Source organism: Coffea arabica, chromosome 2e (genome assembly GCF_036785885.1).
Source record: "Coffea arabica cultivar ET-39 chromosome 2e, Coffea Arabica ET-39 HiFi, whole genome shotgun sequence".
Taxonomy (NCBI): domain Eukaryota; kingdom Viridiplantae; phylum Streptophyta; class Magnoliopsida; order Gentianales; family Rubiaceae; genus Coffea; species Coffea arabica.
The window spans coordinates 52,468,676-52,540,764 of record NC_092313.1 but is presented as its reverse complement, the minus strand read 5'-3'; the positions used below and the strand labels follow the sequence as shown (position 1 = coordinate 52,540,764).

Sequence of the window (72,089 nt, the reverse complement as noted above, 5' to 3'; positions counted from 1 at the left end):
TTAATTCCAGCTCAGGGCTGGTTGGTTGAATCGAGCCCTTGTACATGTTTTATTTGGTTACTTGTTTAGCTATCTATTGGCTCATTGTTAGGTGATAAATGGGATTGGAGTGATTCTTAGTATTTGACCGACTTTCGAGGACTATTTTGATCTGATTAATACGATTTGGAATGTCGAGGATCACATTCTTTCAATGGGAAGAGTTCGTGACGCCCGAAAGAAGAAGAAAGGAAATTTCTGGTTAACAGTGAGAATCCGGCTGGAAATCCGGCCAGTTCTTGGCCGAATTGGCAGGGGTTTTGGAAAAAATTAGATTTCGCCTCTGCCACGAATCCGGCTAGCAATCCTTGGCCGGATTGTGACATGGCACCTCAGCAGCCAGGTTTGACCGGCTGTTTTCCAACGTTCTTATCTTGCTTTTGGCTGAGATTTCCCTCATTTCTTTCCTTGGCTTGGCCGAACCTTTTGAGAGGGAGAACAAGAGAGGAAAACTCCTTTTTTTTTCTTTTGATTTCCTTCACCAAAACTTGAGATTTCACCGCTAGTTTTGCAATCTATTCCGTACAAGTGCTCACTAAAGAGGTTTAAAGCTATTACTGGAGTTGTTTTGGAGAAGAAAGCACTAAGCTACCAATTTTCTTGAGGTTTGATGGTATCTTGCTAAGAACATCAAATCTACTTCAATTGATTGTTAATTGGTGGATTAGAGATGTTATATATACTATTTTGTGGAAGTTTTCATGGATTGTAGTAGAGTTTTGATAAATTTCATAGTTATTGGTATTTTTTTTATTTTATATGGTGAATTATGGTTGGTCGTGGAATGATAGTTGGAGATAGTGTAAAATGGAGATTTTGTGTGTTAATTGTGGTTTATTATGGAAATTCCAGCTTGTGTAGAATAATTTCAGTTTTAGGGTTTTGAATTGGGGCTTGATTATGGTTGGTTTTTGGAACTATCTTTTTGGCCATCTATGAAGGGCATTGTGGGCTTAATTAGGTGTGTTGTATGACCTATGATTTGTATGTGTAATTGTGATTGAATTGAGATGTGATTGGTAATTTATTGTAGGATGGAAAATAAGGAAATTACGGGGAAGTGCTGTCCAATCATTGAGAGCATTTGATTGCTTTGAATGAGTGGACTTTTGGTAGAAATGAAAGGCTTGGATTTGAACAAGGCAATGTCTGTGATAGATGGATCAAGAGGTGTGGTTGGTGAGTGATTCCATAACTATTTGCAAAGTTACTTTTTCAAACTATTTCTTGCATTGCATACTCGATTGCATATCATGAGTGCTTGCATGTGTATCATGAAATGATTTGGCTCCAATGAGTTCTTGGGAAGTCTTGTGCTCAGAACAAACATCTTCATCACTATTTATTTGGAGCACAAATGGCTCTCTATTACTGTTTGATTGTTAATTGATCTATTTGAGCATCGGATGTTTAAGTACAATGATTTCACTGGCTCACAAGAGCAATAAACGTACATTTGATTACTGATTCATGACATCATTGAAATGAACTACTGTGAAACTGGTTGGATTACTGATTTTACTGGTCACTCGCTGAGTTTCTAGCTCACCCCAAAATATTTTTCCCCTCCACAGGGCTCGAGGCAGAAGAAAGTGCTTGTAGTTTTTATTGATGTGACTAGATGAATTATCTCCTGTACAGTTTGAATTTGGACTCCTCTTGTGTAACAGTTGGGATTGTATGAATGTTTGGAATTGAACCGAGTGTATGTGTACGTTCCACGCTTGTGATATGTAAATTCATGGAGGTATTGATGTATTATTTGAGATGTATCTTGTAAGATTTGAGTACTGTAGATGTACCTTGTAAGTTTTCGATTCACTTGTGGTATATAATTCTAGGAGCTATTGAAAATGTAATATTTGAGATATGCATTGTATGTATTTGAGGACTGTAGTGTGTCCCGGCGAGAGTTGGGCAGGCGGTAAAAGAGCTGTTTCGCGTGGTCTCTACGCGAAGTGAGTTTGGGCCAAGTGGAGATAGGGTCCCAAATATATGAATGTGTATAAAGGATGCAATGCTCTTCTTGAGCGAAAGTGATGAATGTCATCTAGGATTTGTCCAATAGGATTTTGGCTAGGGTTTTGATAGATTATGGTGGTGGCCGGAATTGTTGACAAAAATTTTGGTTTTGCATCCTTCTTCTAGTCTTCTTGTTTGATTCAAGTTTGCACCACCCGATTTGTAAATGTTGAGATTTGGAAAACTTGAACTGCCTGAGACCGACTAAGCTGAACTCACATGAGACTTGAACCTGTTTAGGCGAGTGTGCTCTTACGTACACTTAATGGACCTGACTTGACTGAATATATGGTATCTCATTTACGCATGAGCAAGTAGCTTGATTCGTATATGACCTGTAAGTGGACTTGAATTCTGTGACTGTTTGAGAATGTGAATTGTTGGGCATAGGCTTGGCGAGTGAGTTCTTATTCATACTCGTGCTCCATGAATTTGAAGTAATTGACCCTGCTTTTGAACTTGTGTGTTTTATGTGTGGTTGTAGACCGGCTACTACTCCTCTGAAGCGGTTGAACTGAACCACTCTGGTGGGGCATTGCCTGTTGTGTTATCAAGCACCACCATTCTTCTGGCGAGGCATGCCTGTTGTGTTGTCCAGTACCACCAGGGATGAACTTCTTGAACTGAGCCTCTCTGGTGGGACATTGTCTGTTGTGTTATCAAGCACCGCCATGCTTTTGGTATTGTCCAGCACCACCAAGGGCAAATTCCTGAACTGAGACTCAGAGACAAATTTCTGAACTGGGACCCTTTGGTGAAGTATAGCTGTATGCTAATTTGTTGTGTTGTCCAGCACCACCAGGGGAAAAATCTCCGATTTGAGGCTAAGCCATGTCCTGAATTTTCCAAACATTTGGGACTTTAATTCCAGCTCAGGGCTGGTTGGTTGAATCGAGCCCTTGTACATGTTTTATTTGGTTACTTGTTTAGCTATCTATTGGCTCATTGTTAGGTGATAAATGGGATTGGAGTGATTCTTAGTATTTGACCGACTTTCGAGGACTATTTTGATCTGATTAATACGATTTGGAATGTCGAGGATCACATTCTTTCAATGGGAAGAGTTCGTGACGCCCGAAAGAAGAAGAAAGGAAATTTCTGGTTAACAGTGAGAATCCGGCTGGAAATCCGGCCAGTTCTTGGCCGAATTGGCAGGGGTTTTGGAAAAAATTAGATTTCGCCTCTGCCACGAATCCGGCTAGCAATCCTTGGCCGGATTGTGACATGGCACCTCAGCAGCCAGGTTTGACCGGCTGTTTTCCAACGTTCTTATCTTGCTTTTGGCTGAGATTTCCCTCATTTCTTTCCTTGGCTTGGCCGAACCTTTTGAGAGGGAGAACAAGAGAGGAAAACTCCTTTTTTTTTCTTTTGATTTCCTTCACCAAAACTTGAGATTTCACCGCTAGTTTTGCAATCTATTCCGTACAAGTGCTCACTAAAGAGGTTTAAAGCTATTACTGGAGTTGTTTTGGAGAAGAAAGCACTAAGCTACCAATTTTCTTGAGGTTTGATGGTATCTTGCTAAGAACATCAAATCTACTTCAATTGATTGTTAATTGGTGGATTAGAGATGTTATATATACTATTTTGTGGAAGTTTTCATGGATTGTAGTAGAGTTTTGATAAATTTCATAGTTATTGGTATTTTTTTTATTTTATATGGTGAATTATGGTTGGTCGTGGAATGATAGTTGGAGATAGTGTAAAATGGAGATTTTGTGTGTTAATTGTGGTTTATTATGGAAATTCCAGCTTGTGTAGAATAATTTCAGTTTTAGGGTTTTGAATTGGGGCTTGATTATGGTTGGTTTTTGGAACTATCTTTTTGGCCATCTATGAAGGGCATTGTGGGCTTAATTAGGTGTGTTGTATGACCTATGATTTGTATGTGTAATTGTGATTGAATTGAGATGTGATTGGTAATTTATTGTAGGATGGAAAATAAGGAAATTACGGGGAAGTGCTGTCCAATCATTGAGAGCATTTGATTGCTTTGAATGAGTGGACTTTTGGTAGAAATGAAAGGCTTGGATTTGAACAAGGCAATGTCTGTGATAGATGGATCAAGAGGTGTGGTTGGTGAGTGATTCCATAACTATTTGCAAAGTTACTTTTTCAAACTATTTCTTGCATTGCATACTCGATTGCATATCATGAGTGCTTGCATGTGTATCATGAAATGATTTGGCTCCAATGAGTTCTTGGGAAGTCTTGTGCTCAGAACAAACATCTTCATCACTATTTATTTGGAGCACAAATGGCTCTCTATTACTGTTTGATTGTTAATTGATCTATTTGAGCATCGGATGTTTAAGTACAATGATTTCACTGGCTCACAAGAGCAATAAACGTACATTTGATTACTGATTCATGACATCATTGAAATGAACTACTGTGAAACTGGTTGGATTACTGATTTTACTGGTCACTCGCTGAGTTTCTAGCTCACCCCAAAATATTTTTCCCCTCCACAGGGCTCGAGGCAGAAGAAAGTGCTTGTAGTTTTTATTGATGTGACTAGATGAATTATCTCCTGTACAGTTTGAATTTGGACTCCTCTTGTGTAACAGTTGGGATTGTATGAATGTTTGGAATTGAACCGAGTGTATGTGTACGTTCCACGCTTGTGATATGTAAATTCATGGAGGTATTGATGTATTATTTGAGATGTATCTTGTAAGATTTGAGTACTGTAGATGTACCTTGTAAGTTTTCGATTCACTTGTGGTATATAATTCTAGGAGCTATTGAAAATGTAATATTTGAGATATGCATTGTATGTATTTGAGGACTGTAGTGTGTCCCGGCGAGAGTTGGGCAGGCGGTAAAAGAGCTGTTTCGCGTGGTCTCTACGCGAAGTGAGTTTGGGCCAAGTGGAGATAGGGTCCCAAATATATGAATGTGTATAAAGGATGCAATGCTCTTCTTGAGCGAAAGTGATGAATGTCATCTAGGATTTGTCCAATAGGATTTTGGCTAGGGTTTTGATAGATTATGGTGGTGGCCGGAATTGTTGACAAAAATTTTGGTTTTGCATCCTTCTTCTAGTCTTCTTGTTTGATTCAAGTTTGCACCACCCGATTTGTAAATGTTGAGATTTGGAAAACTTGAACTGCCTGAGACCGACTAAGCTGAACTCACATGAGACTTGAACCTGTTTAGGCGAGTGTGCTCTTACGTACACTTAATGGACCTGACTTGACTGAATATATGGTATCTCATTTACGCATGAGCAAGTAGCTTGATTCGTATATGACCTGTAAGTGGACTTGAATTCTGTGACTGTTTGAGAATGTGAATTGTTGGGCATAGGCTTGGCGAGTGAGTTCTTATTCATACTCGTGCTCCATGAATTTGAAGTAATTGACCCTGCTTTTGAACTTGTGTGTTTTATGTGTGGTTGTAGACCGGCTACTACTCCTCTGAAGCGGTTGAACTGAACCACTCTGGTGGGGCATTGCCTGTTGTGTTATCAAGCACCACCATTCTTCTGGCGAGGCATGCCTGTTGTGTTGTCCAGTACCACCAGGGATGAACTTCTTGAACTGAGCCTCTCTGGTGGGACATTGTCTGTTGTGTTATCAAGCACCGCCATGCTTTTGGTATTGTCCAGCACCACCAAGGGCAAATTCCTGAACTGAGACTCAGAGACAAATTTCTGAACTGGGACCCTTTGGTGAAGTATAGCTGTATGCTAATTTGTTGTGTTGTCCAGCACCACCAGGGGAAAAATCTCCGATTTGAGGCTAAGCCATGTCCTGAATTTTCCAAACATTTGGGACTTTAATTCCAGCTCAGGGCTGGTTGGTTGAATCGAGCCCTTGTACATGTTTTATTTGGTTACTTGTTTAGCTATCTATTGGCTCATTGTTAGGTGATAAATGGGATTGGAGTGATTCTTAGTATTTGACCGACTTTCGAGGACTATTTTGATCTGATTAATACGATTTGGAATGTCGAGGATCACATTCTTTCAATGGGAAGAGTTCGTGACGCCCGAAAGAAGAAGAAAGGAAATTTCTGGTTAACAGTGAGAATCCGGCTGGAAATCCGGCCAGTTCTTGGCCGAATTGGCAGGGGTTTTGGAAAAAATTAGATTTCGCCTCTGCCACGAATCCGGCTAGCAATCCTTGGCCGGATTGTGACATGGCACCTCAGCAGCCAGGTTTGACCGGCTGTTTTCCAACGTTCTTATCTTGCTTTTGGCTGAGATTTCCCTCATTTCTTTCCTTGGCTTGGCCGAACCTTTTGAGAGGGAGAACAAGAGAGGAAAACTCCTTTTTTTTTCTTTTGATTTCCTTCACCAAAACTTGAGATTTCACCGCTAGTTTTGCAATCTATTCCGTACAAGTGCTCACTAAAGAGGTTTAAAGCTATTACTGGAGTTGTTTTGGAGAAGAAAGCACTAAGCTACCAATTTTCTTGAGGTTTGATGGTATCTTGCTAAGAACATCAAATCTACTTCAATTGATTGTTAATTGGTGGATTAGAGATGTTATATATACTATTTTGTGGAAGTTTTCATGGATTGTAGTAGAGTTTTGATAAATTTCATAGTTATTGGTATTTTTTTTATTTTATATGGTGAATTATGGTTGGTCGTGGAATGATAGTTGGAGATAGTGTAAAATGGAGATTTTGTGTGTTAATTGTGGTTTATTATGGAAATTCCAGCTTGTGTAGAATAATTTCAGTTTTAGGGTTTTGAATTGGGGCTTGATTATGGTTGGTTTTTGGAACTATCTTTTTGGCCATCTATGAAGGGCATTGTGGGCTTAATTAGGTGTGTTGTATGACCTATGATTTGTATGTGTAATTGTGATTGAATTGAGATGTGATTGGTAATTTATTGTAGGATGGAAAATAAGGAAATTACGGGGAAGTGCTGTCCAATCATTGAGAGCATTTGATTGCTTTGAATGAGTGGACTTTTGGTAGAAATGAAAGGCTTGGATTTGAACAAGGCAATGTCTGTGATAGATGGATCAAGAGGTGTGGTTGGTGAGTGATTCCATAACTATTTGCAAAGTTACTTTTTCAAACTATTTCTTGCATTGCATACTCGATTGCATATCATGAGTGCTTGCATGTGTATCATGAAATGATTTGGCTCCAATGAGTTCTTGGGAAGTCTTGTGCTCAGAACAAACATCTTCATCACTATTTATTTGGAGCACAAATGGCTCTCTATTACTGTTTGATTGTTAATTGATCTATTTGAGCATCGGATGTTTAAGTACAATGATTTCACTGGCTCACAAGAGCAATAAACGTACATTTGATTACTGATTCATGACATCATTGAAATGAACTACTGTGAAACTGGTTGGATTACTGATTTTACTGGTCACTCGCTGAGTTTCTAGCTCACCCCAAAATATTTTTCCCCTCCACAGGGCTCGAGGCAGAAGAAAGTGCTTGTAGTTTTTATTGATGTGACTAGATGAATTATCTCCTGTACAGTTTGAATTTGGACTCCTCTTGTGTAACAGTTGGGATTGTATGAATGTTTGGAATTGAACCGAGTGTATGTGTACGTTCCACGCTTGTGATATGTAAATTCATGGAGGTATTGATGTATTATTTGAGATGTATCTTGTAAGATTTGAGTACTGTAGATGTACCTTGTAAGTTTTCGATTCACTTGTGGTATATAATTCTAGGAGCTATTGAAAATGTAATATTTGAGATATGCATTGTATGTATTTGAGGACTGTAGTGTGTCCCGGCGAGAGTTGGGCAGGCGGTAAAAGAGCTGTTTCGCGTGGTCTCTACGCGAAGTGAGTTTGGGCCAAGTGGAGATAGGGTCCCAAATATATGAATGTGTATAAAGGATGCAATGCTCTTCTTGAGCGAAAGTGATGAATGTCATCTAGGATTTGTCCAATAGGATTTTGGCTAGGGTTTTGATAGATTATGGTGGTGGCCGGAATTGTTGACAAAAATTTTGGTTTTGCATCCTTCTTCTAGTCTTCTTGTTTGATTCAAGTTTGCACCACCCGATTTGTAAATGTTGAGATTTGGAAAACTTGAACTGCCTGAGACCGACTAAGCTGAACTCACATGAGACTTGAACCTGTTTAGGCGAGTGTGCTCTTACGTACACTTAATGGACCTGACTTGACTGAATATATGGTATCTCATTTACGCATGAGCAAGTAGCTTGATTCGTATATGACCTGTAAGTGGACTTGAATTCTGTGACTGTTTGAGAATGTGAATTGTTGGGCATAGGCTTGGCGAGTGAGTTCTTATTCATACTCGTGCTCCATGAATTTGAAGTAATTGACCCTGCTTTTGAACTTGTGTGTTTTATGTGTGGTTGTAGACCGGCTACTACTCCTCTGAAGCGGTTGAACTGAACCACTCTGGTGGGGCATTGCCTGTTGTGTTATCAAGCACCACCATTCTTCTGGCGAGGCATGCCTGTTGTGTTGTCCAGTACCACCAGGGATGAACTTCTTGAACTGAGCCTCTCTGGTGGGACATTGTCTGTTGTGTTATCAAGCACCGCCATGCTTTTGGTATTGTCCAGCACCACCAAGGGCAAATTCCTGAACTGAGACTCAGAGACAAATTTCTGAACTGGGACCCTTTGGTGAAGTATAGCTGTATGCTAATTTGTTGTGTTGTCCAGCACCACCAGGGGAAAAATCTCCGATTTGAGGCTAAGCCATGTCCTGAATTTTCCAAACATTTGGGACTTTAATTCCAGCTCAGGGCTGGTTGGTTGAATCGAGCCCTTGTACATGTTTTATTTGGTTACTTGTTTAGCTATCTATTGGCTCATTGTTAGGTGATAAATGGGATTGGAGTGATTCTTAGTATTTGACCGACTTTCGAGGACTATTTTGATCTGATTAATACGATTTGGAATGTCGAGGATCACATTCTTTCAATGGGAAGAGTTCGTGACGCCCGAAAGAAGAAGAAAGGAAATTTCTGGTTAACAGTGAGAATCCGGCTGGAAATCCGGCCAGTTCTTGGCCGAATTGGCAGGGGTTTTGGAAAAAATTAGATTTCGCCTCTGCCACGAATCCGGCTAGCAATCCTTGGCCGGATTGTGACATGGCACCTCAGCAGCCAGGTTTGACCGGCTGTTTTCCAACGTTCTTATCTTGCTTTTGGCTGAGATTTCCCTCATTTCTTTCCTTGGCTTGGCCGAACCTTTTGAGAGGGAGAACAAGAGAGGAAAACTCCTTTTTTTTTCTTTTGATTTCCTTCACCAAAACTTGAGATTTCACCGCTAGTTTTGCAATCTATTCCGTACAAGTGCTCACTAAAGAGGTTTAAAGCTATTACTGGAGTTGTTTTGGAGAAGAAAGCACTAAGCTACCAATTTTCTTGAGGTTTGATGGTATCTTGCTAAGAACATCAAATCTACTTCAATTGATTGTTAATTGGTGGATTAGAGATGTTATATATACTATTTTGTGGAAGTTTTCATGGATTGTAGTAGAGTTTTGATAAATTTCATAGTTATTGGTATTTTTTTTATTTTATATGGTGAATTATGGTTGGTCGTGGAATGATAGTTGGAGATAGTGTAAAATGGAGATTTTGTGTGTTAATTGTGGTTTATTATGGAAATTCCAGCTTGTGTAGAATAATTTCAGTTTTAGGGTTTTGAATTGGGGCTTGATTATGGTTGGTTTTTGGAACTATCTTTTTGGCCATCTATGAAGGGCATTGTGGGCTTAATTAGGTGTGTTGTATGACCTATGATTTGTATGTGTAATTGTGATTGAATTGAGATGTGATTGGTAATTTATTGTAGGATGGAAAATAAGGAAATTACGGGGAAGTGCTGTCCAATCATTGAGAGCATTTGATTGCTTTGAATGAGTGGACTTTTGGTAGAAATGAAAGGCTTGGATTTGAACAAGGCAATGTCTGTGATAGATGGATCAAGAGGTGTGGTTGGTGAGTGATTCCATAACTATTTGCAAAGTTACTTTTTCAAACTATTTCTTGCATTGCATACTCGATTGCATATCATGAGTGCTTGCATGTGTATCATGAAATGATTTGGCTCCAATGAGTTCTTGGGAAGTCTTGTGCTCAGAACAAACATCTTCATCACTATTTATTTGGAGCACAAATGGCTCTCTATTACTGTTTGATTGTTAATTGATCTATTTGAGCATCGGATGTTTAAGTACAATGATTTCACTGGCTCACAAGAGCAATAAACGTACATTTGATTACTGATTCATGACATCATTGAAATGAACTACTGTGAAACTGGTTGGATTACTGATTTTACTGGTCACTCGCTGAGTTTCTAGCTCACCCCAAAATATTTTTCCCCTCCACAGGGCTCGAGGCAGAAGAAAGTGCTTGTAGTTTTTATTGATGTGACTAGATGAATTATCTCCTGTACAGTTTGAATTTGGACTCCTCTTGTGTAACAGTTGGGATTGTATGAATGTTTGGAATTGAACCGAGTGTATGTGTACGTTCCACGCTTGTGATATGTAAATTCATGGAGGTATTGATGTATTATTTGAGATGTATCTTGTAAGATTTGAGTACTGTAGATGTACCTTGTAAGTTTTCGATTCACTTGTGGTATATAATTCTAGGAGCTATTGAAAATGTAATATTTGAGATATGCATTGTATGTATTTGAGGACTGTAGTGTGTCCCGGCGAGAGTTGGGCAGGCGGTAAAAGAGCTGTTTCGCGTGGTCTCTACGCGAAGTGAGTTTGGGCCAAGTGGAGATAGGGTCCCAAATATATGAATGTGTATAAAGGATGCAATGCTCTTCTTGAGCGAAAGTGATGAATGTCATCTAGGATTTGTCCAATAGGATTTTGGCTAGGGTTTTGATAGATTATGGTGGTGGCCGGAATTGTTGACAAAAATTTTGGTTTTGCATCCTTCTTCTAGTCTTCTTGTTTGATTCAAGTTTGCACCACCCGATTTGTAAATGTTGAGATTTGGAAAACTTGAACTGCCTGAGACCGACTAAGCTGAACTCACATGAGACTTGAACCTGTTTAGGCGAGTGTGCTCTTACGTACACTTAATGGACCTGACTTGACTGAATATATGGTATCTCATTTACGCATGAGCAAGTAGCTTGATTCGTATATGACCTGTAAGTGGACTTGAATTCTGTGACTGTTTGAGAATGTGAATTGTTGGGCATAGGCTTGGCGAGTGAGTTCTTATTCATACTCGTGCTCCATGAATTTGAAGTAATTGACCCTGCTTTTGAACTTGTGTGTTTTATGTGTGGTTGTAGACCGGCTACTACTCCTCTGAAGCGGTTGAACTGAACCACTCTGGTGGGGCATTGCCTGTTGTGTTATCAAGCACCACCATTCTTCTGGCGAGGCATGCCTGTTGTGTTGTCCAGTACCACCAGGGATGAACTTCTTGAACTGAGCCTCTCTGGTGGGACATTGTCTGTTGTGTTATCAAGCACCGCCATGCTTTTGGTATTGTCCAGCACCACCAAGGGCAAATTCCTGAACTGAGACTCAGAGACAAATTTCTGAACTGGGACCCTTTGGTGAAGTATAGCTGTATGCTAATTTGTTGTGTTGTCCAGCACCACCAGGGGAAAAATCTCCGATTTGAGGCTAAGCCATGTCCTGAATTTTCCAAACATTTGGGACTTTAATTCCAGCTCAGGGCTGGTTGGTTGAATCGAGCCCTTGTACATGTTTTATTTGGTTACTTGTTTAGCTATCTATTGGCTCATTGTTAGGTGATAAATGGGATTGGAGTGATTCTTAGTATTTGACCGACTTTCGAGGACTATTTTGATCTGATTAATACGATTTGGAATGTCGAGGATCACATTCTTTCAATGGGAAGAGTTCGTGACGCCCGAAAGAAGAAGAAAGGAAATTTCTGGTTAACAGTGAGAATCCGGCTGGAAATCCGGCCAGTTCTTGGCCGAATTGGCAGGGGTTTTGGAAAAAATTAGATTTCGCCTCTGCCACGAATCCGGCTAGCAATCCTTGGCCGGATTGTGACATGGCACCTCAGCAGCCAGGTTTGACCGGCTGTTTTCCAACGTTCTTATCTTGCTTTTGGCTGAGATTTCCCTCATTTCTTTCCTTGGCTTGGCCGAACCTTTTGAGAGGGAGAACAAGAGAGGAAAACTCCTTTTTTTTTCTTTTGATTTCCTTCACCAAAACTTGAGATTTCACCGCTAGTTTTGCAATCTATTCCGTACAAGTGCTCACTAAAGAGGTTTAAAGCTATTACTGGAGTTGTTTTGGAGAAGAAAGCACTAAGCTACCAATTTTCTTGAGGTTTGATGGTATCTTGCTAAGAACATCAAATCTACTTCAATTGATTGTTAATTGGTGGATTAGAGATGTTATATATACTATTTTGTGGAAGTTTTCATGGATTGTAGTAGAGTTTTGATAAATTTCATAGTTATTGGTATTTTTTTTATTTTATATGGTGAATTATGGTTGGTCGTGGAATGATAGTTGGAGATAGTGTAAAATGGAGATTTTGTGTGTTAATTGTGGTTTATTATGGAAATTCCAGCTTGTGTAGAATAATTTCAGTTTTAGGGTTTTGAATTGGGGCTTGATTATGGTTGGTTTTTGGAACTATCTTTTTGGCCATCTATGAAGGGCATTGTGGGCTTAATTAGGTGTGTTGTATGACCTATGATTTGTATGTGTAATTGTGATTGAATTGAGATGTGATTGGTAATTTATTGTAGGATGGAAAATAAGGAAATTACGGGGAAGTGCTGTCCAATCATTGAGAGCATTTGATTGCTTTGAATGAGTGGACTTTTGGTAGAAATGAAAGGCTTGGATTTGAACAAGGCAATGTCTGTGATAGATGGATCAAGAGGTGTGGTTGGTGAGTGATTCCATAACTATTTGCAAAGTTACTTTTTCAAACTATTTCTTGCATTGCATACTCGATTGCATATCATGAGTGCTTGCATGTGTATCATGAAATGATTTGGCTCCAATGAGTTCTTGGGAAGTCTTGTGCTCAGAACAAACATCTTCATCACTATTTATTTGGAGCACAAATGGCTCTCTATTACTGTTTGATTGTTAATTGATCTATTTGAGCATCGGATGTTTAAGTACAATGATTTCACTGGCTCACAAGAGCAATAAACGTACATTTGATTACTGATTCATGACATCATTGAAATGAACTACTGTGAAACTGGTTGGATTACTGATTTTACTGGTCACTCGCTGAGTTTCTAGCTCACCCCAAAATATTTTTCCCCTCCACAGGGCTCGAGGCAGAAGAAAGTGCTTGTAGTTTTTATTGATGTGACTAGATGAATTATCTCCTGTACAGTTTGAATTTGGACTCCTCTTGTGTAACAGTTGGGATTGTATGAATGTTTGGAATTGAACCGAGTGTATGTGTACGTTCCACGCTTGTGATATGTAAATTCATGGAGGTATTGATGTATTATTTGAGATGTATCTTGTAAGATTTGAGTACTGTAGATGTACCTTGTAAGTTTTCGATTCACTTGTGGTATATAATTCTAGGAGCTATTGAAAATGTAATATTTGAGATATGCATTGTATGTATTTGAGGACTGTAGTGTGTCCCGGCGAGAGTTGGGCAGGCGGTAAAAGAGCTGTTTCGCGTGGTCTCTACGCGAAGTGAGTTTGGGCCAAGTGGAGATAGGGTCCCAAATATATGAATGTGTATAAAGGATGCAATGCTCTTCTTGAGCGAAAGTGATGAATGTCATCTAGGATTTGTCCAATAGGATTTTGGCTAGGGTTTTGATAGATTATGGTGGTGGCCGGAATTGTTGACAAAAATTTTGGTTTTGCATCCTTCTTCTAGTCTTCTTGTTTGATTCAAGTTTGCACCACCCGATTTGTAAATGTTGAGATTTGGAAAACTTGAACTGCCTGAGACCGACTAAGCTGAACTCACATGAGACTTGAACCTGTTTAGGCGAGTGTGCTCTTACGTACACTTAATGGACCTGACTTGACTGAATATATGGTATCTCATTTACGCATGAGCAAGTAGCTTGATTCGTATATGACCTGTAAGTGGACTTGAATTCTGTGACTGTTTGAGAATGTGAATTGTTGGGCATAGGCTTGGCGAGTGAGTTCTTATTCATACTCGTGCTCCATGAATTTGAAGTAATTGACCCTGCTTTTGAACTTGTGTGTTTTATGTGTGGTTGTAGACCGGCTACTACTCCTCTGAAGCGGTTGAACTGAACCACTCTGGTGGGGCATTGCCTGTTGTGTTATCAAGCACCACCATTCTTCTGGCGAGGCATGCCTGTTGTGTTGTCCAGTACCACCAGGGATGAACTTCTTGAACTGAGCCTCTCTGGTGGGACATTGTCTGTTGTGTTATCAAGCACCGCCATGCTTTTGGTATTGTCCAGCACCACCAAGGGCAAATTCCTGAACTGAGACTCAGAGACAAATTTCTGAACTGGGACCCTTTGGTGAAGTATAGCTGTATGCTAATTTGTTGTGTTGTCCAGCACCACCAGGGGAAAAATCTCCGATTTGAGGCTAAGCCATGTCCTGAATTTTCCAAACATTTGGGACTTTAATTCCAGCTCAGGGCTGGTTGGTTGAATCGAGCCCTTGTACATGTTTTATTTGGTTACTTGTTTAGCTATCTATTGGCTCATTGTTAGGTGATAAATGGGATTGGAGTGATTCTTAGTATTTGACCGACTTTCGAGGACTATTTTGATCTGATTAATACGATTTGGAATGTCGAGGATCACATTCTTTCAATGGGAAGAGTTCGTGACGCCCGAAAGAAGAAGAAAGGAAATTTCTGGTTAACAGTGAGAATCCGGCTGGAAATCCGGCCAGTTCTTGGCCGAATTGGCAGGGGTTTTGGAAAAAATTAGATTTCGCCTCTGCCACGAATCCGGCTAGCAATCCTTGGCCGGATTGTGACATGGCACCTCAGCAGCCAGGTTTGACCGGCTGTTTTCCAACGTTCTTATCTTGCTTTTGGCTGAGATTTCCCTCATTTCTTTCCTTGGCTTGGCCGAACCTTTTGAGAGGGAGAACAAGAGAGGAAAACTCCTTTTTTTTTCTTTTGATTTCCTTCACCAAAACTTGAGATTTCACCGCTAGTTTTGCAATCTATTCCGTACAAGTGCTCACTAAAGAGGTTTAAAGCTATTACTGGAGTTGTTTTGGAGAAGAAAGCACTAAGCTACCAATTTTCTTGAGGTTTGATGGTATCTTGCTAAGAACATCAAATCTACTTCAATTGATTGTTAATTGGTGGATTAGAGATGTTATATATACTATTTTGTGGAAGTTTTCATGGATTGTAGTAGAGTTTTGATAAATTTCATAGTTATTGGTATTTTTTTTATTTTATATGGTGAATTATGGTTGGTCGTGGAATGATAGTTGGAGATAGTGTAAAATGGAGATTTTGTGTGTTAATTGTGGTTTATTATGGAAATTCCAGCTTGTGTAGAATAATTTCAGTTTTAGGGTTTTGAATTGGGGCTTGATTATGGTTGGTTTTTGGAACTATCTTTTTGGCCATCTATGAAGGGCATTGTGGGCTTAATTAGGTGTGTTGTATGACCTATGATTTGTATGTGTAATTGTGATTGAATTGAGATGTGATTGGTAATTTATTGTAGGATGGAAAATAAGGAAATTACGGGGAAGTGCTGTCCAATCATTGAGAGCATTTGATTGCTTTGAATGAGTGGACTTTTGGTAGAAATGAAAGGCTTGGATTTGAACAAGGCAATGTCTGTGATAGATGGATCAAGAGGTGTGGTTGGTGAGTGATTCCATAACTATTTGCAAAGTTACTTTTTCAAACTATTTCTTGCATTGCATACTCGATTGCATATCATGAGTGCTTGCATGTGTATCATGAAATGATTTGGCTCCAATGAGTTCTTGGGAAGTCTTGTGCTCAGAACAAACATCTTCATCACTATTTATTTGGAGCACAAATGGCTCTCTATTACTGTTTGATTGTTAATTGATCTATTTGAGCATCGGATGTTTAAGTACAATGATTTCACTGGCTCACAAGAGCAATAAACGTACATTTGATTACTGATTCATGACATCATTGAAATGAACTACTGTGAAACTGGTTGGATTACTGATTTTACTGGTCACTCGCTGAGTTTCTAGCTCACCCCAAAATATTTTTCCCCTCCACAGGGCTCGAGGCAGAAGAAAGTGCTTGTAGTTTTTATTGATGTGACTAGATGAATTATCTCCTGTACAGTTTGAATTTGGACTCCTCTTGTGTAACAGTTGGGATTGTATGAATGTTTGGAATTGAACCGAGTGTATGTGTACGTTCCACGCTTGTGATATGTAAATTCATGGAGGTATTGATGTATTATTTGAGATGTATCTTGTAAGATTTGAGTACTGTAGATGTACCTTGTAAGTTTTCGATTCACTTGTGGTATATAATTCTAGGAGCTATTGAAAATGTAATATTTGAGATATGCATTGTATGTATTTGAGGACTGTAGTGTGTCCCGGCGAGAGTTGGGCAGGCGGTAAAAGAGCTGTTTCGCGTGGTCTCTACGCGAAGTGAGTTTGGGCCAAGTGGAGATAGGGTCCCAAATATATGAATGTGTATAAAGGATGCAATGCTCTTCTTGAGCGAAAGTGATGAATGTCATCTAGGATTTGTCCAATAGGATTTTGGCTAGGGTTTTGATAGATTATGGTGGTGGCCGGAATTGTTGACAAAAATTTTGGTTTTGCATCCTTCTTCTAGTCTTCTTGTTTGATTCAAGTTTGCACCACCCGATTTGTAAATGTTGAGATTTGGAAAACTTGAACTGCCTGAGACCGACTAAGCTGAACTCACATGAGACTTGAACCTGTTTAGGCGAGTGTGCTCTTACGTACACTTAATGGACCTGACTTGACTGAATATATGGTATCTCATTTACGCATGAGCAAGTAGCTTGATTCGTATATGACCTGTAAGTGGACTTGAATTCTGTGACTGTTTGAGAATGTGAATTGTTGGGCATAGGCTTGGCGAGTGAGTTCTTATTCATACTCGTGCTCCATGAATTTGAAGTAATTGACCCTGCTTTTGAACTTGTGTGTTTTATGTGTGGTTGTAGACCGGCTACTACTCCTCTGAAGCGGTTGAACTGAACCACTCTGGTGGGGCATTGCCTGTTGTGTTATCAAGCACCACCATTCTTCTGGCGAGGCATGCCTGTTGTGTTGTCCAGTACCACCAGGGATGAACTTCTTGAACTGAGCCTCTCTGGTGGGACATTGTCTGTTGTGTTATCAAGCACCGCCATGCTTTTGGTATTGTCCAGCACCACCAAGGGCAAATTCCTGAACTGAGACTCAGAGACAAATTTCTGAACTGGGACCCTTTGGTGAAGTATAGCTGTATGCTAATTTGTTGTGTTGTCCAGCACCACCAGGGGAAAAATCTCCGATTTGAGGCTAAGCCATGTCCTGAATTTTCCAAACATTTGGGACTTTAATTCCAGCTCAGGGCTGGTTGGTTGAATCGAGCCCTTGTACATGTTTTATTTGGTTACTTGTTTAGCTATCTATTGGCTCATTGTTAGGTGATAAATGGGATTGGAGTGATTCTTAGTATTTGACCGACTTTCGAGGACTATTTTGATCTGATTAATACGATTTGGAATGTCGAGGATCACATTCTTTCAATGGGAAGAGTTCGTGACGCCCGAAAGAAGAAGAAAGGAAATTTCTGGTTAACAGTGAGAATCCGGCTGGAAATCCGGCCAGTTCTTGGCCGAATTGGCAGGGGTTTTGGAAAAAATTAGATTTCGCCTCTGCCACGAATCCGGCTAGCAATCCTTGGCCGGATTGTGACATGGCACCTCAGCAGCCAGGTTTGACCGGCTGTTTTCCAACGTTCTTATCTTGCTTTTGGCTGAGATTTCCCTCATTTCTTTCCTTGGCTTGGCCGAACCTTTTGAGAGGGAGAACAAGAGAGGAAAACTCCTTTTTTTTTCTTTTGATTTCCTTCACCAAAACTTGAGATTTCACCGCTAGTTTTGCAATCTATTCCGTACAAGTGCTCACTAAAGAGGTTTAAAGCTATTACTGGAGTTGTTTTGGAGAAGAAAGCACTAAGCTACCAATTTTCTTGAGGTTTGATGGTATCTTGCTAAGAACATCAAATCTACTTCAATTGATTGTTAATTGGTGGATTAGAGATGTTATATATACTATTTTGTGGAAGTTTTCATGGATTGTAGTAGAGTTTTGATAAATTTCATAGTTATTGGTATTTTTTTTATTTTATATGGTGAATTATGGTTGGTCGTGGAATGATAGTTGGAGATAGTGTAAAATGGAGATTTTGTGTGTTAATTGTGGTTTATTATGGAAATTCCAGCTTGTGTAGAATAATTTCAGTTTTAGGGTTTTGAATTGGGGCTTGATTATGGTTGGTTTTTGGAACTATCTTTTTGGCCATCTATGAAGGGCATTGTGGGCTTAATTAGGTGTGTTGTATGACCTATGATTTGTATGTGTAATTGTGATTGAATTGAGATGTGATTGGTAATTTATTGTAGGATGGAAAATAAGGAAATTACGGGGAAGTGCTGTCCAATCATTGAGAGCATTTGATTGCTTTGAATGAGTGGACTTTTGGTAGAAATGAAAGGCTTGGATTTGAACAAGGCAATGTCTGTGATAGATGGATCAAGAGGTGTGGTTGGTGAGTGATTCCATAACTATTTGCAAAGTTACTTTTTCAAACTATTTCTTGCATTGCATACTCGATTGCATATCATGAGTGCTTGCATGTGTATCATGAAATGATTTGGCTCCAATGAGTTCTTGGGAAGTCTTGTGCTCAGAACAAACATCTTCATCACTATTTATTTGGAGCACAAATGGCTCTCTATTACTGTTTGATTGTTAATTGATCTATTTGAGCATCGGATGTTTAAGTACAATGATTTCACTGGCTCACAAGAGCAATAAACGTACATTTGATTACTGATTCATGACATCATTGAAATGAACTACTGTGAAACTGGTTGGATTACTGATTTTACTGGTCACTCGCTGAGTTTCTAGCTCACCCCAAAATATTTTTCCCCTCCACAGGGCTCGAGGCAGAAGAAAGTGCTTGTAGTTTTTATTGATGTGACTAGATGAATTATCTCCTGTACAGTTTGAATTTGGACTCCTCTTGTGTAACAGTTGGGATTGTATGAATGTTTGGAATTGAACCGAGTGTATGTGTACGTTCCACGCTTGTGATATGTAAATTCATGGAGGTATTGATGTATTATTTGAGATGTATCTTGTAAGATTTGAGTACTGTAGATGTACCTTGTAAGTTTTCGATTCACTTGTGGTATATAATTCTAGGAGCTATTGAAAATGTAATATTTGAGATATGCATTGTATGTATTTGAGGACTGTAGTGTGTCCCGGCGAGAGTTGGGCAGGCGGTAAAAGAGCTGTTTCGCGTGGTCTCTACGCGAAGTGAGTTTGGGCCAAGTGGAGATAGGGTCCCAAATATATGAATGTGTATAAAGGATGCAATGCTCTTCTTGAGCGAAAGTGATGAATGTCATCTAGGATTTGTCCAATAGGATTTTGGCTAGGGTTTTGATAGATTATGGTGGTGGCCGGAATTGTTGACAAAAATTTTGGTTTTGCATCCTTCTTCTAGTCTTCTTGTTTGATTCAAGTTTGCACCACCCGATTTGTAAATGTTGAGATTTGGAAAACTTGAACTGCCTGAGACCGACTAAGCTGAACTCACATGAGACTTGAACCTGTTTAGGCGAGTGTGCTCTTACGTACACTTAATGGACCTGACTTGACTGAATATATGGTATCTCATTTACGCATGAGCAAGTAGCTTGATTCGTATATGACCTGTAAGTGGACTTGAATTCTGTGACTGTTTGAGAATGTGAATTGTTGGGCATAGGCTTGGCGAGTGAGTTCTTATTCATACTCGTGCTCCATGAATTTGAAGTAATTGACCCTGCTTTTGAACTTGTGTGTTTTATGTGTGGTTGTAGACCGGCTACTACTCCTCTGAAGCGGTTGAACTGAACCACTCTGGTGGGGCATTGCCTGTTGTGTTATCAAGCACCACCATTCTTCTGGCGAGGCATGCCTGTTGTGTTGTCCAGTACCACCAGGGATGAACTTCTTGAACTGAGCCTCTCTGGTGGGACATTGTCTGTTGTGTTATCAAGCACCGCCATGCTTTTGGTATTGTCCAGCACCACCAAGGGCAAATTCCTGAACTGAGACTCAGAGACAAATTTCTGAACTGGGACCCTTTGGTGAAGTATAGCTGTATGCTAATTTGTTGTGTTGTCCAGCACCACCAGGGGAAAAATCTCCGATTTGAGGCTAAGCCATGTCCTGAATTTTCCAAACATTTGGGACTTTAATTCCAGCTCAGGGCTGGTTGGTTGAATCGAGCCCTTGTACATGTTTTATTTGGTTACTTGTTTAGCTATCTATTGGCTCATTGTTAGGTGATAAATGGGATTGGAGTGATTCTTAGTATTTGACCGACTTTCGAGGACTATTTTGATCTGATTAATACGATTTGGAATGTCGAGGATCACATTCTTTCAATGGGAAGAGTTCGTGACGCCCGAAAGAAGAAGAAAGGAAATTTCTGGTTAACAGTGAGAATCCGGCTGGAAATCCGGCCAGTTCTTGGCCGAATTGGCAGGGGTTTTGGAAAAAATTAGATTTCGCCTCTGCCACGAATCCGGCTAGCAATCCTTGGCCGGATTGTGACATGGCACCTCAGCAGCCAGGTTTGACCGGCTGTTTTCCAACGTTCTTATCTTGCTTTTGGCTGAGATTTCCCTCATTTCTTTCCTTGGCTTGGCCGAACCTTTTGAGAGGGAGAACAAGAGAGGAAAACTCCTTTTTTTTTCTTTTGATTTCCTTCACCAAAACTTGAGATTTCACCGCTAGTTTTGCAATCTATTCCGTACAAGTGCTCACTAAAGAGGTTTAAAGCTATTACTGGAGTTGTTTTGGAGAAGAAAGCACTAAGCTACCAATTTTCTTGAGGTTTGATGGTATCTTGCTAAGAACATCAAATCTACTTCAATTGATTGTTAATTGGTGGATTAGAGATGTTATATATACTATTTTGTGGAAGTTTTCATGGATTGTAGTAGAGTTTTGATAAATTTCATAGTTATTGGTATTTTTTTTATTTTATATGGTGAATTATGGTTGGTCGTGGAATGATAGTTGGAGATAGTGTAAAATGGAGATTTTGTGTGTTAATTGTGGTTTATTATGGAAATTCCAGCTTGTGTAGAATAATTTCAGTTTTAGGGTTTTGAATTGGGGCTTGATTATGGTTGGTTTTTGGAACTATCTTTTTGGCCATCTATGAAGGGCATTGTGGGCTTAATTAGGTGTGTTGTATGACCTATGATTTGTATGTGTAATTGTGATTGAATTGAGATGTGATTGGTAATTTATTGTAGGATGGAAAATAAGGAAATTACGGGGAAGTGCTGTCCAATCATTGAGAGCATTTGATTGCTTTGAATGAGTGGACTTTTGGTAGAAATGAAAGGCTTGGATTTGAACAAGGCAATGTCTGTGATAGATGGATCAAGAGGTGTGGTTGGTGAGTGATTCCATAACTATTTGCAAAGTTACTTTTTCAAACTATTTCTTGCATTGCATACTCGATTGCATATCATGAGTGCTTGCATGTGTATCATGAAATGATTTGGCTCCAATGAGTTCTTGGGAAGTCTTGTGCTCAGAACAAACATCTTCATCACTATTTATTTGGAGCACAAATGGCTCTCTATTACTGTTTGATTGTTAATTGATCTATTTGAGCATCGGATGTTTAAGTACAATGATTTCACTGGCTCACAAGAGCAATAAACGTACATTTGATTACTGATTCATGACATCATTGAAATGAACTACTGTGAAACTGGTTGGATTACTGATTTTACTGGTCACTCGCTGAGTTTCTAGCTCACCCCAAAATATTTTTCCCCTCCACAGGGCTCGAGGCAGAAGAAAGTGCTTGTAGTTTTTATTGATGTGACTAGATGAATTATCTCCTGTACAGTTTGAATTTGGACTCCTCTTGTGTAACAGTTGGGATTGTATGAATGTTTGGAATTGAACCGAGTGTATGTGTACGTTCCACGCTTGTGATATGTAAATTCATGGAGGTATTGATGTATTATTTGAGATGTATCTTGTAAGATTTGAGTACTGTAGATGTACCTTGTAAGTTTTCGATTCACTTGTGGTATATAATTCTAGGAGCTATTGAAAATGTAATATTTGAGATATGCATTGTATGTATTTGAGGACTGTAGTGTGTCCCGGCGAGAGTTGGGCAGGCGGTAAAAGAGCTGTTTCGCGTGGTCTCTACGCGAAGTGAGTTTGGGCCAAGTGGAGATAGGGTCCCAAATATATGAATGTGTATAAAGGATGCAATGCTCTTCTTGAGCGAAAGTGATGAATGTCATCTAGGATTTGTCCAATAGGATTTTGGCTAGGGTTTTGATAGATTATGGTGGTGGCCGGAATTGTTGACAAAAATTTTGGTTTTGCATCCTTCTTCTAGTCTTCTTGTTTGATTCAAGTTTGCACCACCCGATTTGTAAATGTTGAGATTTGGAAAACTTGAACTGCCTGAGACCGACTAAGCTGAACTCACATGAGACTTGAACCTGTTTAGGCGAGTGTGCTCTTACGTACACTTAATGGACCTGACTTGACTGAATATATGGTATCTCATTTACGCATGAGCAAGTAGCTTGATTCGTATATGACCTGTAAGTGGACTTGAATTCTGTGACTGTTTGAGAATGTGAATTGCTGGGCATAGGCTAGGCGAGTGAGTTCTTATTCATACTCGTGCTCGATGAATTTGAAGTAATTGACCCTGCTTTTGAACTTGTATGTTTTATGTGTGGTTGTAGACCGGCTACTACTCCTCTGAAGCGGTTGAACTGAACCACTCTGGTGGGGCATTGCCTGTTGTGTTATCAAGCACCACCATTCTTCTGGCGAGGCATGCCTGTTGTGTTGTCCAGTACTACCAGGGATGAACTTCTTGAACTGAGCCTCTCTGGTGGGGCATTGCCTGTTGTGTTATCAAGCACCGTCATGCTTCTGGCATTGTCCAGCACCACCAAGGGCAAATTCCTGAACTGAGACTCAGAGACAAATTTCTGAACTGAGACCCTTTGGTGAAGTATAGTTGTATGCTAATTTGTTGTGTTGTCCAGCACCACCAGGGGAAAAATCTCCGATTTGAGGCTAAGCCATGTCCTGAATTTTCCAAACATCTGGGACTTTAATTCCAGCTTAGGGCTGGTTGGTTGAATCGAGCCCTTGTACAAGTTTTATTTGTTTACTTGTTTAGCTATCTATTGGCTCATTGTTAAGTGATAAATGGGATTGGATTGATTCTTTGTACTTGATCGACTTTCGAGGACTATTTTGATCTGATTAATACAAGTTGGAATGTCGAGGACGACATTCTTTCAAGGGGGAGAGTTCGTGACGCCCGAAAGAAGAAGAAAGGAAATTTCTGGTGAACAGTGAGAATCCGGCTGGAAATCCGGCCAGTTCTTGGCCGAATTGGCAGGGGTTTTGGAAAAAATTAGATTTCGCCTCTGCCACGAATCCGGCTAGCAATCCTTGGCCGGATTGTGACATGGCACCTCAGCAGCCAGGTTTGACCGGCTGTTTTCCAACGTTCTTATCTTGCTTTTGGCTGAGATTTCCCTCATTTCTTTCCTTGGCTTGGCCGAACCTTTTGAGAGGGAGAACAAGAGAGGAAAACTCCATTTTTTTTCTTTTGATTTCCTTCACCAAAACTTGAGATTTCACCGCTAGTTTTGCAATCTATTCCGTACAAGTGCTCACTAAAGAGGTTTAAAGCTATTACTGGAGTTGTTTTGGAGGAGAAAGCACTAAGCTACCAATTTTCTTGAGGTTTGAAGGTATCTTGCTAAGAACATCATATCTACTTCAATTGATTGTTAATTGGTGGATTAGAGATGTTATATATACTATTTTGTGGAAGGTTTCATGGATTCTAGTTGAGTTTCGATAAATTTCATAGTTATTGGTATTTTTTTTATTTTATATGTCGAATTATGGTTGGTCGTGGAATGATAGTTGGAGATAGTGTAAAATGGAGCTTTTGTGTGTTAATTGTGGTTTATTGTGGAAATTCCAGCTTGTGTAGAATAATTTCAGTTTTAGGGTTTTGAATTGGGGCTTGATTATGGTTGGTTTTTGGAACTATCTTTTTGGCCATCTATGAAGGGCATTGTGGGCTTAATTAGGTGTGTTGTATGACCTATGATTTGTATGTGTAATTGTGATTGAATTGAGATGTGATTGGTAATTTATTGTAGGATGGAAAATAAGGAAATTACGGGGAAGTGCTGTCCAATCATTGAGAGCATTTGATTGCTTTGAATGAGTGGACTTTTGGTAGAAATGAAAGGCTTGGATTTGAACAAGGCAATGTCTGTGATAGATGGATCAAGAGGTGTGGTTGGTGAGTGATTCCATAACTATTTGCAAAGTTACTTTTTCAAACTATTTCTTGCATTGCATACTCGATTGCATATCATGAGTGCTTGCATGTGTATCATGAAATGATTTGGCTCCAATGAGTTCTTGGGAAGTCTTGTGCTCAGAACAAACATCTTCATCACTATTTATTTGGAGCACAAATGGCTCTCTATTACTGTTTGATTGTTAATTGATCTATTTGAGCATCGGATGTTTAAGTACAATGATTTCACTGGCTCACAAGAGCAATAAACGTACATTTGATTACTGATTCATGACATCATTGAAATGAACTACTGTGAAACTGGTTGGATTACTGATTTTACTGGTCACTCGCTGAGTTTCTAGCTCACCCCAAAATATTTTTCCCCTCCACAGGGCTCGAGGCAGAAGAAAGTGCTTGTAGTTTTTATTGGTGTGACTAGATGAATTATCTCCTGTACACTTTGAATTTGGACTCCTCTTGTGTAACCGTTGGGATTGTATGAATGTTTGGAATTGAAACGAGTGTATGTGTACGTTCCACGCTTGTGATTTGAAAATTCATGGAGGCATTGATGTATTATTTGGGATGTACCTTGTAAGATTTGAGTGTTGTAGATGTACCTTGTAAGTTTTCGATTCACTTGTGGTATAAAATTCTTGGAGCTTTTGAAATTGTAATATTTGAGATATGCATTGTATGTATTTGAGGACTGTAGTGAGTCCCGGCGAGAGTTGGGCAGGCGGTATCAGAACAGTTTCGCGTGGTCTCTGCACGAAGTGAGTTTGGGCCAAGTGGAGATAGGGTCCCAATTATATGAATGTGTATTAAGGATGCAGTGCTCTTTTTGAGCGAAAGTGATGAATGTCATCTAGGATTTGTCCAATAGGATTTTGGCTAGGGTTTTGATAGATTATGGTGGTGGCCGGAATTGTTGAGAAAAATTTTGATTTTGCATCCTTCTTCTAGTCTTCTTGTTTGATTCAGGTTTGCACCACCCGATTTGTAAATGTTGAGATTTGGAAAACTTGAACTGCCTGAGACCGACTAAGCTGAACTCACATGAGACTTGAACCTGTTTAGGCGAGTGTGCTCTTACACACACTTAATGGACCTGACTTGACTGAATATATGGTATCTCATTTACGCATGAGCAAGTAGCTTGATTCGTATATGACCTGTAAGTGGACTTGAATTCTGTGACTGTTTGAGAATGTGAATTGCTGGGCATAGGCTAGGCGAGTGAGTTCTTATTCATACTCGTGCTCGATGAATTTGAAGTAATTGACCCTGCTTTTGAACTTGTATGTTTTATGTGTGGTTGTAGACCGGCTACTACTCCTCTGAAGCGGTTGAACTGAACCACTCTGGTGGGGCATTGCCTGTTGTGTTATCAAGCACCACCATTCTTCTGGCGAGGCATGCCTGTTGTGTTGTCCAGTACTACCAGGGATGAACTTCTTGAACTGAGCCTCTCTGGTGGGGCATTGCCTGTTGTGTTATCAAGCACCGTCATGCTTCTGGCATTGTCCAGCACCACCAAGGGCAAATTCCTGAACTGAGACTCAGAGACAAATTTCTGAACTGAGACCCTTTGGTGAAGTATAGTTGTATGCTAATTTGTTGTGTTGTCCAGCACCACCAGGGGAAAAATCTCCGATTTGAGGCTAAGCCATGTCCTGAATTTTCCAAACATCTGGGACTTTAATTCCAGCTTAGGGCTGGTTGGTTGAATCGAGCCCTTGTACAAGTTTTATTTGTTTACTTGTTTAGCTATCTATTGGCTCATTGTTAAGTGATAAATGGGATTGGATTGATTCTTTGTACTTGATCGACTTTCGAGGACTATTTTGATCTGATTAATACAAGTTGGAATGTCGAGGACGACATTCTTTCAAGGGGGAGAGTTCGTGACGCCCGAAAGAAGAAGAAAGGAAATTTCTGGTGAACAGTGAGAATCCGGCTGGAAATCCGGCCAGTTCTTGGCCGAATTGGCAGGGGTTTTGGAAAAAATTAGATTTCGCCTCTGCCACGAATCCGGCTAGCAATCCTTGGCCGGATTGTGACATGGCACCTCAGCAGCCAGGTTTGACCGGCTGTTTTCCAACGTTCTTATCTTGCTTTTGGCTGAGATTTCCCTCATTTCTTTCCTTGGCTTGGCCGAACCTTTTGAGAGGGAGAACAAGAGAGGAAAACTCCTTTTTTTTTCTTTTGATTTCCTTCACCAAAACTTGAGATTTCACCGCTAGTTTTGCAATCTATTCCGTACAAGTGCTCACTAAAGAGGTTTAAAGCTATTACTGGAGTTGTTTTGGAGAAGAAAGCACTAAGCTACCAATTTTCTTGAGGTTTGAAGGTATCTTGCTAAGAACATCATATCTACTTGAATTGACTGTTAATTGATGGATTAGAGATGTTATATATACTATTTTGTGGAAGGTTTCATGGATTGTAGTAGAGTTTTGATAAATTTCATAGTTATTGGTATTTTTTTTATTTTATATGGTGAATTATGGTTGGTCGTGGAATGATAGTTGGAGATAGTGTAAAATGGAGATTTTGTGTGTTAATTGTGGTTTATTATGGAAATTCCAGCTTGTGTAGAATAATTTCAGTTTTAGGGTTTTGAATTGGGGCTTGATTATGGTTGGTTTTTGGAACTATCTTTTTGGCCATCTATGAAGGGCATTGTGGGCTTAATTAGGTGTGTTGTATGACCTATGATTTGTATGTGTAATTGTGATTGAATTGAGATGTGATTGGTAATGTATTGTAGGATGGAAAATAAGGAAATTACGGGGAAGTGCTGTCCAATCTTTGAGAGCATTTGATTGCTTTGAATGAGTGGACTCTTGGTAGAAATGAAAGGCTTGGACTTGAACAAGGTAATGTCTGTGATAGATGGATCAAGAGCTATGGTTGGTGAGTGATTCCATAACTATTTGTAAAGTTACTTTTTCGAACTATTTCTTGCATTGCATACTCGATTGAATATCATGAGTGCTTGCATGTGTATCATGAAATGATTTGGCTCCAATGAGTTCTTGGGAAGTATTGTGCTCAGAACAAACATCTCCACCACTGTTTATTTGGAGCACAAATGGCTCTCTTTTACTGTTTGATTGTTAATTGATCAATTTGAGCATCGGATGTTTAAGTACAATGATTTCACTGGCTCACAAGAGCAATAAACGTACATTTGATTACTGATTCATGACATCATTGAAATGAACTATTGTGAAACTGGTTGGATTACTGATTTTAATGGTCACTCGCTGAGTTTCTTGCTCCCCCCAAAATATTTTTCCCCTCCACAGGGCTCGAGGCAGAAGAAAGTGCTTGTAGTCTTTATTGGTGTGACTAGATGAATTATCTCCTGTACAATTTGAATTTGGACTCCTCTTGTGTAACAGTTGGGATTGTATGAATGTTTGGAATTGAAACGAGTGTATGTTTACGTTCCACGCTTGTGATATGTAAATTCATGGAGGCATTGATGTATTATTTGAGATGTACCTTGTAAGATTTGAGTACTGTAGATGTACCTTGTGTGTTTTCGATTCACTTGTGGTATATAATTCATGGAGCTTTTGAAAATGTAATATTTGAGATATGCATTGTATATATTTGAGGACTGTAGTGAGTCCCGGCGAGAGTTGGGCAGGCGGTCCGCCGAACCCTTCGGTTCGCTTTAGGGGAAGGTGGGGCCGTCACAGGTGGTATCAGAGCTGTTTCGCGTGGTCTCTGCGCGAAGTGAGCTTGGGCCAAGTGGTGATAGGGTCCCAATTATATGAATGTGCATAAAGGATGCAGTGCTCTTCTTGAGCGAAAGTGATGAATGTCATCTAGGATTTGTCCAATAGGATTATGGCTAGGGTTTTGATAGATTATGGTGGTGGCCGGAATTGTTGAGAAAAATTTTGGTTTTGCATCCTTCTTCTAGTCTTCTTGTTTGATTCAGGTTTGCACCACCCGATTTGTAAATGTTGAGATTTGGAAAACTTGAACTGCCTGAGACCGACTAAGCTGAACTCACATGAGACTTGAACCTGTTTAGGCGAGTGTGCTCTTACGTACACTTAATGGACCTGACTTGACTGAATATATGGTATCTCATTTACGCATGAGCAAGTAGCTTGATTCGTATATGACCTGTAAGTGGACTTGAATTCTGTGACTGTTTGAGAATGTGAATTGCTGGGCATAGGCTAGGCGAGTGAGTTCTTATTCATACTCGTGCTCCATGAATTTGAAGTAATTGACCCTGCTTTTGAACTTGTATGTTTTATGTGTAGTTGTAGACCAGCTCCTACTCCTCTGAAGCGGTTGAACTGAACCACTCTGGTGGGGCATTGCCTGTTGTGTTATCAAGCACAACCATTCTTCTGGCGAGGCATGTCTGTTGTGTTGTCCAGTACCACCAGGGATGAACTTCTTGAACTGATCCTCTCTGGTGGGGCATTGCCTGTTGTGTTATCAAGCACCGCCATGCTTCAGGCATTGTCCAGCACCACCAAGGGCAAATTCCTGAACTGATACTCAGAGACAAATTTCTGAACTGAAACCCTTTGGTGAAGTATAGTTGTATGCTAATTTGTTGTGTTGTCCTGCACCACCAGGGGAAAAATCTCCGATTTGAGGCTAAGCCATGTCCTGAATTTTCCAAACATCTGGGACTTTAATTCCAGCTCAGGGCTGGTTGGTTGAATCGAGCCCTTGTACATGTTTTATTTGGTTACTTGTTTAGCTATCTATTGGCTCATTGTTAGGTGATAAATGGGATTGGAGTGATTCTTAGTATTTGACCGACTTTCGAGGACTATTTTAATCTGATTAATACGAGTTGGAATGTCGAGGATGACATTCTTTCAATGGGGAGAGTTCGTGACGCCCGAAAGAAGAAGAAATGAAATTTCTAGTGAACAGTGAGAATCCGGCTGGAAATCCGGCCAGTTCTTGGCCTAATTGGCAGGGATTTTGGAAAAATTAGATTTCGCCTCTACCAGCAATCCTTGGCCGGATTGTGACATGGCACCTTAGCAGCCAGGTTTGACCGGCTGTTTTCCAACGTTCTTATCTTGCTTTTTGCTGAGATTTCCCTCATTTCTTTCCTTGGCTTGGCCGAACCTTTTGAGAGGGAGAACAATAGAGGAAAACTCCATTTTTTTTCTTTTGATTTCCTTCACCAAAACTTGAGATTTCACCGCTAGTTTTGCAATCTATTCCGTACAAGTGCTCACTAAAGAGGTTTAAAGCTATTACTGGAGTTGTTTTGGAGGAGAAAGCACTAAGCTACCAATTTTCTTGAGGTTTGAAGGTATCTTGCTAAGAACATCATATCTACTTCAATTGATTGTTAATTGGTGGATTAGAGATGTTATATATACTATTTTGTGGAAGGTTTCATGGATTCTAGTTGAGTTTCGATAAATTTCATAGTTATTGGTATTTTTTTTATTTTATATGTCGAATTATGGTTGGTCGTGGAATGATAGTTGGAGATAGTGTAAAATGGAGCTTTTGTGTGTTAATTGTGGTTTATTGTGGAAATTCCAGCTTGTGTAGAATAATTTCAGTTTTAGGGTTTTGAATTGGGGCTTGATTATGGTTGGTTTTTGGAACTATCTTTTTGGCCATCTATGAAGGGCATTGTGGGCTTAATTAGGTGTGTTGTATGACCTATGATTTGTATGTGTAATTGTGATTGAATTGAGATGTGATTGGTAATGTATTGTAGGATGGAAAATAAGGAAATTACGGGGAAGTGCTGTCCAATCTTTGAGAGCATTTGATTGCTTTGAATGAGTGGACTCTTGGTAGAAATGAAAGGCTTGGACTTGAACAAGGTAATGTCTGTGATAGATGGATCAAGAGCTGTGGTTGGTGAGTGATTCCATAACTATTTGCAAAGTTACTTTTTTGACCTATTTCTTGCATTGCATACTCGATTGCATATCATGAGTGCTTGCATGTGTATCATGAAATGATTTGGCTCCAATGAGTTCTTGGGAAGTCTTGTGCTCAGAACAAACATCTCCGTCACTGTTTATTTGGAGCACAAATGGCTCTCTTTTACTGTTTGATTGTTAATTGATCTATTTGAGCATCGGATGTTTAAGTACAATGATTTCACTGGCTCACAAGAGCAATAAACGTACATTTGATTACTGATTCATGACATCATTGAAATGAACTATTGTGAAACTGGTTGGATTACTGATTTTACTGGTCACTCGCTGAGTTTCTAGCTCACCCCAAAATATTTTTCCCCTCCACAGGGCTCGAGGCAGAAGAAAGTGCTTGTAGTTTTTATTGGTGTGACTAGATGAATTATCTCCTGTACACTTTGAATTTGGACTCCTCTTGTGTAACCGTTGGGATTGTATGAATGTTTGGAATTGAAACGAGTGTATGTGTACGTTCCACGCTTGTGATTTGAAAATTCATGGAGGCATTGATGTATTATTTGGGATGTACCTTGTAAGATTTGAGTGTTGTAGATGTACCTTGTAAGTTTTCGATTCACTTGTGGTATAAAATTCTTGGAGCTTTTGAAATTGTAATATTTGAGATATGCATTGTATGTATTTGAGGACTGTAGTGAGTCCCGGCGAGAGTTGGGCAGGCGGTATCAGAACAGTTTCGCGTGGTCTCTGCACGAAGTGAGTTTGGGCCAAGTGGAGATAGGGTCCCAATTATATGAATGTGTATTAAGGATGCAGTGCTCTTTTTGAGCGAAAGTGATGAATGTCATCTAGGATTTGTCCAATAGGATTTTGGCTAGGGTTTTGATAGATTATGGTGGTGGCCGGAATTGTTGAGAAAAATTTTGATTTTGCATCCTTCTTCTAGTCTTCTTGTTTGATTCAGGTTTGCACCACCCGATTTGTAAATGTTGAGATTTGGAAAACTTGAACTGCCTGAGACCGACTAAGCTGAACTCACATGAGACTTGAACCTGTTTAGGCGAGTGTGCTCTTACACACACTTAATGGACCTGACTTGACTGAATATATGGTATCTCATTTACGCATGAGCAAGTAGCTTGATTCGTATATGACCTGTAAGTGGACTTGAATTCTGTGACTGTTTGAGAATGTGAATTGCTGGGCATAGGCTAGGCGAGTGAGTTCTTATTCATACTCGTGCTCGATGAATTTGAAGTAATTGACCCTGCTTTTGAACTTGTATGTTTTATGTGTGGTTGTAGACCGGCTACTACTCCTCTGAAGCGGTTGAACTGAACCACTCTGGTGGGGCATTGCCTGTTGTGTTATCAAGCACCACCATTCTTCTGGCGAGGCATGCCTGTTGTGTTGTCCAGTACTACCAGGGATGAACTTCTTGAACTGAGCCTCTCTGGTGGGGCATTGCCTGTTGTGTTATCAAGCACCGTCATGCTTCTGGCATTGTCCAGCACCACCAAGGGCAAATTCCTGAACTGAGACTCAGAGACAAATTTCTGAACTGAGACCCTTTGGTGAAGTATAGTTGTATGCTAATTTGTTGTGTTGTCCAGCACCACCAGGGGAAAAATCTCCGATTTGAGGCTAAGCCATGTCCTGAATTTTCCAAACATCTGGGACTTTAATTCCAGCTTAGGGCTGGTTGGTTGAATCGAGCCCTTGTACAAGTTTTATTTGTTTACTTGTTTAGCTATCTATTGGCTCATTGTTAAGTGATAAATGGGATTGGATTGATTCTTTGTACTTGATCGACTTTCGAGGACTATTTTGATCTGATTAATACAAGTTGGAATGTCGAGGACGACATTCTTTCAAGGGGGAGAGTTCGTGACGCCCGAAAGAAGAAGAAAGGAAATTTCTGGTGAACAGTGAGAATCCGGCTGGAAATCCGGCAAGTTCTTTGCCGGATTCTTGGTCGGATTGGCAGGGGTTTTGGAAAAAATTAGATTTCGCCACTGCCACGAATCCGGCCAGCAATCCTTGGCCGGATTGTGACATGGCACCTCAGCGGCCAGGTTTGACCGGTTGTTTTCCAACGTTCTTATCTTGCTTTTGGCTGAGATTTCCCTCATTTCTTTCCTTGGCTTGGCCGAACCTTTTGAGAGGGAGAACAAGAGAGGAAAACTCCATTTTTTTTCTTTTGATTTCCTTCACCAAAACTTGAGATTTCACCGCTAGTTTTGCAATCTATTCCATACAAGTGCTTACTAAGGAGGTTTAAAGCTATTGGTGGACTTGTTTTGGAGGAGAAAGCACTAAGCTACCAATTTTCTTGAGGTTTGAAGGTATCTTGCTAAGAACATTGTGAGAACCCGTAGTTTCCCTAATAATTTTCCTAGGGTTTTCCCCTTTAATTGCATGTTTTCTGCATTTTATGGCTTAGGAAAATTTTCTTGGTGGATTTTATGAGTAATTATAGTTTTTAGATGATTTTTCTAGCATTGGGTAGTTTTTGAAAAATTACGGATAGATTATGGACGTGGGCCCCACTAGTGCGAAAAGTTCGGAAAAATTCGGCCAATAAGGTTAAGTTTCGGATACTGTGTAAAATTTATCGGGTGTTAAGAGATAAGTAGAGAATGTGAAGTGATTGATGTGAGAGGGGGAAAGAAGGATAGAAATGCATTTAAAGTAGTGACATGTGTCATTATATGGTTGGTGGTGATTTATGATTTACTATTCTTGTTTTTGACCTTTTGACTAATTGGTTAAATATCTTAAAATTAACCACAAAAATCACCATTTCTTACTCCTTGGTGGCCGCCCTCTTAAGCTCAAGAAGGAAGAAAACTTCTTCAATTTTCAAGTTCCCAACTAGCTCAAATCATCCAAACCACTTGCCTAAACTTGTTTCTACTCCATACAATTCTTCCATTTGGTGCTAGTGAGTGTTTTGGTGAAGTTTTTTGGAGAAGCTAAGGTGTTCTACAACTCCCTCTCTCTTGTTTACTAGGTAAGTGGTGATTACACTTCCTCCTAGACTTAATGATGTTTAATTTGTGCCTAGTGGTGGCTAAAGTGTTGAAATTTGTGATTGATTTCTTGGTTTGAGATGAATTGGTGAAGTTTTTATTTTTTTGAGAAATTTTCTGGTTTAATGTGATCATGGTGTTGTGGTTATTTATGATGGTTGGTAATGAGGGGTTATGACTCTAGTAGGTGTGAATGATTGATAATTGCAACCAATTTTGGGTTTGGATTGAAATGTGAAAAGTTAGGGTTTCATAACCCCCTTTTCTGTCCGGTTTTGGATCATATGGTTAGTGGCTGAATTGGCCTTTTCTTAAAACATGAAAATTGTAGGTATTGATGTGTTTGAGGTGCCTGTAAAATTTCAGGGTAATTGGAGTAGTGTAGAATGAGATATGTCGATTTTACTGTTGCTATTCTGGTTGATCAGAATGTGCAAACTGCGCTTGTAATCGTCTGTTTTGACTGGAATTGGTTTGGATTTGGATGTTGGTGTCTTCTGATGAAATTTAGCTTGATGTCTTAGCTACCGCATGCCTTTGGAATCAATGCATTTGGACCTGTATAGACTGAGTTGGACTAATTACAGCATAGTGTGATTTGTGAACCTGCAATTACGGTTCTGGTTTGGTATTCTGCATTTTTGACCTAGTTGTGCTAGGATTTGGACTGAGTGGCCTTCTACATTGTTGTAGCCCTGTCTTTTAGCTTCGAGATGGTGGGTCTTACACCCTCATCCGATAAGCGTAGAGTATTTTGTGCCATTACCGCAAAAGGAAGACGAAAACTATTTTTTTTGTTGAGGTCAAGTTAGTGCATTGCTGAAATTTCTGGTTTGCTATTATGCTTATATATGCATGTGAAACCCTATTGGGGTTGTGATTGGTATGGCTTTATGACTCGTTATCGAGTCTTATGGTATTTGTTTACATGTTCTAGGGCGTGACGTTAGTGCACGACGTACTTTGGACGGCGGTGCATGAAACCTCACCTACGTGAGTGGTGAGTATACTACTCACTTGGATGTTTCTAATGTGGCTTTGCTATATGTGATTGTGATGCCTTGAAGGCTTGTTTGGCTATTGGAAATGATTAGGGTGAGGGTGTACTTGACCGCCCTCATTCCTTTTATTCCTGTGAATGACTGTTTACCGTTTCACTGTATTATTGCACTTGCTATATGAGATATTGAATTCCATTCATGGGAAATTGTTTGGGTGTCGGTTGGACGAGTATCCAACGGCCCTACTGTACTACTGAGCTCGACCCCGTTGGTAGTCACTTGAATCGAGCCAGCGAGGGCTTGGTCGTGAAAATTGACTAGCCACGGGGACTGAAATGGGAATCTTGTGGTAATGAGACCTTTGGTTCCGGTGTACTCGAGTATCACCTAAAGTTACTGCTTGGAGTGCGGGCCCGGTTGGGGTATGTTGGGTGGAAGGAATGGAAGTGAAGTGAGGTCTACGGTTTGGTACTTTTAACATTGACGGAGGGTCAATAAGGTTGGATCAAGAATGCAAGCGTGGAAATGGGCTCTTGAGAGCCGTCCGTATCCTTTTACCGATTTATTTTGCTTCTTATTTGTATACTTGAAATGAACGGTTATGCTTAAGTGATCTTTGTTGCTTATGTGGTAGTAACTCACTGAGCTTTAGCTCACTCCGTTCCATTTGTTTTCCTTACAGGAAAATGATCATTTTGGAAGATCATACTTGTTGGTTGCCAAATTGAGCCATGTATATGTCTATTTTGAATAGCTCTTTGCATGAAACCCTAATGTGTATTGGGTTCATCTTTTGATTGGCAAACCGAATATGTGTATCTATGATGAATAGCTTTTGACATGCCAATGTGGTTGTAAATATTGAATTTCCATGTATTTATGTCTGGTTGATGTTTCGTTGACTTTCGGATCGATTCGACTTGTCCGAGTGCGCTTTTACTTTCCCGAAACGTTTTAGATCGCGTGTATCTGCCCGTAGTCCTGGCGAGAGCTGGGCAGGCAGTCCGCTAACCCCTTTGGTTCGCCTTAGGGGAAGGTGGGGCTGTCACAGACATCATATCTACTTGAATTGATTGTTAATTGATGGATTAGAGATGTTATATATACTATTTTGTGGAAGGTTTCATGGATTGTAGTAGAGTTTTGATAAATTTCATTGTTATTGGTATTTTTTTTATTTTATATGGTGAATTATGGTTGGTCGTGGAATGATAGTTGGAGATAGTGTAAAATGGAGATTTTGTGTGTTAATTGTGGTTTATTATGGAAATTCCAGCTTGTGTAGAATAATTTCAGTTTTAGGGTTTTGAATTGGGGCTTGATTATGGTTGGTTTTTGGAACTATCTTTTTGGCCATCTATGAAGGGCATTGTGGGATTAATTAGGTGTGTTGTATGACCTATGATTTGTATGTGTAATTGTGATTGAATTGAGATGTGATTGGTAATTTATTGTAGGATGGAAAATAAGGAAATTACGGGGAAGTGCTGTCCAATCATTGAGAGCATTTGATTGCTTTGAATGAGTGGACTTTTGGTAGAAATGAAAGGCTTGGATTTGAACAAGGCAATGTCTGTGATAGATGGATCAAGAGCTGTGGCTGGTGAGTGATTCCATAACTATTTGCAAAGTTACTTTTTCAAACTATTTCTTGCATTGCATACTCGATTGCATATCATGAGTGCTTGCATGTGTATCACGAAATGATTTGGCTCCAATGAGTTATTGGGAAGTCTTGTGCTTAGAACAAACATCTCCACCACTGTTTATTTCGAGCACAAATGGCTCTCTATTACTGTTTGATTGTTAATTGATCTATTTGAGCATCGGATGTTTAAGTACAATGATTTTACTGGCTCACAAGAGCAATAAACGTACATTTGATTACTGATTCATGACATCATTGAAATGAACTATTGTGAAACTGGTTGGATTACTGATTTTACTGGTCACTCGCGGAGTTTCTTGCTCGCCCCGAAATATTTTTCCCCTCCACAGGGCTCGAGGCAGAAGAAAGTACTTGTAGTCTTTATTGGTGTGACTAGATGAATTATCTCCTGTACAGTTTGAATTTGGACTCCTCTTGTGTAACAGTTGGGATTGTATGAATGTTTGGAATTGAAACGAGTGTATGTGTACGTTTCACGCTTGTGATATGTAAATTCATGGAGGCATTGATGTATTATTTGAGATGTACCTTGTAAGATTTGAGTACTGTAGATGTACCTTGTGTGTTTTCGATTCACTTGTGGTATATAATTCATGGAGCTTTTGAAAATGTAATATTTGAGATATGCATTGTATATATTTGAGGACGATTAGCTAACGGCTTTAGTTTTCAACATTCGGGCTTTCTCTCTATATTCGGGCTTCCTCACCATTTTCGGGCTTTGCAAGTTTAGTAGGGTTTCATGGCGGCTCCCCAGCATGGGGAGGCGCCGTTTCTTGCTCGTCCTACAAAGACGTTTGCCACCATTCTTTCTCAATCTCAGTCTTCTTCGTCCTCTGGCATTGGCCATCTCAGTACTTACAAGGGGGAGCCTTCGTTGGTGATTTCCCGTCAAGATATGATACAGATAGCAGCACCTTATTCTAATGCACTGGTTGGCAGGTTTGCAGTTGGTCGCCCTTCCATGGAGATTATTCACAAATTTATCGTTTCTTTGGGGCTGAGGGGTGAGTGTCCGATAGGGTTATTAGATTCCAAGCATATTCTTTTACGGCCTTCCGTGGAGGAGGATTACACCAGACTCTGGTGTCGCAAGTCTTGGTACATTGGCAAATTTCATATGTCCCTGTCGAAATGGACAATCGATTTTAAACCGGGAGCAGAGTCGTCCATCGCGCCAGTTTGGGTCAATTTCCCAGGTCTTCCATTGCCGTTTTTTTAAAAGCAATTTCTGCTTAAGCTGGGTAACTTACTTGGCCGCCCATTAAAGGTGGATGAAGCTACGGCTTCGCTGAAGCGTCCGTCTGTAGCGCGTATATTATTGGAAGTCGATGTATTGCATTCTCCAAGATCCAGGATTTGGATCGGAGATGACCAGTGGGGTTTTTGGCAGAAAATTGAGTATGAAGAATATCCTTCGTATTGCGTTTTTTGCTCGTCAATTGGTCATGTTGAAAGTACCTGTCATCAGAAACATCCGGAATTGCGGCCTGTGCGACGTGCTAGACCATCAGCTTCGACTCAAGTCAGGCAAGTCTTTCAACCAAAGGGAGGCCCGGCTGTCGATGAATCTCTTCCTGTGGTGGATTCAGGGCTTGTGATAGTCCCAAGGGTACAAGTGCGGGAAAACAGTAATCCCGCTGCAGATGTCTCCATTGCTGGTATTCCATCGTCATCGTCGAACCCTGTTAGGAGTAGCCCTACTCAGGCTAATGTTCATGCTCAAGATCCCGTTCTCCCTGATTCATACCGGGGGGGTGCTGCGGATACGCAGAATGATATCCCTGTACTGACCCGTTTTCCCCTGGATTCTTCTTCTCCGGTTAAAGCTTTATCGGACACAATCCCTTCTTTCGACCGAGATGATATTTTGTTGACTAAGTCTGTGACTGCAATGCCGCAGCATGCGCGGGCTTGTTCACTCTCTCCTCGACGGCATGAAGGTCATGCTCGTCTAGTGTGCTATAACTCCGAAGGGCAGTTAGGGTTGAAAAGTATTTCTTTGGATGAGTTAAAAAATTTTGGGGATCGGCTGGCCAGCAGAATCACAGCTTCTAAGTTATGTGATGACCCGGTTGTCCCTGGAGCACTTCTGGATGATACAGACACTCAATTACTGCAAAATTTGGTCCAAGGTCACAAGACTCGTGGTCGGCAGACCAGGAAAAGAGAAGGTAAGATTTCATCTGCTCGTTATAACCTTCGGTCTCATAATGTTAGATCCGATTAAGTTTATGGTGTGGAACATTCGTGGTGCTGCGAATAAGGAGTCGTTGCGGCATATTCGTTGCGCTTGTAGATCAAACGATATTCGTTTACTGATTCTCTTGGAACCATTAGCTAATGTCTCCCATTTGGAGAGTGTGCAGCTGTTCTTGGGTTTTGATTTTGCTCAGTCCTTCGTGCATAACAAAATTTGGATATTCTGGTGTTCAGATGCGCGATATTCTTTTGTAGAAGCTGCGGATCAGGTGGTCCATATACATGTGTCTTTCCCCTCTGGTTCTTCCATTTTTATTTCGGCTGTTTACGCGAGGTGTAACAGAATTGGTAGGCGACAGTTATGGGAGGCTCTGGAGCAATTTTCAACGTCTGTTACGCTCCCATGGATGGCCGTAGGGGATTACAACGTTATTTCTTCAGCGGAGGAAAGGATTGGAGGTTCAGCCCCGAATATTCGTGATCTGGAAGAATTTAACTCTGCATTAAATCGGAGTGGACTATTTCCAGTTCAGTTTGATGGGTCTGCCTGCACATGGACAAATGGGCGTATGTGGCAGCGGCTTGATCGAGCGGTCGTTAATGCTGTTTGGCTGTCTTCTATTGAGCTGACTCGAGTTGCTCATCTTCAGCGAGGGCGGTCTGATCATTGTCCGTTGCTGGTTAAGGGAGGAAGTATGACAACGCGGCGGTCTTCCTTTCGATTTCTTAATGTTTGGCGGAGTCATCCTACTTTTCAACAAACAGTAAGGTCTGCTTGGGCTCACCCTGTTGCTGGAATTGGAATGCAGAAATTTTTTAATAAATTGAAGGTGGTTAAGAGAGTTTTAGTTGGATGGAATGTGGATGTTTTTGGGAATGTCTCTCAACGGGTCAAAGTGGCAGCGGATAACCTATTGGCCAAGGAATTGTTGTATGATCAAAATAGGGACATGTTGTCTAGGTCGGCAGTACATGAGGCACGGGCAATTCATTCTCGGGAGCTAGCGTTAGAATGTGAATTCTGGAGACAGAAGGCAACGATCAAATGGATCAAAGAGGGCGATGCGAATACCTCTTTTTTCCATGCAACGGTTAAGCAGAAACGCAGCTCTAATTTTATTGCACGGATTAGGGGCACCGGGGACAGTTGGTTTGATAGTATCGAGGATATTAAGCTGTCAGCGACTGATTTTTTCTCCTCTTTGTTCACAGCAGACCGCGATGTTTGTTCTGGGAGCAGACCGTCACTTGAGCTGCCTAAGCTTACGCAAGAGGAGAATGACATGCTGCTGAAATCTCCAACGGTGGATGAAGTTTATACGGTGGTGTGCTCAATGGACCCTCAGAGCGCTACGGGGCCTGATGGGTTTAGAGGGGGCTTTTATCAAAGTTGTTGGGAGTGTATAAGAGATGACTTCATGGACGGGGTGCAGGATTTTTTTGCTGGTGCCACAATGCCCCGCGGATTTTCCAGTACGACGATCATTTTACTTCCCAAGAGGGAAGGTGCATGTGAGTGGAAAGATTTCCGACCAATAAGTTTAGCTAATGTTAGTGCAAAGATCATTTCTAAGATTTTGTCCACCCGTATCAACCAGCTCCTTCCTAGGTTGATTTTAGAGTTTCAGACTGGCTTTATCCCGGGCAGGGGAATACAAGATAATGTTTTGCTAGCTCAGGAATTAATTCTGGATTTGGACAAGAAACTGCGTCACCCTAACGTAATTTTGAAGTTGGATATGGAGAAGGCATACGACAGGGTGGACTGGGGGTTTTTATTATATATGCTTCGAGAATTTGGTTTTAAAGAAGGTGTAGTGGATCTGATTTTTCGGTTAATATCCAACGTCTGGTTTTCTGTCCTGGTTAATGGGGAACTCACCGGCTTTTTCAAGTCGACTAGAGGGGTTCGTCAGGGGGATCCGTTATCGTCCACTCTTTTCCTTTTTGTCTCGGAATTTCTTGGAAGGGGTCTTCAGCGGATGTTTACTAGCACGCCAGCGTTTAGATTTTTGTCTAAGGGAGGGCTGGTCCCTTTTCTTGCGTTTGCCGATGACGTGATTATCTTCACCCGGGCATCGACTGAATGCCTACAGGCTGTGTCGTCCTTTCTACAGGAATATCAAACTCTTTCTGGCCAAAAAATTAATCTCTCCAAGAGTCGGTTTCTGTGTTCGTCGAAGCTCCCTTCGGAGGTTATCCAATTAATTCAGCAAGTAACGGGATTTCAAGGGCAGCCTTGGCCTGTCAAATATTTGGGAGTCCCACTTTCTCTTGGCCGTAATAAAAGTGTCTTATTTGATGGAGTAATTGCCTCCGTGAGAGCGAAGCTTCATCATTGGAGTTCCCGGTTTCTGTCTGCTGGGGGGAAACTCATCTTGATTCGTCATGTGTTGAGTTCAATGCCTCTTTACCTCTTGCAGGTTACTAAACCGCCTAAGGGGGTCTTTCTTAGATTGGGCAAGTTGTTTAACGCTTTTTTGTGGGATGGCAAGGATGGTCGGAGGATTCATTGGTCCTCTTGGGAAAAAGTATGCTTTCCAGTTGAAGAAGGGGGGTTGGGGTTTCGATCTCTATTTGATTTAGAGAGGGCTTTTGCAATGAAATTATGGTGGACAATACGTCAAAAGAGCTCTCTTTGGGCCAGATTTATGCACCGTAAGTACATTGGCGAGCAACATCCATGTTTGGTTTCGGCTGCTGTGGGGTCGGCAACATGGAAGAGGGTCTGTTTGGTTCGGGCTATCACTGAGGATAATATTCGTTGGCGGCTTGGTGAAGGATTCATCGATTTGTGGTATGATCGATGGCTGTTCAATGAACCTCTTAGCAGACAGGTTACTGGTGCGCCTCCTCACTTTTTGGTAGCTGAGTTTTATACCTCAGCGGGGTGGAATACTGATCGTCTCCTCCAGGTCCTTCCTCGATCTATTGTTAATATTATTTCCCAAACACTTGTTGATCCGAAACTTAAGGACGAGTTAATTTGGGCTCCTTCCGCTGATGGTACATTTTCTGTGTCGTCAGCCTGGGAACTAGTTCGACAGCGGCGTAACATGTCTTTGGTTTGCCGTGGAATTTGGTGTCCGTTGCTCCCGTTAAAAATGTCGTACTTAGCTTGGAGGGTTTTGTCTGACTTCCTCCCTCTGGACGACAAGCTCCGGTCTAGAGGAATGGCCATGGTTTCCAAATGTGATTGCTGTGGTAATGCGGTGGAATCTTTGAATCATATTTTTTTACATGGCAGGTTAGCAAGTGCGGTTTGGCAGCATTTCTTTCTGGCTTGCGGAATTCCGTGGCGTTCATTTTCATGTGTTTCTTCACTGCTAGTGGTGTGGTTTCAATCTTCTAGCAATGGCCGATTGGATCATGTTCGGTGTGTAATACCGGTGGTAGTGTTATGGTTTCTATGGCGTAGTAGAAATGATGCTCGGTTTGGAAATATTCACCCTGTCTATTCCAAAGTTATTTTCGACGCCAATGGGTGGTTGGTTGCTAAGGGGGCGGCATGTATGCTAAACAGAGTGCAGTTGGAGGGGGATATGGATACGTATTTTGCACGCTTCTTTCGGATCAAACCAGCTAAATCCTTCTGTCTGAAGGCTATATCATGGATGAAGCCGCCTTGGGGGTCGTTCAAACTTAACACAGATGCAAGTGTAATCAATGGTTTGGCTAAAGGTGGTGGGGTGATACGTGATTCTGAAGGGAAGATGCTTGGTGCTTTTTATAAGGAATTTGGGGAATATGAGGTGGTATATGCGGAGGGCTTAGCATTGTTTACTGGGCTGCAGTGGTGTATGGAGACGGGGTTGTCAGATATTTTGGTAGAGGTGGATTCCTTAGTGTTGGTAAGGTTGGTTCAGAGTCAATCTGTTGGTAAGTGGCCGTTGTGTAGCGTCTTAGGTCAAATTTGCTTGTTACTGGGCAAGGTGAAGGGGTCTATTACACATATTCATCATGAGGCGAATGCCGTGGCAGACAGCTTAGCAGCGTTATCTCGAGAGAGTCCATATGTTACTTTCCAATCTTTTCAGCAGCTTCCAAGTAGAGTTCGGTCGCTGATTAATTTGGATGCAATAGGTTATCCATACATTCGCAGATTTTCTGTGTAGGAATAGCTCCTAGTTCTCCGGCATGTATTGAAGGTTGGGATTGTTTCCACCTTCTTGGTTTTATCCTTTACAATAAATAAATGATCGGGGGTTTTCCCCTTTTATAAAAAAATATATATATATTTGAGGACTGTAGTGAGTCCCGGCGAGAGTTGGGCAGGCGGTCCGCCGAACCCTTCGGTTCGCATTAGGGGAAGGTGGGGCCGTCACAGGTGGTATCAGAGTTATTTCGCGTGATCTCTGCGCGAAGTGAGCTTGGGCCAAGTGGTGATAGGGTCCCAATTATATGAATGTGCATAAAGGATGCAGTGCTCTTCTTGAGCGAAAGTGATGAATGTCATCTAGGATTTGTCCAATAGGATTTTGGCTAGGGTTTTGATAGATTATGGTGGTGGCCGGAATTGTTGAGAAAAATTTTGGTTTTGCATCCTTCTTCTAGTCTTCTTGTTTGATTCAGGTTTGCACCACCCGATTTGTAAATGTTGAGATTTGGAAAACTTGAACTGCCAGAGACCGACTAAGTTGAACTCACATGAGACTTGAACCTGTTTAGGCGAGTGTGCTCTTACGTACACTTAATGGACCTGACTTGACTGAATATATGGTATCTCATTTACGCATGAGCAAGTAGCTTGATTCGTATATGACCTGTAAGTGGACTTGAATTCTGTGACTGTTTGAGAATGTGAATTGCTGGGCATAGGCTAGGCGAGTGAGTTCTTATTCATACTCGTGCTCCATGAATTTGAAGTAATTGACCCTGCTTTTGAACTTGTATGTTTTATGTGTGGTTGTAGACCAGCTACTACTCCTCTGAAGCGGTTGAACTGAACCACTCTGGTGGGGCATTGCCTGTTGTGTTATCAAGCACCACCATTCTTCTGGCGAGGCATGCCTGTTGTGTTGTCCAGTACCACCAGGGATGAACTTCTTGAACTGAGCCTCTCTGGTGGGGCATTGCCTGTTGTGTTATCAAGCACCGCCATACTTCTGGCATTGTCCAGCACCACCAAGGGCAAATTCCTGAACTGATACTCAGAGACAAATTTCTGAACTGAGACCCTTTGGTGAAGTATAGCTGTATGCTAATTTGTTGTGTTGTCCAGCACCACCAGGGAAAAAATCTCCAATTTGAGGCTAAGCCATGTCCTGAATTTTCCAAACATCTGGGACTTTAATTCCAGCTCAGGGCAGGTTGGTTGAATCGAGCCCTTGTACATGTTTTATTTGGTTACTTGTTTAGCTATCTATTGGCTCATTGTTAGGTGATAAATGGGATTGGAGTGATTCTTAGTATTTGACCGACTTTCGAGGACTATTTTAATCTGATTAATACGAGTTGGAATGTCGAGGATGACATTCTTTCAATGGGGAGAATTCGTGACGCCCGAAAGAAGAAGAAATGAAATTTCTGGTGAACAGTGAGAATCCGGCTGAAAATCCGGCCAGTTCTTGGCCGAATTGGCAGGGGTTTTGGAAAAATTAGATTTCGCCTCTGCCAGCAATCCTTGGCCGGATTGTGACATGGCACCTCAGCAGCCAGGTTTGACCGGCTGTTTTCCAACGTTCTTATCTTGCTTTTGGCTGAGATTTCCCTCATTTCTTTCCTTGGCTTGGCCGAACCTTTTGAGAGGGAGAACAATAGAGGAAAACTCCATTTTTTTTCTTTTGATTTCCTTCACCAAAACTTGAGATTTCACCGCTAGTTTTGCAATCTATTCCGTACAAGTGCTCACTAAAGAGGTTTAAAGCTATTACTGGAGTTGTTTTGGAGGAGAAAGCACTAAGCTACCAATTTTCTTGAGGTTTAAAGGTATCTTGCTAAGAACATCATATCTACTTCAATTGATTGTTAATTGGTGGATTAGAGATGTTATATATACTATTTTGTGGAAGGTTTCATGGATTCTAGTTGAGTTTTGATAAATTTCATAGTTATTGCTATTTTTTTTATTTTATATGTCGAATTATGGTTGGTCGTGGAATGATTGTTGGAGATAGTGTAAAATGGAGCTTTTGTGTGTTAATTGTGGTTTATTGTGGAAATTCCAGCTTGTGTAGAATAATTTCAATTTTAGGGTTTTGAATTGGGGCTTGATTATGATTGGTTTTTGGAACTATCTTTTTGGCCATCTATGAAGGGCATTGTGGGTTTAATTAGGTGTGTTGTATGACCTATGATTTGTATGTGTAATTGTGATTGAATTGAGATGTGATTGGTAATGTATTGTAGGATGGAAAATAAGGAAATTACGGGAAAGTGCTGTCCAATCTTTGAGAGCATTTGATTGCTTTGAATGAGTGGACTCTTGGTAGAAATGAAAGGCTTGGACTTGAACAAGGCAATGTCTGTGATAGATGGATCAAGAGCTGTGGTTGGTGAGTGATTCCATAACTATTTGCAAAGTTACTTTTTTGAACTATTTCTTGCATTGCATACTCGATTGCATATCATGAGTGCTTGCATGTGTATCATGAAATGATTTGGCTCCAATGAGTTCTAGGGAAGTCCTGTGCTCAGAACAAACATCTACATCACTGTTTATTTGGAGCACAAATGGCTCTCTTTTACTGTTTGATTGTTAATTGATCTATTTGAGCATCGGATGTTTAAGTACAATGATTTCACTGGCTCACAAGAGCAATAAACGTACATTTGATTACTGATTCATGACATCATTGAAATGAACTATTGTGAAACTGGTTGGATTACTGATTTTACTGGTCACTCGCTGAGTTTCTAGCTCACCCCAAAATATTTTTTCCCTCCACAGGGCTCGAGGCAGAAGAAAGTGCTTGTAGTTTTTATTGGTGTGACTAGATGAATTATCTCCTGTACAGTTTGAATTTGGACTCCTCTTGTTTAACCGTTGGGATTGTATGAATGTTTGGAATTGAAACGAGTGTATGTGTACGTTCCACGCTTGTGATTTGAAAATTCATGGAGGCATTGATGTATTATTTGGGATGTACCTTGTAAGATTTGAGTGTTGTAGATGTACCTTGTAAGTTTTCGATTCACTTGTGGTATAAAATTCTTGGAGCTTTTGAAATTGTAATATTTGAGATATGCATTGTATGTATTTGAGGACTGTAGTGAGTCCCGGCGAGAGTTGGGCAGGCGGTATCAGAGCAGTTTCGCGTGGCCTCTGCGCGAAGTGAGCTTGGGCCAAGTGGAGATAGGGTCCCAATTATATGAATGTGTATAAAGGATACAGTGCTCTTCTTGAGCGAAAGTGATGAATGTCATCTAGGATTTGTCCAATAGGATTTTGGCTAGGGTTTTGATAGATTATGGTGGTGGCCGGAATTGTTGAGAAAAATTTTGATTTTGCATCCTTCTTCTAGTCTTCTTGTTTGATTCAGGTTTGCACCACCCGATTTGTAAATGTTGAGATTTGGAAAACTTGAACTGCCTGAGACCGACTAAGCTGAACTCACATGAGACTTGAACCTGTTTAGGCGAGTGTGCTCTTACACACACTTAATGGACCTGACTTGACTGAATATATGGTATCTCATTTACGCATGAGCAAGTAGCTTGATTCGTATATGACCTGTAAGTGGACTTGAATTCTGTGACTATTTGAGAATGTGAATTGCTGGGCATAGGCTAGGCGAGTGAGTTCTTATTCATACTCGTGCTCCATGAATTTGAAGTAATTGACCCTGCTTTTGAACTTGTATGTTTTATGTGTGGTTGTAGACCGGCTACTACTCCTCTGAAGCGGTTGAACTGAACCACTCTGGTGGGGCATTGTCTGTTGTGTTATCAAGCACCACCATTCTTCTGGCGAGGCATGCCTGTTGTGTTGTCCAGTACCACCAGGGATGAACTTCTTGAACTAAGCCTCTCTGGTGGGGCATTGCCTGTTGTGTTATCAAGCACCGCCATGCTTCTGGCATTGTCCAGCACCACCAAGGGCAAATTCCTGAACTGAGACTTAGAGACAAATTTCTGAACTGAGACCCTTTGGTGAAGTATAGCTGTATGCTAATTTGTTGTGTTGTCCAGCACCACCAGGGGAAAAATCTCCGATTTGAGGCTAAGCCATGTCCAGAATTTTCCAAACATCTGGGACTTTAATTCCAGCTCAGGGCTGGTTGGTTGAATCGAGCCCTTGTACAAGTTTTATTTGGTTACTTGTTTAGCTATCTATTGGCTCATTGTTAAGTGATAAATGGGATTGGATTGATTCTTTGTACTTGATCGACTTTCGAGGACTATTTTGATCTGATTAATACAAGTTGGAATGTCGAGGACGACATTCTTTCAAGGGGGAGAGTTCGTGACGCCCGAAAGAAGAAAAAAGGAAATTTCTGGTGAACAGTGAGAATCCGGCTGGAAATCCGGCAAGTTCTTTGCCGGATTCTTGGTCGGATTAGCAGGGGTTTTGGAAAAAATTAGATTTCGCCACTGCCACGAATCCGGCCAGCAATCCTTGGCCGGATTGTGACATGGCACCTCAGCAGCCAGGTTTGACCGGCTGTTTTCCAACGTTCTTATCTTGCTTTTGGCTGAGATTTCCCTCATTTCTTTCCTTGGCTTGGCCGAACCTTTTGAGATGGAGAACAAGAGAGGAAAACTCCATTTTTTTTCTTTTGATTTCCTTCACCAAAACTTGAGATTTCACCGCTAGTTTTGCAATCTATTCCATACAAGTGCTTACTAAGGAGGTTTAAAGCTATTGGTGGACTTGTTTTGGAGGAGAAAGCACTAAGCTACCAATTTTCTTGAGGTTTGAAGGTATCTTGCTAAGAACATCATATCTACTTGAATTGACTGTTAATTGATGGATTAGAGATGTTATATATACTATTTTGTGGAAGGTTTCATGGATTGTAGTAGAGTTTTGATAAATTTCATAGTTATTGGTATTTTTTTTATTTTATATGGTGAATTATGGTTGGTCGTGGAATGATAGTTGGAGATAGTGTAAAATGGAGATTTTGTGTGTTAATTGTGGTTTATTATGGAAATTCCAGCTTGTGTAGAATAATTTCAGTTTTAGGGTTTTGAATTGGGGCTTGATTATGGTTGGTTTTTGGAACTATCTTTTTGGCCATCTATGAAGGGCATTGTGGGCTTAATTAGGTGTGTTGTATGACCTATGATTTGTATGTGTAATTGTGATTGAATTGAGATGTGATTGGTAATGTATTGTAGGATGGAAAATAAGGAAATTACGGGGAAGTGCTGTCCAATCTTTGAGAGCATTTGATTGCTTTGAATGAGTGGACTCTTGGTAGAAATGAAAGGCTTGGACTTGAACAAGGTAATGTCTGTGATAGATGGATCAAGAGCTATGGTTGGTGAGTGATTCCATAACTATTTGTAAAGTTACTTTTTCGAACTATTTCTTGCATTGCATACTCGATTGAATATCATGAGTGCTTGCATGTGTATCATGAAATGATTTGGCTCCAATGAGTTCTTGGGAAGTATTGTGCTCAGAACAAACATCTCCACCACTGTTTATTTGGAGCACAAATGGCTCTCTTTTACTGTTTGATTGTTAATTGATCAATTTGAGCATCGGATGTTTAAGTACAATGATTTCACTGGCTCACAAGAGCAATAAACGTACATTTGATTACTGATTCATGACATCATTGAAATGAACTATTGTGAAACTGGTTGGATTACTGATTTTAATGGTCACTCGCTGAGTTTCTTGCTCCCCCCAAAATATTTTTCCCCTCCACAGGGCTCGAGGCAGAAGAAAGTGCTTGTAGTCTTTATTGGTGTGACTAGATGAATTATCTCCTGTACAATTTGAATTTGGACTCCTCTTGTGTAACAGTTGGGATTGTATGAATGTTTGGAATTGAAACGAGTGTATGTTTACGTTCCACGCTTGTGATATGTAAATTCATGGAGGCATTGATGTATTATTTGAGATGTACCTTGTAAGATTTGAGTACTGTAGATGTACCTTGTGTGTTTTCGATTCACTTGTGGTATATAATTCATGGAGCTTTTGAAAATGTAATATTTGAGATATGCATTGTATATATTTGAGGACTGTAGTGAGTCCCGGCGAGAGTTGGGCAGGCGGTCCGCCGAACCCTTCGGTTCGCTTTAGGGGAAGGTGGGGCCGTCACAGGTGGTATCAGAGCTGTTTCGCGTGGTCTCTGCGCGAAGTGAGCTTGGGCCAAGTGGTGATAGGGTCCCAATTATATGAATGTGCATAAAGGATGCAGTGCTCTTCTTGAGCGAAAGTGATGAATGTCATCTAGGATTTGTCCAATAGGATTATGGCTAGGGTTTTGATAGATTATGGTGGTGGCCGGAATTGTTGAGAAAAATTTTGGTTTTGCATCCTTCTTCTAGTCTTCTTGTTTGATTCAGGTTTGCACCACCCGATTTGTAAATGTTGAGATTTGGAAAACTTGAACTGCCTGAGACCGACTAAGCTGAACTCACATGAGACTTGAACCTGTTTAGGCGAGTGTGCTCTTACGTACACTTAATGGACCTGACTTGACTGAATATATGGTATCTCATTTACGCATGAGCAAGTAGCTTGATTCGTATATGACCTGTAAGTGGACTTGAATTCTGTGACTGTTTGAGAATGTGAATTGCTGGGCATAGGCTTGGCGAGTGAGTTCTTATTCATATTCGTGCTCCATGAATTTGAAGTAATTGACCCTGCTTTTGAACTTGTGTGTTTTATGTGTGGTTGTAGACCGGCTACTACTCCTCTGAAGCGGTTGAACTGAACCACTCTGGTGGGGCATTGCCTGTTGTGTTATCAAGCACCACCATTCTTCTGGTGAGGCTTGCCTATTGTGTTGTCCAGTACCACCAGGGATGAACTTCTTGAACTGAGCCTCTCTGGTGGGGCATTGCCTGTTGTGTTATCAAGCACCGCCATGCTTCTGGCATTGTCCAGCACCACCAAGGGCAAATTCCTGAACTGAGACTCAGAGACAAATTTCTGAACTGAGACCCTTTGGTGAAGTATAGCTGTATGCTAATTTGTTGTGTTGTCCAGCACCACCAGGGGAAAAATCTCCGATTTGAGGCTAAGCCATGTCCTGAATTTTCCAAACATCTGGGACTTTAATTCCAGCTCAGGGCTGGTTGGTTGAATCGAGCCCTTGTACATGTTTTATTTTGTTACTTGTTTAGCTATCTATTGGCTCATTGTTAGGTGATAAATGGGATTGGAGTTATTTTTAGTATTTGACCGACTTTCGAGGACTATTTTAATCTGATTAATACGAGTTGGAATGTCGAGGATGACATTCTTTCAATGGGGAGAGTTCGTGACGCCCGAAAGAAAAAGAAATGAAATTTTTGGTGAACAGTGAGAATCCGGCTGGAAATCCGGCCAGTTCTTGGCCGAATTGGCAGGGGTTTTGGAAAAATTAGATTTCGCCTCTGCCAGCAATCCTTGGCCGGATTGTGACATGGCACCTCAGCTGCCAGGTTTGACCGGCTGTTTTCCAACGTTCTTATCTTGCTTTTGGCTGAGATTTCCCTCATTTCTTTCCTTGGCTTGGCCGAACCTTTTGAGTGGAAGAACAAGAGTGGAAAACTCCTTTTTTTTTTTGATTTTCTTCACCAAAACTTGAAATTTCACCTCTAGTTTTGCAATCTATTCCACACAAGTGCTCACTAAGGAGGTTTAAAGCTATTGGTGTAGTTGTTTTGGAGGAGGAAGCACTATGCTACCAATTTTCTTGAGATTTGAAGGTATCTTGCTAAGAATGTCTTATCTACTTCAATTGATTGTTAAATGGTGGATTAGAGATGTTATATATACTATTTTGTGGAAGGTTTCATGGATTGTAGTAGAGTTTTGATAAATTTCATACTTATCGGTGTTTTTTTTTTTTATATGGTGAATTATGGGTGGTCATGGAATGATAGTTGGAGATAGTGTAAAATGGAGCTTTTGTGTGTTAATTGTGGTTTATTGTGGAAATTCAAGCTTGTGTAGATTAATTTCAGTTTTAGGGTTTTGAATTGGGGCTTGATTATGGTTGGTTTTTGGAACTCTCTTTTTGGCCATCTATGAAGGGCATTGTGGGCTTAATTAGGAGTGTTATATGACCTATGATTTGTATGTGTAATTGTGATTGAATTGAGATGTGATTGGTAATGTATTGTAGGATGGAAAATAAGGAAATTACGGGGAAGTGCTGTCCAATCTTTGAGAGCATTTGATTGCTTTGAATGAGTGGACTCTTGGTAGAAATGAAAGGCTTGGACTTGAACAAGGTAATGTCTGTGATAGATGGATCAAGAGCTATGGTTGGTGAGTGATTCCATAACTATTTGTAAAGTTACTTTTTCGAACTATTTCTTGCATTGCATACTCGATTGAATATCATGAGTGCTTGCATGTGTATCATGAAATGATTTGGCTCCAATGAGTTCTTGGGAAGTATTGTGCTCAGAACAAACATCTCCACCACTGTTTATTTGGAGCACAAATGGCTCTCTTTTACTGTTTGATTGTTAATTGATCAATTTAAGCATCGGATGTTTAAGTACAATGATTTCACTGGCTCACAAGAGCAATAAACGTACATTTGATTACTGATTCATGACATCATTGAAATGAACTATTGTGAAACTGGTTGGATTACTGATTTTAATGGTCACTCGCTGAGTTTCTTGCTCACCCCAAAATATTTTTCCCCTCCACAGGGCTCGAGGCAGAAGAAAGTGCTTGTAGTCTTTATTGGTGTGACTAGATGAATTATCTCCTGTACTGTTTGAATTTGGACTCCTCTTGTGTAACAGTTGGGATTGTATGAATGTTTGGAATTGAAACGAGTGTATGTGTACGTTCCACGCTTGTGATATGTAAATTCATGGAGGCATTGATGTATTATTTGAGATGTACCTTGTAAGATTTGAGTACTGTAGATGTACCTTGTGTGTTTTCGATTCACTTGTGGTATATAATTCATGGAGCTTTTGAAAATGTAATATTTGAGATATGCATTGTATATATTTGAGGACTGTAGTGAGTCCCGGCGAGAGTTGGGCAGGCGGTCCGCCGAACCCTTCGGTTCGCTTTAGGGGAATGTGGGGCCGTCACAGGTGGTATCAGAGCTGTTTCACGTGGTCTCTGCGCGAAGTGAGCTTGGGCCAAGTGGTGATAAGGTCCCAATTATATGAATGTGCATAAAGGATGCAGTGCTCTTCTTGAGCGAAAGTGATGAATGTCATCTAGGATTTGTCCAATAGGATTTTGGCTAGGGTTTTGATAGATTATGGTGGTGGCCGGAATTGTTGAGAAAAATTTTGGTTTTGCATCCTTCTTCTAGTCTTCTTGTTTGATTCAGATTTGCACCACCCGATTTGTAAATGTTGAGATTTGGAAAACTTGAACTGCCTGAGACCGACTAAGCTGAACTCACATGAGACTTGAACCTGTTTAGGCGAGTGTGCTCTTACGTACACTTAATGGACCTGACTTGACTGAATATATGGTATCTCATTTACGCATGAGCAAGTAGCTTGATTCGTATATGACCTGTAAGTGGACTTGAATTCTGTGACTGTTTGAGAATGTGAATTGCTGGGCATAGGCTAGGCGAGTGAGTTCTTATTCATACTCGTGCTCCATGAATTTGAAGTAATTGACCCTGCTTTTGAACTTGTGTGTTTTATGTGTGGTTGTAGACCGGCTACTACTCCTCTGAAGCGGTTGAACTGAACCACTCTGGTGGGGCATTGCCTGTTGTGTTATCAAGCACCACCATTCTTCTGGTGAGGCTTGCCTATTGTGTTGTCCAGTACCACCAGGGATGAACTTCTTGAACTGAGCCTCTCTGGTGGGGCATTGCCTGTTGTGTTATCAAGCACCGCCATGCTTCTGGCATTGTCCAGCACCACCAAGGGCAAATTCCTGAACTGAGACTCAGAGACAAATTTCTGAACTGAGACCCTTTGGTGAAGTATAGCTGTATGCTAATTTGTTGTGTTGTCCAGCACCACCAGGGGAAAAATCTCCGATTTGAGGCTAAGCCATGTCCTGAATTTTCCAAACATCTGGGACTTTAATTCCAGCTCAGGGCTGGTTGGTTGAATCGAGCCCTTGTACATGTTTTATTTTGTTACTTGTTTAGCTATCTATTGGCTCATTGTTAGGTGATAAATGGGATTGGAGTTATTTTTAGTATTTGACCGACTTTCGAGGACTATTTTAATCTGATTAATACGAGTTGGAATGTCGAGGATGACATTCTTTCAATGGGGAGAGTTCGTGACGCCCGAAAGAAAAAGAAATGAAATTTTTGGTGAACAGTGAGAATCCGGCTGGAAATCCGGCCAGTTCTTGGCCGAATTGGCAGGGGTTTTGGAAAAATTAGATTTCGCCTCTGCCAGCAATCCTTGGCCGGATTGTGACATGGCACCTCAGCTGCCAGGTTTGACCGGCTGTTTTCCAACGTTCTTATCTTGCTTTTGGCTGAGATTTCCCTCATTTCTTTCCTTGGCTTGGCCGAACCTTTTGAGTGGAAGAACAAGAGTGGAAAACTCCTTTTTTTTTTTGATTTCCTTCACCAAAACTTGAAATTTCACCTCTAGTTTTGCAATCTATTCCACACAAGTGCTCACTAAGGAGGTTTAAAGCTATTGGTGTAGTTGTTTTGGAGGAGGAAGCACTATGCTACCAATTTTCTTGAGATTTGAAGGTATCTTGCTAAGAATTTCTTATCTACTTCAATTGATTGTTAAATGGTGGATTAGAGATGTTATATATACTATTTTGTGGAAGGTTTCATGGATTGTAGTAGAGTTTTGATAAATTTCATAGTTATCGGTGTTTTTTTTTTATATGGTGAATTATGGGTGGTCATGGAATGATAGTTGGAGATAGTGTAAAATAGAGCTTTTGTGTGTTAATTGTGGTTTATTGTGGAAATTCCAGCTTGTGTAGATTAATTTCAGTTTTAGGGTTTTGAATTGGGGCTTGATTATGGTTGGTTTTTGGAACTCTCTTTTTGGCCATCTATGAAGGGCATTTTGGGCTTAATTAGGAGTGTTATATGACCTATGATTTGTATGTGTAATTGTGATTGAATTGAGATGTGATTGGTAATGTATTGTAGGATGGAAAATAAGGAAATTACGGGGAAGTGCTGTCCAATCTTTGAGAGCATTTGATTGCTTTGAATGAGTGGACTCTTGGTAGAAATGAAAGGCTTGGACTTGAACAAGGTAATGTCTGTGATAGATGGATCAAGAGCTGTGGTTGGTGAGTGATTCCATAACTATTTGTAAAGTTACTTTTTCGAACTATTTCTTGCATTGCATACTCGATTGAATATCATGAGTGCTTGCATGTGTATCATGAAATGGTTTGGCTCCAATGAGTTCTTGGGAAGTATTGTGCTCAGAACAAACATCTCCACCACTGTTTATTTGGAGCACAAATGGCTCTCTTTTACTGTTTGATTGTTAATTGATCAATTTGAGCATCGGATGTTTAAGTACAATGATTTCACTGGCTCACAAGAGCAATAAACGTACATTTGATTACTGATTCATGACATCATTGAAATGAACTATTGTGAAACTGGTTGGATTACTGATTTTAATGGTCACTCGCTGAGTTTCTTGCTCACCCCAAAATATTTTTCCCCTCCACAGGGCTCGAGGCAGAAGAAAGTGCTTGTAGTCTTTTTGGTTTAACTAGATGAATTATCTCCTGTACAGTTTGAATTTGGACTCCTCTTGTGTAACAATTGGGATTGTATGAATGTTTGGAATTGAAACGAGTGTATGTGTACGTTCCACGCTTGTGATATGTAAATTCATGGAGGCATTGATGTATTATTTGAGATGTACCTTGTAAGATTTGAGTGTTGTAGATGTACCGTGTAAGTTTTCGATTCACTTGTGGTATATAACTCTTGGAGTTTTGAAGATGTAATATTTGAGATGTGCATTGTATTATATTTGAGGACTGTAGTGAGTCCCGGCGAGAGTTGGGCAGGCGGTCCGCCGAACCCTTCGGTTCGCCTTAAGGGGAGGTGGGGCCGTCACACTGTCGAATTAGCTTCGCAAGAGCGAACTGTATCCTTATGTATGAAAGCGTGGATTGGCTCATTGATTTGTTACTTGAAATGTTAATGCTTACTCTTGTGAACTTTTACTTCCTTTACTTTAAGATTTTGAATTATATAGAACTGCCAATTTGCTACTTGGTTTGCATGTCGTCTTAGAACCTCACTGGGCAATAACTCACCCCGTTAGTTTGTTTTCCTTACAGGGGGCAAAAACGAGGGCGTGTGAATTGGAGAAGACTGGAATTTTGTCTAGGTCTCTCGTCTTTTGTTTTAGTACTGGGTGTTTTTCTAATATTAGTGAATTAACTTGAGTTTGAACTTCTTGATCTATTAGGGATATGTATTAAAATTAAATGATGATGTATATACATGAATGTATATATTGCTTTTGCTATTGTGTTTCTTGCTATGGTAATGGATCTTATGGTGAGACCTGGCGAGAGTTGGGCTGGCGGTCCGCCAAAATCTTGGGTACGCTCTAGGAGGAGGTGGGGTCGTCACAATTCTTATATATCTAACAGTTTTCCAATGACACCCTGAGAATATTATAGAATTGTATCTATTGGAGTAATATTCGAGCAAAGCCTTGGAATCTTATACTAGCCTATCTAATTTTTCTATTTCATCTACCAACTGTTCACAGTATAAACAATTACTCATATTAATTTGTATCAGCATAATTTTCATTATCTATTGATAATCTTTCATTATTTATCCAATTTATTTCAAAATCTTTTTCATTATTTCAAAGTCATAGGAGCTCTAATACCACTGGGGGTACCAGGGCTATATATATTTGAATGTAACTATTTTTTCAATCTTCTATGGTGGAGCGGTACAGGCAGGACAAGTATCTTTATTATGTTATCTGAATTGGCAAAATCTTTTTGGTGCATTTTCGCTAGATATAATTTGTCCTTTTTCAATCATTTTGATCTTCATTTGAGGAATCTTTCAGTAGCTGGTGGAGTTGCATTTGTTGGGGCTATCATAACTGATCCCATCTCCAGAATAAGTGCAGTTTCCTTTTTTCATGACGATTTCCATTGTGGTGATGGTAGCTCTCATTCCAATGGCTTGCCTATGATGAATGTCTTTTTCTGAGAATCTCTAGAATGATTTTATATGTGTGTGTATATGTGCATATATATATATACGTGTGTATATATATAGATGCATATATGTGCGTGTGTGTGTGCATATATGTGCATATATATATACATGTGTGTACGTATATATATGTACATATATATACATACACACATACACACACGTCTATATATCTGTACATATGTATGTATGCATATGTATATGTGTAACAGCCCCACCTCCCCCTAAGGCGAACCAGAGGGTTCGGCGGACCGCCTGTCCAACTCTCGCCGGGACTACTAAGTCGACACACACGTAAACCTTACCAAACATGCAAAAGAACTTCGAGAAAATGAACTGTCGGAAACTGAATTAGTTAAACTAAACGATGCAATAGAACTTTGATACGACGCTCCAACGAAAACCAAAACGAGAATGAAAGAGCCGCGGCCACGTCACAATCCGGCCAATATTTGGCTGGATTGTCGGGAAAAAATGAAAATTTTCATTTTAGTCACTGTGAAAAATTTCATTTTAGTCACTGCCCTGAATCCGGCCGCCAATCCGGCCGAAAATCCGGCCAAATATTGGCCAGATTGTGACGTGGCTGCGGCTCTTTCGTTCTCGTTTTGGTTTTCGTTGGAGCGTCGTATCAAAGTTCTATTGCATCGTTTAGTTTAACAAATTCAGTTTCCGACAATTCATTTTCTCGAAGTTCTTTTGCATGTTTGGTAAGGTTTACGTGTGTGTCGGCTTAGTAGTCCTGGCGAGAGTTGGGCAGGCGGTCCGCTAAACCCTCTGGTTCGCCTTAAAGGGAGGTGGGGTTGTCACAATATGTGCATATATGTGTGTGTGCTTGTGTGTGTGTATCTATGTTTATATATGCATATATGTGTGTGTATATATATACAAACATATATATACACATACATACCATATATATACATATGTATGTGTGTGTGTGTATGCGCACGCGTGCATGTGTTATCAATAAACCAAACCATAGCGACCCGCTTATTTGATTCAAAAGCCATATTTAATGGCAAATAAAATCTTACAAGCTCATATAGTTATGTATACAAAAAATACATAAATGAGATAGAGTATAGAGCAGTCAAAATAGAGGAAATCTTAGATCTAATAGTTGTGAGAATTGGGACATCCTATTAATCATATATAGACATTAAATGTAGGAAGAAGATTAGATATAAAGAAAAAGAATAATAAACCACAATCAGAATGCCATTAAAGTGAAAGGCAAAATAAAACTTAGCAGTAATTGAAAATAAGCATCTAGAAATAGATCAATCAAAATAGTTGAGGAAGTTTTGGTCTAATGGTTAAGGTTGAGACCCCAGGACTTCGATATCCTAGGTTTAAATCTCTTTTCTTTCTCCCCATTTCTTAAACTCACCCTTGCCCTATTAAAAAAATTAGTGTTTTAACTTGAAAAATCTCCCAAAAAAAAAAACATGATGGGAGCAAAAAATATTCAAACTAGAGAAAAGACAACCACTCATGGCTACTTTTATAGTATTTAGTTGAGCACCTTAAGAATTACCTAATAAGTTGCTCAATTACCAACTAAAACTTGCCAACTAGATGATTAATGGGTCTAGTTGACAAAGTGATGCCATGTGAAAATTTAAATTTATTTAACCTACTTTTTCCTTTTTACAAACTTTCCTCATCATATCTATCAAAAAGATAAAAACACAAGTGGTCTAATTCCATATTGAGCCACATGATAGCACTAGAAGGGAGTTTATGGGAAAATATGTCAGATTGCTAGTAATGCCCCTCTGTCTTCTACTTCGATTGTGAATAGTTGAATATTATTTAGGGTATTTTGATCTTTAATGATGAGAATACTACTTTGCTGCTTCACTTTTAACTGGTAGTCTGAATAGTTCCTAATTATTGAGGGGTATTTTTGTTGTTCGGACAAACAATTAGTCAAGAAACCTTTCGTCTCTCTTTTCTCTCTATAACAAGGAATAGAGAAACAAATGGGAAAAGAAATAGGAGGCAGAGCCTTCTTTCTTTGGCTTTAGAATCAAGAAAAATAACCTTAATTTTCATATCTATATACAACAAATCTTAACTACTTTGTAATTGGACACATGAATTGTATAAGACTGTTTTTCTCTCTCGGCTGTGTTTTTCTCTCGGCTGCTATTTTGGGAAGGTTAGGGTTCCAGCAAATGGCTGGCCTCCAGCCGCCAGGAGGGGGGCTTGGCCGTTCCTTTGCTGCCGTGCTTCAGCAACAGCCGACGCCATCCCCTTGCAAGGTTAAGCCCGCTGCCCAGTTCAAAGGTGAACCGGCTGTCATGTTCTCGGAGGAAGACATTGCAAAGTTGGCGGCTCCCTTCCAGTTTGCTGTCGTGGGGAAGTTCTCCCATGGACGGCCGAACCTAGACGCAATTCGAAAATCTTTCACAACTATCGGTTTCACATCCAGTTTCACCGTAGGCCTTCTAAACCAGCGACATATCCTGATCCGTTTCTGTTTGGAGGAGGATTACTTGCGCTGTTGGACGAAGGGGTGGTGGAGTATTGCTGACTTCCCCATGCGTACCTTCAAGTGGACACCAGAATTTAAGGTTACCAGCGAATCCACTCATGCGCCTGTCTGGGTTGCTCTGGAACATCTGCCCATCCATTTCTTTGACAAAGTATCGCTGTTTTCAATTGTTGCTGCCATTGGCAGTCCTTTGCAAGTTGATGCCGCGACTGCTAATTTGGTTCGTCCCAGTGTTGCACGTATCTGCATCGATCTGGACATCTCCCGGGACTTGCCGAGTCGCATCTGGATTGGGACGGGCAGCAATGGGTTTTAGCAGCGGGTAGTGTATGAAAACTTGCCCGCATACTGCTCGCTTTGCAGCCGCCAGGGTCACTGCAATACAGACTGTCGACAGAGCAGGCGTGGGAATAGGGGCAGGCCAGTCGGTGGAGGGGATGCCAGGGCTATGGAGGCACAGGCTCTGGAGGGGAGGAGCGCCGCTGCTGCCCAGCCCAGGGAGGCAGTTTTGCAACCAGCGCCCTTGCCTGGCCTCTTGCTGTCCGCAGATGCTGCGCCTGTTGGGGCTGCCATGCCTGCCTTGCTTATCCAGGAGGGGGTCGTCACGGAGAACCCTTCAGACATGGGACAGAGCAGGCGTGGGAATAGGGGCAGACCAGTCGAAGGAGGGGATGCCAGGGCTATGGAGGCACGGGCTCTGGAGGGGAGGAGCGCCGCTGCTACCCAGTCCAGGGAGGCACCAGCACCCTTGCCTGGTCTCTTGCTAACCGCAGATGCTGCGTCTGTTGGGGCTGCCATGCCTGCCTTGCATATCCAGGAGGGGGTCGTTGTCACGGAGAACCCTTCAGCCTTGGGGAAAATTTGCGATGATGCACAGCTCCATTTAGGCGAGCAAGAAAAGGTTCCCTCCCAAGGCTCTCTCTCGGATGGAGAGGATCAGCCGGGAAGGATCGCACCAGACAAGGCTGCGCTGGTAGCCTCCTTCCAGCAGTTCAGTTTGGCTTTGGGGTCGCGATTACCCACGCAAGTTGCAGTTTGCGACGAGTCTGGCTTCACCATGGTGCTCCCGCAGAAGTCAAGGAAACGAAGGGTGTACAATGCTATTCCCCGGCAGATTCTTACGCGACAAGCTTCTAAAGCCATCGAGGTACCCCATCTTTCTTTTCCCAATGCATAATCTCCTCATTTGGAACATTAGAGGAGCGACGAATAAATCTTCTGTTCGTCGTCTGCGGGCTTTGCTCCGACTACATCACATTGCTGTTTTAGTTCTCTTAGAACCTATGGCAGATGCATGCAACGTCGAAACCTTGCGTGTGAAGCATTCTTTTTGATTTTGGGTTTTTTGGCGTTTCGGCTTTCATTTTCATGTGCTCTGCAATTCGGAACAATTCCTCCATGTTATGGTCGGCCACGATTCTTGGACTGACACTGTTAATGCATCATTTGTTTATGCCAAGTGTACCAGGGCCGAAAGGCGTATCTTATGGTCTGAGTTGAGCTCCCTCGCTGGGTCCATCTCCCGGCCTTGGCTGGTAGGGGGGATTTCAACGTTATCAGTACCCTGGCAGAGTATGCGGGCCGATCGACCCAGGACCTTGGGGCGATTTCTGATTTTAATGGTGCAATTTCAGCCTGCCATCTCCAGGAGCTCCCCTTCTCTGGAAGCACTTACACATGGTCAGGTGTTAGAGCCGGTGCTAGGATCTGGAAGCGGCTGGATAGGGTGCTTGTCAATCAGCACTGGCTCGATTTCTTGCCGAATACCTCTGTCCAACATCTCAATCGTGCCACCTCTGATCACTCGCCCTTGTTAGTGAGTCTGCGGCCTGCCGCGCCTAGCTTTCCGAAGTCGTTCAAATTCCAGTCGTTTTGGGTGTCAAGCCCTGGGCTCTTGCCGCTGGTGCAAAGCAATTGGGATTTAGCCACGCAGGGGTATGGTATGTACCGCTTGGCTTTCAAGCTAAAGCGGTTGAAAACCTGCTTAAGGCAATGGAGTAGAGAGCATTTCGGGGACATATTCCAAGCTGTCCGGCAGCACGAGGTTGAGGTTCAGCAAAAGGAGGTTATATACGAAGCTAACCAAACAGAAGAGACGAGGGCTGAACTTCACCGCGCACAAGGCCGTCTGCTACACAGCTTACGTATTCAAGAGGACTACTGGCGACAGAAGGCGCGCCTACGCTGGGTGACTGACGGGGATTCAAACACACGATACTTCCATGCTTTTGTTAGGGAAAAGCGGTCGAAACTTGCCATACACCGCATTCAAGATGCGGATGGGACATGGCTTGAAGGTGACGACAGAGTTGGAGAGGAGGCAGTTAGGTTCTTCCAACAGCTTCTCACAGCGGAGGAGATCAGGGATGTTGAGGATCTATTGGCCCATATACCGGAGCTTGTGTCGGCGGCTCAGAATGGGGAATTAATGAGAGAAGTCACGATGGAAGAGGTAAAAGGGGTCGTGTTTGACCTGGATAAGGATAGCACCCCGGGTGTGGATGGCTACACAGGCGTTTTTTTCCGCCATTTCTGGGACACTGTGGCGCTTGATGTTTTGGCTGCGACGAGAGACTTTCTGGCTGGGACCCCGATCCCAAAGGGTATTGCTAGTACCCTCATTGTGCTGATCCCGAAGAGGCCAAATCCAACTACGTTTGCAGATTTTCGTCCCATTAGCCTATGCACTTTCGTTAACAAGGTTTTTACGAAAGTGCTTGCTAATAGATTGCGGGCTTTTCTCCCAGGCTTTATTTCTCCCGAGCAATCTGCCTTTTGTCCAGGCCGCGATATCGCTGAAAATGTCCTCTTGGCCCAGGAAATGATTGCATCCATCAACAAGAAAACTCTGGGACACAATTACATTTTCAAATTGGACATGATGAAAGCCTTTGATAGAGTATCCTGGGAGTTTTTGCACCGGCTCCTTCAGAAGTTTGGGTTTGGGTATAGGTTCATCCTGCTCATTTTGAACAACCTCTCTTAGAGTTGGTTTTCTGTGATGGTGAATGGCAGAGCTAGGGGCTTTTTCCAGGCGACACGGGGTATCAGGCAAGGAGATCCTCTGTCCCCCCTCCTTTTCATTCTCGCCGCCGAAGCCCTTAGTAGGGGTTTGAATGCGCAAGTAGCGGATGGCAGGGTGGCCCCTTACTCATTGCCCAGAGGCTGTGCTGGGGTCACACACTTATCTTTTGCTGACGATATTGTGATTTTTGCTCGCGGGGACAGGCGGTCTGTGGACAGCCTGGTCCGATTTTTATCGCTCTATCAGTCTGGTTCGGGCCAACGAGTTAATACCCACAAGAGTTTTTTCATAGCTTCCCGTCGGTGTGGCTCGGGCCAAATACGCCGAATTCAGCAGCTAACGGGCTTCAGACATAGCTCCTTCCCTTTCCACTATTTGGGGTGTAATCTTTATGTTGGGCGCCACAAAAAAGAATACTTCCAGTATCTGATTGACAAGTTTGTTGCTAAGTTGGCTGGCTGGAAGAAAAAGCTGCTCTCACAGGGCGGTCGTCTCATCCTCATTAAGCATGTCCTTTCTGCCATCCCTTTGCACGTTCTGGCAGTAATGGATCCCCCCAAAGGAGTGCTAAGGGATCTTGAGCGCTTAATGGCGAACTTTCTCTGGGGATTCACGGAATTTGGTCCAAAGCATCATTGGTGCTCTTGGCGGAACCTATGTTATCCGGTGGAGGAGAATGGTCTTGGAATCCGATCGTTTGAAGACACTCAGGGGGCGTTCAGCTGCAAATTATGGTGGGGGTACAGCAACTCGTCCTCCTTATGGGCAACTTTTATGAGATCTTGCTATGGTGTAGGCAACGGGCCTGCACACAGGAGTTCCAGGATCTGGGGGCGGATGCTTGCTGTTCGGGATACGGTAGATCAGTTCACGCAAGCTGTAGAATTGGAGGACGGTGTTCAGCGGGCCTGGGTCCTTACACCCTCTGGCGATTTCACTATCTCCTCGGCATGGGATGCTATCCGGCCTATGCAGGAGTGCCTCTGGACCAGGAAGTGCGTTTGGGGTAGCCGTGTTCCCTGCAAGATTGCTGTGTTCATGTGGAAGCTGCTCAACAACTACTTACCGTTTCCAGACGCCTTGCAGCGGCTTGGTTTTCAGCTTCCCGCTAAATGCCAGTTTTGCCTTGGAGGGGAATCTCAAGATCATGTAATGTCGGAATGCACTCTTGCTACTGAGGTATGGAATTTCTTCTCCAGGGCCCTGTCTGTGCCCATCATGGGCCCTACTGGCATCTTAGGTCGCTTGCAGCAATGGTGGCTTCTCCAGCCTCCAGGCACTGCCCGGGGGATGGTCTGTAGGGTGTTGCCATCGCTTATATGTTGGGGGCTGTGGAAGGCTCGGAACATGGCGATGTACGAGGGCGCTGCTGCGTCACCGGCACAGGTTTGCAGGGAGGTAAAATCTCTTTTGCTTAACATATCTCAGGTTTATCCTTTCGTCCAGGTGGCACGGGATGATGGGGAGCTGGCCCACTTGGGTTTCTTGCTTCGCATGGAACTGAAGAAGTCCGTGCTTCCACGCTGGGTTGCATGGTTGCGGCCGCCTATCGGGTGTGTTAAGTTAAATATTGATGGCTCTTCTTTAGGGAATCCAGGTCTCTCTGGAGCGGGAGCGGTTTTTCGTGATTCAGGTGGTAGCATCCTTTGTGCCTTCTCGTGGTTTTTGGGATCCCGGACAAACATGGAAGCGGAGGCCATGGCGTTACTGGAGGGTTTGTTACTTTCCGCTACTTTCCATTCTTTGCACGTTGAAATGGATTCTCAGGTATTGCTGAAGATGGTGAACGGCGATGGTAGAGTTCCTTGGAGGCTATGGCGTACTGTCTCGCGTATCAAAGCTTTGATGCTCAGACGCCAGATCACTTTCACTCATGTTTACAGAGAGGCGAACGCGGTTGCTGATGCCCTGGCGCGCCTGGCGAGCACCACGCATGTTTCCCAGTCTTTTCCCCCCTCCCCGTTGCCTGCCCGCATACGGGGGTTAGCCCACCTGGATAGGATACAGATGCCTTATGTACGTTTGTCCTAGCCTGACTGGCGGTTTGCCAGCGTTCTTGGTGTACGTTATTGACCTTTTGAATAACATTTGGAGTGGCGCCCGCCCCCATAACTGGGGTTAGCCGGAAAAAAAAAACATGAATTGTATAAGATTATTGGTAGATTAAGTGTACTTTTTACACAAAAAGCTATGGGTTTTGGGGCTGGAAAAGGGTTTCACCATTTTGTCAATTGTGATTGTACTCTTCATTTTTTTCAACCATTAGACATTTGCAGAAAAACATCAATAGAGATTTCATTTTAGGAATTTTGATATGATGGATACTTTTCCTATAGAAGAGGAAGTTAATGTTAATTTGATTTGTAAATTGAAAAGAAGAAATTGTATATAAAGGGGTCTACGCCTATAAGGTTTAAGGAGCTTTCTCGTACACTTTTTTTGCACAGAGAAAAAGTAGGCAGAGAAAGTGTTCTTCCACTCCTACTCACGATGTTCTCTGGGCCTATTTGTTTTCTTGGGCCTATTTATATTTCTATATGCTTTTGTGATAGGCTATTATTTATGTTTTTCACTATTATATTTTTCATGTGTTGCCCTTTTGTAATCATTATGGTAAGATTAGATATAGGTGCTCTTTATTTTTCGATTATTATTCCTTTATCTTTTCATGATGTGTGGGCTTTGATTGGAGTTGAATATGTATGTGTCATCTTTGGTTGTTCTCCTTGTATTTTCATAGCACTAAAAATACTCCTATATCGTAATGTAACTATTAATAGAGATAAAAGCAACTAATATTGTTCATTAGATGAAAATTATTTTTTTCTTTTTCCTTAACATCTTTATGCATATGAGAAATTAAATATAGATATATATATATAATATAAATAGTGAATTTTTTGATGAATTTTTAGATTTGGGGGAAAGAAAGAAGAGCTTAGAAAATGATTTTTGTTGCTTGGACATTAGTTTTTCTTGCTCTAGATTATTAATGTGCTAAATCGTTGCTATTATATATTAGAATAAATTCAAAATTTTGGGTTTGCGCCTACTATGTCTGTATCTCTTCTTGGTTTTATGATGAGTTATTGGTGATCTCCCTTGCTATTATGCATACGTTTCACTGATGTTCTCCAATGTTGTGTTTTGAGGCATCTACATATCAATATGTCTATTTTTACTTGTTATTTTGTTTTCTGATAAATAAATGTTTTGGATTATTTTACCCTTACCCCTCTTTATCTTTTCCTGACTAATGTTTTACCCTCTCCTCCATCTTATCTGTGCATTTTACTAGTTATTTTTTAAAAGTATACATATGTAAATATGGCTATACATATGTACATTCGTTGGTGCTTGGGCGAGGGGCTTGTGAATATTTTGAATGATAGGTGGTGTACTGATATTCCACTTGCTAGGCTTGTGTCAGGCATGGATAAACCTCATCTATTAGTAAGAGAGTTATAAAGATCTAATGGATGGGATGAGCAACGGCTTAGACGGTTGCTGCTAGAGTGCTTAGTGTCAAAGATATTACAGCTGCGTTCTTCCTGGCAAGTCGGGCCTAGCTGCTATGGGTAGCATTGTCTACAGGGGTTTTCTCAATTTCCTTAACTTGGGAGTAGATTTGTCTGAAAAAGAATTTGTCGACTATTGATTCGTTGGTATGGAGTCCTATGATCCCTTTAAAAATTTCCTTCTTTGGATGGAGATTGCTATGAAAATGGCTCCCATTGGATGATCTCCTCCAGCGAAGAGTGGTGTTAGCTTCTACATGTTGTTGTTGTGGGATTGCTGCAAAAACGGGAAGCCATTTATTTGTATTACGACTCGTAGCATCAAATGTGTGACAGTACTTTGCTCATCTCTTTGGGATTGCGCTTTAGGGCAGAAGGGTTAATGCGAGATTTGCCAGTTGGTTTTTCTCTCATTGCTTTGTATCTCAGAATCATATTCAGGTTATTATTCCACTTTTGATTGTGTGATTTACTTGGCGGTCACGAAATAAAGCTCACTTTGAGGGCTCGACTATGTCGTTTGAGTAGAAAATTTTCCAGATCTGTAACGCAATTGAGCAACTGGGTACGGCAGGAATGCTGTAAAAGGAATATTTTAAAGGAGACACAGACTGTGTTTGGGCACCATATGCTAAGGTGAAGAAGAGGAGAGTTCAGCCTCAGATTGTTACTTGGGTGAAGCCTCCAGTGCACTCCATCAAACTGAATACAGATGCAAGTGTTTCTATAAGGGTTGCTTTTGGTGAGCGTTTAGTTCGTTCGGCGAAAGGCAACTCGGTCTTTGCATTTTACAAAGAGTTTGGAGAGTACGATGTTATCACGGCAGAAGCTCTGGCATTGTTGGCAGGTTTAAGGATTTGTCAAGGCAGGAATATCATAGGCTTTACGGCTGAGGTGGATTCTAGCGCTTTGGTTAGTATGGTTGCTTCCAAAGGTGCTTAACGTTGGCCCTTATGTAGCATTGTTCGGCATAGTTGGTTGCTAGTGGCGGAGTTGAGGGTGTCTTTGATCCATACATTTCGGGAGGCGAATGGGGTTATGGATGCTCTAGTGTCGTCAAAGCTGTGATCGGAGGTCATTTTTTCAACTGAGGAGGCCCTTCCGCCCAAGGTTTGGTCTGCGCTGCAGCTAGACAGATTTTCAATTCCTTTTGTCAGGCTTTATACTATCTAGAGATAGTTCCACGAATGTTAACATAGTATTGGGATACTGCTCCATTTCTTTGTAATCTTACCATCATTAGCTAATAAAATTAAGGGCCGGCATCTCTTTCCTGTGTACGTGGTTTTGTCACAAAAAAAATATGGCTATATTTTTACTAGCTCGTCTTTTCCATTAACTAACTGTTTACCCTTGCCTTTAAATTTTCTCTCCTTGTAAATTTCTTGCTTTCTGTTCTATATATTAATTGTTCGTCAAGGTTGTGTATTCTCCTTTTTTAGTATGAAGAGAAAAGAAAAGTAAGTGATACATTTTATTTGATGGATGAATTTTTTGATAGAGCTTGCAAGCATTTCATAAATCTAGCAATGATGAAATGTTATTTAGAGAAGAAAAAATAGATACTCTTACACATCAGGGTATTGTAAAGAGCTTAGTAAGAAATGTCCGACTTCTTGAAATCATTGTAGTGTTACAATGAACATGAGATAAGAAATTAGCTAACTAAAATGATTATTATGTCAAATGATACTCATGTTAGTCAGCTTAGTCTTGATGGTGCAAGAGGCCAAAATAATAATTTTGGCTTGCAAAATAATGGTTTCTCTCCTATTATGTCTAGTTCATCTCTTCACCATGGTTATTCACTGATTAATGTCTCGTCTCTTAGGCCACATGATGAAGATTCTCTTACTCTTCCAGAATCAAATCATGGTCAGATTGCATTTTATAGTAAAACTAAAATGCATAAGAACCAGACCATTAGTGAGGAAAAGAGAAAAAGATCTACTGATACTCATAATATGAGTATTTGATTATGATCTTACTTTTCAACAAATTCCAATGTCTATGTATTTAGTGATCAAAATTTGAGTTTTTCTCTTCTTATTCATCCTGATTATACAAATAAGATGAATACGAATAATTATAAAAGATAGGCTTACATTAGATGGAAATCTAAGAGATTGTGTGTGCAATTAAAATCTAGAAAATGAAGTCACTCTTATCAGTGACTAATACACTTGACAAATTAGATGTCTGGTGTTCAGCCTATTGATTTCTTACTAAATCAAGTAATACATTATAAATATAAAATAGGAATTGATATTTTCATTTTAAATAATTTTATTTTGTATATGAAAATATTTTTTTATAAATATATATACACTTATTAACTAATTAGTTATAATTTATATATGTATATATATACACACACATATATATAAAGATGACCCCTCCGACTGTGGATCTACAAAAAGATGTAGATTATTAGTTGGAAGTATTAAGTTCAAAGTTTTGTCAAAATAAATCTCGTTTGGCTAGTCAAATATTTAATATATAAGACCATGGATGATGATGTTCTATTTTCCTAATAGTGTGTTCTATTAATGTTAAATATGAATAACACTGTTCTAAAGTTTCTAATGAATCTAATGTATTCTACAAGTAAAAATATGTGCCTGGTGAGCGCAATTCTTGAAAAGCATATAAATATGTAGAAGATTGTGAATTCATAAACCTGCAAGCACATAGTACAAGAGCTTAAATATACCTTTTTTGTCCCTCAACTTTAGATGAGAATTTTGCTTTTCATTCACTGGAGTTGCCTTACAACTCTTCCCCTTAATGCCTTAATGCCTCTTCTCCTAGTTGAACGGCTGAATGGGTACTTTGGTTCTTTGGCTAGGTAACTAAAACTTCTATTCTCTCTTTTTCCAAGGTCTAAGGTTGAACTTTCTTGTAAAAGAAGTTTTGAAGAAAATATGAGAATTTTATTTATGAATGCTAGTATGTACCATTGTGTCTAACAAGTCTGACACTAATGATATTTATAGATGGGAAGTTTTGGAATTGAAATTCGGACTTCAGAGTTATACTATAACGTTTTCAGACCTCTAGAAAAACTAAGTATTTACAAGTATTTTGACAAATCCGAAAGAAAGAAAGATATCTCTTTATATTTTTGTCACCTTTTTGAAGTGGCCGACAAATTTTGATTCCTTCTTATCCTTCGATGGCATTTACAAGGTTGGCGTATATTCATCTCCCAAATCATCATCCAATGCGTCATCCCCATATTCTTATCCTTCGATGGCATTTACAAGGTTGGCCTATTATTCATCTCCCAAATCGTCATCCAGTGTGTCATCCCCATATTCTGTATTAGGGTGATGTGATGATTCACCTATTTTTTCTTCAAATTCTCTAAAATATTTATGCGGAATATCTTGATATTTTGTTTCTATTTGAAATTCTACCTCTCCTTTGCTATATGAGTCTTCTACTTTTCGGTATATTTTTTGGATGTTGTTTTCAGCAAAGAGCCTGAATCCTATTCCAATCCATAATAATTTTTCATGTTTAAGAGCATAAGTTCTGAGCCTTAGATGCCTAATCTGTTTTTGTATCAGTTTTAAGCTCGACTACCAAACCGTTTATTACCCCAGGCAAAATTGGAGATATTACCCCAAGCCCAAGATATTCCATTAGTTGTATTATAACCACAATTATCACCCCAGGCAAAATTTAAAATCCAAAAAAGAAAAAGAAAAGAAAACATTTGCAAAGAGGGAGAAAAGCATAACAAGAGAAATGTACTACATTCGTGGTAATATGTACCGAAATTAAGATCACAAAATATTATATACATAACAAAGACATGCAAAAAAGGATAGCATAATTTTTTTTTTTTAATGAAGGGTAGGGTATAATGACAATGTAAGAAAGATTGATCTAAACCATAGTTATTAAAATCAGCTCTGTTCGGAAGTTGAATTGATCGGCCCAGTGACTCGGGCATCAGATCCATCTGAGTCTCAAGTTTCACTGAACAAGGAATTGATCCAGTGGTTAAACCAAAAATCCATCTGGTTTTCCAATTGACCTAGTCTTTGTTTTTTGAAGCAAAGTATACATATGCTTTTGATAAAATTTGTAAATTGGATCTTCATTTTAATGTACATGAGATTTTACCACTTATTTAGTTTTTATTTGATAACTAAATACTTTTTAATAATCTTTTTTATTTTTTTATTATACAATTAATCCATTTAACTTTTAAACTTGCAATTTTTGAGTAATTAGAAAATTATTTTATTTTGAAACAAAAACAATAAAATAATGAAAAAAATGCTATGTATATTTTTTAAAAACAAGTGATATAATTTTTTTTTATATTTGACAACTCCATATTATTTATTCATGTAAAAGTAAGATAAAATGAAATTAAATCTATATATTTATTATATATCTTTCTAAGTACAATATTTCGTATCTAAAAGCACTTTATTATATATTTTATATATATTGAATTACTATTTTATATTTATAAATATTAAATTAAAACTCATCGGTTCAACCAGTAACCCATTGACCCAATCTCTTTGCTAGGATCCCTGTCAAGTCGGATTTAAAACTAAGATCCAAACAATATAAAACCCAAACCATTTTGAAACAAAAACAATAAAATAACGAAAAAATGATGTATATTTTTTTTAAAACAAGTGATATAATTTTGTTTTATATTTGACTACTTCATATTATTTATTCATGTAAAAGTACGATAAAATGAAATTAAATCTATATATTTATTATATATCTTTCTAAATACAATATTTCGTATCTAAAATCACTTTATTATATATTTTATATAAATTGAATTACTATTTTATATTTATAAATATTAAATTAAAACTCATCAGTTCAACCAGTAATCCATTGACCCAATCTCTTTGATAGGATCCTTGTCAAGTCGGATTTAAAACTAAGGCCCTGTTTGGAACCTCAATTTTTTTGCAAGTTTGTATGCTACTAGTTTTTTAACAACTTTTGCTACAGGACCCCCAAAAAACTTATCAAAGTTTTTAACCTACACACTTCAAAATATCTAACACACAAAAAACTTCATCTTTTCTTCTTCTTTCTCCCCTACCCCGATCCACCACACCTTCATCGCCGGCCACTACCTCCGCCGCTGCTTCCAGCGCCGGCCTGAACAATTTTTTTTCCTTTCTCCCTCTCCTACCCTCCCCCTCCCCCTTCCGAAAATGCCAACCTGTTCCAAACTTCCCTTCAATTTTAGGTGGGCTGCTGGGAGAGGTTTTGAATAGCACTTCGAGCAACGCAGGAGCTTTCAAGAGCTCTTCTACTCTGAACCTCATGATAGACGTCTGGGATGATAGCCCTCAGATGGGATGCTCTCCTATTGGGGTGCTACGAAAGTCAACTTTCGTCTCTCTTTCAAATAACAGCTCGGCGAGTAGCCCAAGAACAGATAACAAGAAAGCTCCTGATGCCAGCGACCCTCTGTGATGTTTTTTCTTTTTTCTTTTTTTTTCTCTCCCTCCCTTCTCCCCCTCTCCTCCCCGGCCACCCTCCCTCTTCCCCTAGCGAAACCAGATCGCAGCCATTCGCGGCACCAGACCGCATCTGCGATCTGGTCATGCGACCAAATTGGGCAAAGGGGAAGGGGGAAGGGGAGGAGAGTACGAAAGGGGATAAGAGGTGAGACAGCCCTACCTTTTCCTGGGGCGAATCCTCGGGTATCAGCGGACTGCTTGCCCAACTCTCGCCGAGACTCAGTCGAAGAAAGAACTAGTAACTCAAGATAACTAATGAAATATTTTCAAACAAAGGAGTACAAACCCTAATGGAAATATAAGTTGCCACACCACATTCCAAAACTTAGAATATAGAGCTAAGTATCAAACTTACAATTCCACACTTAATTTACATAATATACGTCGAACTTACAATTCACGCTTACAAGAGTCAAAAATAAGGTCTTCTAAACAAGAGTTTACAATCTAAAGTACAAGTTCAAAACAAAAGTTAAAACTAAAAAAGTTCTCGGCCACAGTTCCTTCCCTGATCTGTTAAGGAAAACAAAAGGAGTGGGGTAAGCTAAAACTCAGTGAGGTTCCAAATAAATATGTAAGCACATGGCCAATTAAAGGCGTAATATAAACAAGTAACCACCGTATTGTACTATATCAATTAAAGCACAGTTCAATTTAAGGATATGGGCGGTTTTCAAAAGCCAAATCCACTTGAACTTAATCATAACAAGAATCCGTTGACTCTCCGTCAACGTTTGCGTTCAAAGAATACAATGTCCGTAGAACACCACATACTCCAATTTCCGTCCACCAGTCAACCCCCTTACCAGACCCGAACACCACAAACAGTAATTAGGTAATACTCAAGTATACCGGATCCAGATTCAATAAACAGCCCTCAGGATTTATCGGCCTTCTAAACCAAGCCCTTGTTGGCTCGATACAACCGACTCACCTATGAGGTTAGGTACCCAAACAGTCACAGTAGTTGCTGGGATGTCACCCAAACAACTCACATACAGTCAAATACAGAGAAATCACATCTCATAATAGTAGTATACAGAGCCTCAGTAAAATCAAAGGAGGTCGAGTGTGATAAAGTACACGCTCGCCTCAAATTTGTCAAAACAATCGTTTAGCTCAATCAGTCATAGATCAAGTATTCAGATATTTTACATAGACAAGTAACAAGTAATTGAACACTCACTTGTCAAGAAATGTAGAGTTCAAACGTCAAGTTCCTTGATTACGTTCACCGCCGTTTCCCAATCCTAGGGCAACGAGTGAAATCGTTAACAATCTAGATTCATTTCCAACCCAAATGTGAGCTCATTAGGTGACCAAGTGAGTGGTTAAATTAACTCAATTCACCATGCAAGTTAAGCCCAAAATGCAGTAAAAGGTCATAAGAAAACAAGTTTGACAAGTGCAAAAAAGTTGAGCAAAAGAAAATTCTCATTCAAGTTCAAAGTTTTCTTCGCGGGTAAAACTGTCGCGCCCGCGTAGTCCCGGGAAAACGGTCATATTTCACTGTAGATAGGTCAAAATTACGTGTCGTTAGCGGCGTTCAAAACTAGACTTGAAGAGCTTTCCAACGGTACAAAATGCAGACTCTAGTTCCTCTCCTATCAATACCAATGATCCGGGGAAGTTGGCTGATTTTTAGGTTCTGATCAGCTCAAAACCCTAACAAAAATTGCTCTATTTTCTCTTACCAACTTCACTTGTTATGGCTCAAATTCATCCAATTCAACCTCTTAGAGTTCATATACAGGGGATCATGTTACCTAGTACCATTAGAGTTTAAAATGCAACACACCAAATGATCAAGTAAACCAAAACAGTCTAGCCAACAACAAGAACCAAAACAATCTACT

At 40.6% G+C, this 72,089-nt stretch overlaps 2 protein-coding genes across 2 annotated transcripts; both read left to right on the top strand.

The window, feature by feature from the left end:
• The first annotated feature begins 36,944 nt into the window (after positions 1-36,944).
• On the top strand, positions 36,945-42,519 carry LOC113729144 (uncharacterized). The gene is made up of 3 exons (XM_027253470.2): positions 36,945-37,382; positions 37,473-38,376; positions 38,423-42,519. Exons 1-3 carry the CDS (start codon positions 36,945-36,947, stop codon positions 42,517-42,519), a joined length of 5,439 nt encoding a protein of 1,812 aa, XP_027109271.2.
• A 15,332-nt stretch (positions 42,520-57,851) lies between these two features.
• On the top strand, positions 57,852-61,157 carry LOC113729143 (uncharacterized). The gene is made up of 3 exons (XM_027253469.2): positions 57,852-58,480; positions 58,535-59,318; positions 59,820-61,157. The coding sequence occupies exons 1-3, from the start codon at positions 57,852-57,854 to the stop codon at positions 61,155-61,157; spliced, it is 2,751 nt and encodes a 916-aa protein (XP_027109270.2).
• The last annotated feature ends 10,932 nt before the right edge of the window (positions 61,158-72,089 follow it).

Bases quoted from the DNA above. Each gene is read 5' to 3' on its own strand.
- LOC113729144 (XM_027253470.2), top strand. From the start codon at position 36,945: ATGGCGGCTCCCCAGCATGGGGAGGCGCCGTTTCTTGCTCGTCCTACA. The intron at 37,383-37,472 runs GTTTGGGTCAAT...CGCCCATTAAAG, and splicing joins CAGAGTCGTCCATCGCGCCA to GTGGATGAAGCTACGGCTTC. The intron at 38,377-38,422 runs GTAAGATTTCAT...TCATAATGTTAG, and splicing joins GCAGACCAGGAAAAGAGAAG to ATCCGATTAAGTTTATGGTG.
- LOC113729143 (XM_027253469.2), top strand. From the start codon at position 57,852: ATGGCTGGCCTCCAGCCGCCAGGAGGGGGGCTTGGCCGTTCCTTTGCT. The intron at 58,481-58,534 runs GTTTTAGCAGCG...CTCGCTTTGCAG, and splicing joins ATTGGGACGGGCAGCAATGG to CCGCCAGGGTCACTGCAATA. The intron at 59,319-59,819 runs GTACCCCATCTT...TGCCATCTCCAG, and splicing joins AAGCTTCTAAAGCCATCGAG to GAGCTCCCCTTCTCTGGAAG.